Below are 72,089 nucleotides of genomic sequence, written 5' to 3' on the forward strand. Positions count from 1 at the left end.
TATTTTATTATGCCTCACTAAATGAATACTTAGAGTGTGATATTTTCACGCGTAGGCTTAGTATACGAATCGAAGTGAGGAGTTCAGCTGATACTATCTGTCAAGGGTTGCCTCATCAGTAACAGTATGATATCTCTAGATGTTTAGTTTGATATTACTAGTTGGCATGTACTTAGATAAGTTGTGATGCTCTGATAAGATACTTGGTATTTGGTTGTAGTATTATATTATGTTTGAACTTAAACTAATGTTTGATAGATTTTAAATGTTATTATATATATATGTAGTTGAAGAACATTTTATAAACTATATTATTAAACTGTTTATTTAGAAGAAAAAAATTTACTGGTTTTCAAGTACGAAAATGTTTTAAACGTTACGTGACATCTGTGACTCATGTACGGGGATGTATACAAGAAATGGGTGTTACAAAAATAGGCACAAAATAACAATCCTCTAAATGTAAATCAAGTCCACTAGTCAACGATAAAACATATCTCCCTATAGCTAATGCAGTAACTCTTGCTCCATTTCCCACTCATAGATCCACATCTCCTTTAGAAATATTCATTCTCTTTTGTAGTCCCTGTATAAAAGTACAAATGTGAGAACCACAACCGTTATCTAATACCCAATAAGTAGATGTTGACAAATTAACATCAACAACATAAATACCTCAAACAAATGTTTCATTTGCTTTTTCCTTTTTGAACTCTTCAAGGTAGACAAGATAGTTCCTCTTCCAGTGTCTGGTATTGTTGTAGTGAAAACATTTTCCTTATTTGGTTAGTTATCATTTCGAATTCAATGAATTAATATTTTTGGGCTTGGCCTTGTAATTACCCTTAGGCTTTTTCGTTTTCTTAATCTTTCCCTTTCCTTTGCCCTTACAGACTATAAGAATGGGCTTAGGTCCAACATTTTTCATGTCACTCTCTGTATTTCGTAAAATACCAAGTAACTGAGGAAAAGTCTTACTAATTTCATTCATATTAAAATTAAGGAAAACTTGATTGAAGTTATATGATAACAATAGTAGGATGACATCAGTAGACAATTCATCATTGAGAGGAAATCCTAGCTTTTCCAACCTTTGGATATAGCCCATCATATTGATGATGTTAGCACCTACAAGAGATCCCTAGCTCATCTTGTATTGAAATAGAGCTTTAAGGTCTCGTACCTCTCATGGCATGCTTGTCCCTCGTATAATTCTTTTAGATTCTGAATCATTTCATATGCAACCATGTCCTTATGTTGCTTCTGAATCTCAGGAGTCATGATGGCAAGCATATGACATCCTATATCCATCATGCAATCCGTGTATTTCTTATATTTATCTTTATCAGCCTTGGAGGCATTATCTAGCAGATCACTAGGAACAAGTTCTTCAATGACATACTTATTTCGTTCTTGTCTGAGAACAGTTCTCAAATTAATAAACCAGTCAAGGAAGTTCAATTCATTCAGCTTATCATTCTCAAGGATTGATTGCAATGAAAATGTGTTGTTGTTTGCTATTAAATCTACAACGATGAAAATTTTGACATGAGTAACTTTATCGAGTCTAAAAATTTATAAATAGGTATTTATTAATAAATTACTCCCACTATTTTATTTTAAATTAAAACCCTTGTGTTTTAATTTTGGAAGAACTTTTTGAAAGTTTTTCAAGTGAGTAAGGATCCATATTTCACCGTTCCCAAGTCAACTCTAGCTTTTCTCTTAGGAGAATGATTATTTAGGTAAGCAACACTTTACTAATTATATCTCATGCAATTCCTTCATTTGGTGAACAACTTTTGTTCAAATCATCTCATTATTTATCCAAATAATTAACCTCTAGGTTTCCAGTCCTATTAGAATAACCTAGCTAAGTTATACCAATATTTCAACTGCCAAATATCACTTGCTTATTCTTCATGTTTAACCAAGATAGATTTTAAGTGCTGCTGGTTTAGCAAAACCTGCATGAATCTATCGAGGCCTTAACATAGGTAAATATTAGACAGTTAAATTAACATAGGTTATGTAGAGTGCTATTCATAATTATCTCATCAATGTTCATTTTAATATTAGGCCCTTACTGATCTCATAAATTTATTAGCATGCTAACATATCATTCATCACATCACATACATGATAGATATAAAATAGTAAATAAGATACAATTGTTATAGCACAAATAAAAAAACTAAGGTGGCTCATCCCAAGCCAATTGGAGAACCATAAATCCTAAAGATAAAGACTGGTCCTCAAGCATCTTCTCGCTTTAGTCTATCTATTCTTCTGTTCCACTGAATCTTCACATGATTACAAATTTATAAACTCATTTTATATAAAGGGAGTAAGATGAGAGGAAAAATGACACAAAAGTATAGAAAGGCATGACATGCAGACTGTATTTAAAATTTATAATCATTACAAATAAAGGGTTATAGCAATGCATGTCAAACATCGCGCATATCAAACATATCATACATATGTAATTATGAGTTTATTAATGATTATCGATATGGGCCTACAACCTTTGTTGCCACAAAGATTTTGGGATTTTTCAAACTCAAATATTTTTCACACTAGAACAACCATTGTTCTTCTAACGAAAGCGATTTGCTATCATATACCCACTGTTCATCATGTTAACAATTAACTTATAAACATCAAAATCGTACAACACCAAACATATTATTAACGTTTAATCAACAATTATAATAACTTGTTTAACTGGATTATCATATTAATCATGACAACAATTGATTCAAATGCATACATATTACATACACATAAAAAATAGTAAAGTCAAACATGCAAATAATACATATCACATCAACGAATTATTTAACCTGAATCCGAATCATACAAGTGGCTCTGATACCACTGTTGGGACCAGTGGTTCACCCCATGGCGCTGTGAAAAGATTATTCATGTGTCACTAGTGATCCAAGTACGAAAATCGGAACCAAGTGGAAGAGATACAAAAATTCACCTTAGTTTCCTGGAATAATACCAAATCAACAGTCATTTCACGTACAGATTGAATATTAAGCCTCAATGAAAAAAACGTCTTAGCCTCTACGTAGTTCACTCGGTTGAGAGAAAATCTTTTCTTTTCCCAAAACTATTTTGAGAAAACGTGTAAATAGTAAAAACGACTTATAGGCCATTCTTTTCTTTCTATATTGTTGTTGTCCTAACATTTAGGGTTTAATTTTGAATTATATTAAAATAAATATAATTACTTTAATTATATCCTTTTAATATTTTATTTAACATGTTAAGTATAATTAATATTACATATACATATCAAATATATATATATATATATATATATATATATATATATATATATATATATATTAATGTCAAAAATACATTTTTATTAATGTACAATAAAATTGTACATGTATTTGTTTATCTTAACCCTAGGGTGTGACCCTGTAGGTTCTTGTAACGTTAGTTGTAATATTAGAACCATTCTAATATTAAAACAATGAGTAATATCTAGCAATATAACATTTTCATCTAAGTTATATGAAGTCATAAACCTCTTCATGACTAACTCCTTTATGTATTATATCATGTTATCCTTTATATCTAGAATAGACACAAGTCCTGGAATAGTCATGCTTGTATAACCCATCTAATGTTTCTTGATATCTAGAGTATAGTAAAATTAAATGAACAACTTGTGATATCTCATATCAACTTGTTGGAGCATGGCCATGCATTTATACTCATTCAATGAAGTGGCATGTGATATATTTCCTATTATTTATTAAGGAAAATCATATCTTGATCATTAACATCTCACTACATATATCGGGATATGTTCAATATTAGTCTTTATAGTGCAACAAATTAAGAAGCATGTTTAACTGTATCAAAACATATAATGATATATGTCGAGATAGTAATGATCTCAAGTGTGAGGATCATACATATAGTCATTACCATAAGCAATGTTGTGACCATTACATAATAATCCAAGACACTTGCTCATAGCGGGTCAATCCAATATATTTTTCTTTAACAACATACTCATGTATCGTTTTGACATCTTTATGTCAATGACAACTCATTGTCATCAATAATTATTCTTAAATGTATTATTATTGTCCATGCCCATAATAATACTTAACTAAAGATCTTTAATAATATTTATATTATTATATGGATTTTATCATCTTTCAGTTTATGGTAGAAACATAAATACAACTGAAAATAATTGTCGAAAAATTTGCTATAGAAGGGGGAAATTCGTAGACAGTTAAAGGAGGTCCCAAGGTGACGGACTTGAGAGCTTTCCTGGGGTTAGCTAACTATTACCAAAGATTTTTAAAGGGTTACTCTAAGAGCACTACACCATTGATGAACTACTCAAGAAGGACAAGGTGTGGAATTGTAGTCTAGAATGCTAGGAAGTCTTTGAAAAGATCAAGCATGCCATGGTGAGTGAGCCGATGTTGATGTTGCTAGATCAGTCCAAACCATTTGATATCTATATCGATGTAGCCAATATAGTTATTAGTAGTGTCTATATTAAAGAGGGACATCTATTTATGCATTGGAGTCGGAATCTCAATGAGACCAAGATGAGGTGCTCAATTTATAAGAAGGAGATGACAGTGGCAGTGCACTACTTACGCATGTGGCGACATTATGTATTTTGGTTTAGGTTATGGTATTTATGGATAACATCACTAATATTTATTTTTTAACCTATAAGAAATTATCTCCCAAGTAGGCTCATTGACAATAACTTCTTGCTGAGTTTGAAATTTCTATGGAATACAAGTCGGGGAAGGTGAATTCTTACGCAGATACCTTAAGTTGAAGGTATGTCGTTGATTTATCTAAGTAAAAGAACCTTTATTAAAGTACATCAAATAGTGGTTATACCATGACTTTAAACAATCAATTATGTAAAAAAAGAAGGAGAATTAGGAAATTCTGGCTTGAGATGAATTTAATTTATGCTCGATTTGTGCCTCAACGTAGAGAGTTGTATCACCTTAAACCCGATTGGGCCTAAAGTGCCACATTTGTTTACCTAGGCAACCCTTGATTTTTAGAACCTATTATTTTATTTTCAATCATGAGGAATGGTATCATAAATAAAATATAAATACAATTATAAAATCATTTTACAACATCGGTGCTCGGTGACATATAATTTAAAATCAAATTAATACAACTCCCAGTTTAATAAGCTGAATATATAAGTAAGGTCCTATGAATACATATGGCTACTAAGGTATGGTACAATACTCTGAAGGAGATGCTATAAGTCATGTTGTGATGGTGCTCCATGAACTACTCATGTTACTAACTTGCCAACGAAAATCATCCGAGGCTAACCTCACAAAGCCAAACAGTGTAATCGCTAATCTAGAGCAGCATAAGAATTTTATAAACACAAGCATGTTGAAGACATGGTACTAAGCATAAGGTACATGAATTATCTATATCAAGTACTACCTACATAAGGCTTAGTTGTCCTATCATTGAAGTAGGGGTCCCATGCTTCCTTAAATCCTCTACTAAGGGTTTAGCCATGAGTACACCGCTAATGGATCTTTAAGACTAATGTATGTATTTGAGGTGAATTATCTAAATGTTATATAGGTGTTCATTTCCATTATCTGAATGTAATACTAACTCTATTGTGCATTATTAGAATGCCATGTTGACTCAAATCTGACTCATACACTAGTTGAGGTAGACATCATGGTGCGGTTGAGGGTTATGCATTTAAGAGCTCACATACCCATCTAGCATGTCGAGTACTAATACATGATACACAATAATAAACATAAAGATGTGGCTAGCGTCATGGTGTGACTGAGGATTCTACATCTTGGAGTTCACACACCCGTCTAGCTTGCCAGTATACCCTTGGGTACACTGGGGTAAGATTTAAAATTGCATAAAAAATGTACACCTGACCAACTTACTCTGTCGAGTCTTGGGGCATCTACGCCTAGCTGGCAAGAGAAGTGCCTTGGCATTGATTGGTATATACCTAGACATACTAACAAATAAGGCAATCGCCCTACTTCTAAAGTAACTCGGGTGTCCTAGTTATTTCCCAAGTGTCATATAAAGGCTTGGTTTATAATATCCTAGTTGTTATAGTTATTGTTTCTATTTCTAGCAGTTATCTCACTCATTCTCTTATCTAGAATGTTATTCGAGGTTTAATTAATATATTTCTATTGGTAATATGTATTGATCTGCTTATACGTTATTTAATGGGTAGTTTAGTTATTCTCTAGCTTTGGGGAAATATATATGTGTTTCAAGACTTCACGATGATTATTGTGTTTACTGTATATTGGCTAGGGTTCTAGTTGCCCCGATATCTGATTCGAGTTCATTTCTGGGAAGTGATACTCTATTCGCTATTACTGCAATTTCCCTTGTTTCTCCCTTGAATTAAAGGAATAATTGTACGTCCATCACTCTTGGTCGTTCTTATAGTAATCGACACTACTGTCTCATAATCTATTTATTTGGTCATACCTCTCACCGGTATGCCCTGTGCACTGATCCTATATCCATAGTTTTCTGTTACGTTCTCATTAAAGATACTTGGGGGCATTACGCTTGCTATGTTTACACTGGTTGTAAACCACACCTACGAGTGTCACTAGGCTCCTTTGACCATTTATGTCCTTCACAGACTAAGTCTTGTCCTTACGGACCATCCCTAGCTCTTATGAACCTTAACTAAGTCTAATATGATCACACAAAGTGGGTAGTATCAATACTCTAGCTGTAGCATCGATACCCTAGGGTCAAGTATTGATACCCCTATGAGTATCAGTACCAATAATGTATTCTGAAGCGAAAATGAGGCCTCACCTGAAATCCTTAATTTCTATGCAAAATTTATCTTGTATCAACACTATTTATCCCAATATTGATACTCAAACCCTAGATGTATATTTTAGGCTTAGGAAACACATAAAAATCATCCTAAATGACTTGGGTTGGTTTCTAATCTTGTTTTGAAGTTTTTGTAAGTTGTTTAGGGTATTAAGGTGTCTTAGAAACATATTATTAACACCTAAAATGTGATTTGATTATGAAATCAAAGGTAAAACATAAACATTCTCAAATATCCAAATCATAAGAATTTATTCAAATTTATGGAAACTTAATACTCCAAAAGATTAGAAATACACTACCTTGATAATTGAATCTCGAAGTAGTGGTCCTTTAGCTAGAAAAATCCCCCACCATGACTTGGATGATAAACCCCTCTTTTCTTGCAAAAATAAAACCCAAGCTTGAATCTTAACAACAATGTTGTATGGAGTTTAATTAGGACGAATTTGAAATATAAAAGAGGCTAAAAAACCTTATATTTAGTATGGCTTGGAGAGGAAGGAGAGGGAAAAGAGAAAGAGGGGAAAAAATGAAGAGAATGAGAAGATTAAGGAATAAAATCATTTATCTTTTTGTAATGAAATAATTTCACCCTTGGTCCTTCCTTATTTTTCAATAATTCGAGGATCTCCTTTTATGGCTAGTTGGTCCCATTTCCAACCTAATTAATCCTAACGACTTAATTTATAAATTCTGCAAGGTTCACGTAACTTTTGGGTAAACCTGAACTACTAGCCTGATATTTGGGGTGTTACAACTATCCCTTCCTTAAAATAATTTTGTCCTCATATTTTACTTAGTTTGAACAACCTATCCTTAGGGAAAACACTTAGAAATCTCGAAGTGCTTAAACCTTATCAAAATGGGTTCTCAAGGAAGAAGCCCTCATAATTTGACATGATGTTTGAAACCGCAAAATCGGTCTACTATTTTTCTATGGCCGCTACCAACACTAAAATTTAAGTGAAAACCTTCGAGAAGCTCAAAGGTAAGGAAATTACATTCTGGCTATCTGATACTGCACGCTTGGAGCATTCCACAAGGATGACGTTACTCCATGACTCACTCCTATCACTACACCCTTCTTTGGCTAACCCTTCTAAATCAAGTTAATTTTGGATACCTAGATACCTCTTTTTACATACTAAATATAGGTGACCCATCCTTCATACCTTAAAATCTTATGGCACTTGCCAACATTGTCTCGATACCGACTTCTAAATACATGTTGATAATTCTCAACTAACATCGATCTCTATCCTTTTGCTGTGCAATTTTGATTTAATATTCTTCCACAGTACCTGACTATTTTTCATTATCTTGCAACTTACATATGCTATACTCACTCGATTGAGCATATATGACGCTCATAATTAGAAATCAACCACTTACTGAGCAAGACTAATGAAATATGGCTTTCCTAAGTAGCACACACACAAAGTATAGGTCTCCTACAACCGCACTCTAACTAAAGAGTGAAATTATGCGTCTGACACCCACTATCTCTTACCACTATTGAGCTACTCGCTGATAGGTAACGCTATTCAAACATAGCTTAATGTACTTGATCACCTTTAGTATGAAGCACATAAATCCTCGGTACCACATAACGCTAACTGCTGCTATGTGTTGTATATAGCTCGCACCCTTAAACTAACATGAAGACACCAATGACGAGGCTTGATTCACTTATCTGATTCACTAATTGTTTATGCAAGAAGACATTCTAGTGACATCTGGGGATTCATACACCTCGAGACTCACAACTCACTATAACACCTATAGTACCTTTAGATTATGGGGTGAAATTTCAAAACTGTTGCATCGAAATATACACATGGCTAACTTACTCCTAGTGAGCACTTACGACATCTACAACCAATTAGTAACTAAAGTGCCTTGGCACTTGTTGAGACATATTATGATTTTTTTTGACAATAGGGTGATCTCTACACTAGTAGAAGTAACCTAAGTACTCTTAACACTCTCATGGTGATCTCTACCTCTAAGACTAAACCTGGGATTACTAATTCTCTTCGGGTTAATCACATGAAACCTCTACTGGCTATGTGAAAATGTTCTATATAATCTCGTATCTGATAGGACCATAAGCATGGATACTCCCCTAGGGAACACACAAGGGTGTTATTCTATGGCTAAACATTTGTTAGAGTTGATCTTCAAATCAACAAGGAACAACCACCTATCCTCCTTACTCTGAATCCCAAAATCTTGAGGTCAAGTAACACTCATGCTAACAACTCCCTTTTGGTAGACTATCGGGTCTGATCTAAGCACTCAATAACTTTCTAGGGTAACCTTACTTAATATAATAAGGTTTACCCACTAGCCACTCGGATCGAGTTGAATCATTGAGACCGCTTTCCTCGATCGAGTTAAAATATCACCCCTTGAACTGGGGCAACCGTTTATCGTTTATGTAAAGGATCCTCACCCATAACACTTTCTTGAAAGTTTAAAGAACATTCCAAACTGATTTTTGTACCACAACGCTTGCACTAGATAATCCAAAACTCTACTAGAGCTTCTAGAGCTCTCCATTGATTGTGAAGCTGATGGTCTCCTATGAGACCCTACAACTAACCTCTGACTCGACTGGAATAACTGAGTTGTCATCTTTCTCCTCCACTCACATGGACCTCAAGTTCACTTTACCACTGACTGAGATAGACCTACTGATATACATGTGCTTATACGGTGGGGTGTTTGACTCACCCAACAATCTTAAGATCATACTCTACACTGAAACACTCTAAGAGGATCTACGCTAACTGCACACTGATATCTAAATAAAATCTCCAAAGGAACCTCTTGTACCTCAAGACTCGGTCACAATCAGCTCTAGAGCATAATGACTTACTCAAAGAAGGTATATTTCTCCTATTTGAACACTGGGTGATCTCCCCGAAGTAGGTGAGAGTATTGAAATATCAAATCATCCATATAAGCCTCATTAATATACTTGCTCTGAACTCGCCCGAAAACTAATTCCATGAGGTCACCTCTAGCTATAGGTCTATTCATTCAGTCTTTCACCAATCGATAATATCACTATGAGAAAAGTGGTGATGCACTCTAACTTACACTTTGAGGTAAGGTGAAACTGCCTATGAGTCTAATGGTCTCTCACAAACACTGATCGATTATAATTGGATCATTATCGCCTGAATCAAATAGGTAGACTATTATATACCTCATTAGCCTTTCTACTAGGGATTCTGTTAGCACTAACGCACCCTGGGTGGTTGACTGAACTATCTACGCTCTAGGAATAACGTCCACTTCCTCTCTAAGAGTGAAAGTTAAACGTCTGAAAAAGGTCACCTTTGCAACACCCACACCTGACGGAACTCCAATAACCTTTTTCCTTGGCAATACTTCTTTACTGACTTTATCAGGGTGAGAGGCTTGCCTCTCTATCTGATTATCTGAATTGAATTCAAAACTATCTGTCATCTCAAATTCTATAACATAGGCTAAGAAATGAAAGACCAACATTATTCCAGACTTATACAAGTACTTTCATACCATGGGACATGTATTCACTAATACCATACTAAAATTGACCACTAGGTCCTGGGACCGACTAAACCTAATACTTTGATACCACTAAATGTAACACCCTAAACCCAATTGGGCCTAAAGTGCCATATTGGGTTACCAAGGCAACCCTTGATTTTCAAAACTGTTCATTTTCTTTTCAATCTTGATTAATATTATCATAAATAAAACATAAATACTGTTATAAAATCATTTTACAAAATTAGAGTTCCATGACACATAGTTTAAAACCAAATTAAAGCAACTTTGAGTTTAATAAACTGAATACATAAGTAAGGTACTATAAGTACATATGCCCATTAAGCTACGGTGTCATACTCTGAATAATGTGTTGGAAATCCTATTGTGATGGTTCTCCATGAACTATTCATGCTACTAACCTGCTAACGAAAAACATCCAAAGGCTAAGCTTACAAAGCCTAGTAGTATAATCGTTAATCTAGAGCAACATAAGAATTTCATAAACACAAGAATGTTGAAGGCATAGTACTAAGCAGTAGGTACATGCATGATCTAGATCAAGTGCTACCTACTTCAGGCTTAGTTGTCCTATCACTAAAGTAGGGGTCTTATTTTTCCCTAAATCCTCTACTAAGGGTTTACCCACAAGTACATCGCTAAAGGATCTTTAACCCTAACGTCTGTATTTGAGGTGCATTATTTAAATGTGATATTGATGCTCCTATGCATTATCTAAATACAATATTAACTCTATTGTACATTATCGGAATGCCATAATGACTCTGTGCTGACTCATACACTGCTGAGATAGGCATCATGGTGTGGCAGAGGGTTCTATACCTCAGAGCACACACACCCCTCTAGCCTTTCGAATAATAATATATGATAAACAATAAGAAACATAAAGTTGTGGCAGGTATCAGGGTGCAACTAAGGGTTCTGCATCTCGGAGCTCATATACCCCTGTAGCCTGCCAATATGCTCGGGTACAATAGGGTGAGATCCAAAACTGCATCGAAAACATACAGTCGACCAACTTACTTTGTTGAGTCTTTGAGCATCTAGGCCCAGCTGGCAAGAGAAGTGCCTTGGAACTGTCTGGTATATACGTGGGCATATCGACAAACAAGACAATCGCCCTACTGCTAAAGTAACTCGAGTATCCTGGTTGTTTTCCGAGTATCACACAAAGGCTAGTTTCATGATATCCTAGTTGTTACTATTTTTAGTTATTATTATTACTATTTTGTTTCTAGCAGTTATCTCACTCGTTCTCTTATATATAACGTTATGCAAGGATTAATTAATTTGTTAATACTGATAATCTATATTGATATGGTTATATGCTATTTAAGGGTATTTTAGTCATTCTCTGACTTTGGGGAAATATCAACGCGTTTCGAGACTTCATGAAGATTAAGGTGTTTATTGTATACTGGATGGGTTCTAGTTGACCTGATATTTGACTTAGGCTCATTTCTGGTAGCGATACTCTATTCACTATTACTACGCTTTCTCTTAATTCGCCCTTGAATTAAAGGAATATTTGTACGTCTAACATGCACTTTCATTCTTACGATAATCAACACTGCTATCTCATAATATGTTTACTTGGTCATAGCTCTCATCGGTACACCCTATGCACTAATCCTCCATCCATAATTATCTGTTACGTGCATACTGAAAATACTTGGATGCATTTTGCCTACTATGTTACACTAGTTGTAATCCACTTCTACGAGTGTCACTCAGCTATTTACGTCCCTAACAGACTAAGTATTATCCTTACGGACCATCTGTAGCTCTGACGGACCTTAACCAAGTCAAAGCTGATAAAAAAATGGGTAGTATCGATACTCTAGTTGTGTATTGATACCATAGGGTTAAGTATCAACACCTTTATGAGTATCAATACCAAAAATGTATTCTATTACGAAAATGGGGCCACAATATCGATATTGCTACCTTGACTATCGATACTGCAAGGGTAGTATCGATATTCATTGTCTAAAATCCCTAATTTTTGTCCCAATTCATCCGGTATCGATACTATTCATCCCAATATTGATACTGTTCATCCCAATATCGATACTCGAACACTATAATGGATATTTTAGGCTTGAGAAACACCTAAAAATCATTATAAATGACTTGGGTTGGTTTGTAATATTGTTATTAAGTTTTAGTAAGTTGTTTAGGATCTTAAGGTGTATGAGCATAGAACTAACACCTCCCTGAGAAGGTTCTCAATCATGCTGAACCACTGAGACCACTTTCCTCGATCGAGTTAAAACATCACACCTTAAACTAGGGCAACCCTATACCATTTACATCAAAGATCCTCATCCATAACACTTTCTTAAAAATTAAAGCACCTTCTTGGCTGATTTTTCTACCACAATCCAAAACTCTATTGAAGCTTCTAGAGCTCACCACTGATGGTGGAGCTGATAATCTCCTATAAGACCTTACAACTGACCTCTAACTCGACTAGAATGATTGAGCTGACGTCTCTCTTCTTTGCTTACGCATACCTCACCTTCAGTTTGCCATTAACTAAGATAGACCTGCTTATACATAATTCCTTAACTCTAGGTGCTTGACTCACCCAAGAATCTCATTTTCATGCTCTACACTGAAACACTTTAAGAGGATTTACTGATATCTACACCCTGATATCTATATGAAATCTCACAAGGAACACCTTGTACCTCAAGACTCGGTCATAATCAGCTCCGGAGCATAATAACTCACTCAAATAATGTCTATTTCTCCTATTCGAATGTTAAACGATCTCCCTGAACTAGCTGAGAGTACTAAAATCTCAAATCATCCATATGTACCTCACTAATATACTTGCTTTGAACTCACCCGGTAACTGATTCCATGAGGGCACCTCTAGCTGTAGGTTCATTCCTACATTCTTTCCCCAATCGATAGTATCACTATGAGAAAAGTGGTGATGCACTCTAACTTACCCTCTAAGGTAAGGTGAAACTACCTAAGAGTCTAATGGTCTCTCATAATCTCTGATTGGCTGTAACTGGATCATTATCGCCTGAACCAAATAAGTCAATTACTTGATACCTCCTTAGCCTTTCTAATGGGGATTTTGTTGGCAGTAATGCACCCTGACTGGTTGACTAAATTGTCTATGCTTTAGGAATAAAATCCACTTCTTCTATAAGAGTGAAAGTCAAACCTCTGAAAAAGTAGCCTTTGCAACTCTCGCGCCTGACAGAACTCTAATAACCTCTTTCATTGGCATTATTCCCTTACTGACTTTATTAGGGTGAGAGGCTTACCTCTTTATTTGATTCTCTGAATTTTGTTCGAAACTATATGTCACCGTAATTTCTATAACATATTTTATGGAAGGAAATACCAATAAAATTCCAGACTTATACAAGTACTTTCAATACTTAAGGGCATGTATTCATTGACACCTTACTAAAACTGACCATTGGGTCCTAGGACCGACTCAACCTGATGCTTTGATACCACTAAATGTAACACCCTAAACCCAATTGGGCCTAAAGTGTCACATTGGGTTACCGCCCTGAGTTTTAAAACTTGTTCATTTTTTTCAATCATGCTTAATGGTATCATAAATAAAACATAAATATTTTTATAAAATCATTTTAAGATATCAGATATCCATGACACATAATTTAAAAGCAAATTAATACAACTCTGAGTTTAGTAACCTAAATACATAAGTAAGGTACAATAAGTACATATACCCACTAAGCTACGGTACAATACCCTAAATGAGATGATGGAAATCTTGTTGTGACAGTGCTCCATGAACCACTAATAATACTAACCTACCAACAAAAACATCTGAAGGCTACGCTTACAAATCCCATTAATATAATCACAAATCTAGACCAGTATAAGAATTTCATAAACATAAGAATGCATAATTCATGGTACTAAGTAGTAGCTACATGCATGATCTAGATCAAGTGCTACCTATGTATGGCTTAGTTGTCTTATCACTAAAGTAGGGGTCTCATGTTTCCCTAAATCATTTACTAAGGGTTTAGCCACGAGTACATCGCTAAAGGGTCTTTAACTCTAATGTTTGTATTTGAGGCGTATCATCTAAATGTGATTCTGATGCTCTTTTGCATTATTTGAATGTGATGCTAAATTTGTTGTGCATTATATGAATTTCATAATGACTCTATTTTGATTTATACACTGGTTGAGATAGGAAGCAATGTGTGATAGAGGGTTTTACATCTCAGAGCACATAAACCCTCTAGCATGTCATTATACCCTCGGGTAAACTTGGGAGAGATCCAAACTGCATCGAAAACATACACCCGACCAACTTACTCTGTCGAATCTCGGGGCATCTGCATCCAACTGGCGAGAGAAGTGCCATTACACTAACTGGTATATACCTGGACATATTGACAAATAAGAAAATCACCCTACTACTAAAGTAACTCAAGTGCCCTAGCTTTTTACCGAGTGTCATACAAAGGCTAGTTTTAAGATATCCTAACTGTTACTATTTCTAGCTATTACTGTTACTGTTTTTGTTTCTAGCAGTTATCTCACTCGTTCTCTTATCTAGAATGTTATGCGAGATTTAATTATCTATTATATTGATAATCTATACTGATATGGTTATATGTTTTTAAGGTTATTTTAGTTATTCTCTGACTTTGGGGAAATCTCTATGCGTTTTGAGACTTCACGACGATTAAGATGTTTACTATATATTGGATGGGGTTCTAGTTGACCCGATATCTATCTCGGGTTCTTTTTTAGGTAGTGATACTCTATTCATTATTACTACAGTTTCCCTCAATTTTCCCTCAAATTAAAGGAATAGTTGCATGTCCAACACTATCCGTCATTCTTGAAGTAATCAACACTGTTGTCTTATAATCTATTTACTTGGTCATACCTCTCATCGGTACACCCTATGCACTGATCTTCCATCCATAATTATCTATTATGTTCTCACTGAAGATACTTGGACGCATTATGTCTGCTATGGTTAAACTGGTTGTAATTCACTACGTCCCTTAAGGACTAAGTCTTATCCTTATGGACCATCATTAGCTCTTAAGGATCTTATTCAGGTCAAAGTTGATCACAAAAAATAGGTATTATCGATACTCTAGTTGTAGTATCGATATCCTAGGGTCAAGTATCGACACCCCTATGAGTATCGGTGCCAAAAATGCTTTTTATTATGAAATTGGGGCCTCATTATCGATACTACAAGGGCATTATCGATACTCCCTGCCTGAAATCTCTAATTTTGTGCAAATTCATCCAGTACTAATCTGTTCATCCCAATATTGATACTTGAACCATGGAATGGGTATTTTAGGCTCGAGAAATACCTAAAAGTCATCATATGTGACTTGGGTTGGTTTCTAATAATGTTATAAAGTTTTAGTAAGTTGTTTAGGGTCTTTTTGTGTCTTAATAACACTTTATTAAAACTTAAAATGTGATTTAATTATCAAAATCAAAGGTAAACCCTAAACATGCTCAAATATCCAAATCCTTGCAAATTATGGAAACTTTATATTAAAAAATATTAGAAATACGATACCATGATGATTAGAAATCATCTTCCACTATGACCTAGATGATAAAACCCCTATTTTTCTTGCAAAAATAAAACCTAAGCTTGAATCTTTACAACAATGTTATGGATGGTTTAATTAGGATGAAATATAAAATAGGCTCAAAACCTTACCTTTGCTATGGCTTGAGAGGAAGAAGAGGGAAAAGAGAATGAGGGGGAAATGAGGAGAATGAGAAGATGAAAAAATAAAAGCATTCACCTTTTCAAAAATGAAATAATTGCACCCTTGGTCTTTCCTTAATTTTCTATAATTTGAAGATCTCATTTTACAAATAATGGGGCCCGATTCTAACCTAATTAAGTCTGATGACCTAATTTATAAATTCTACGGGGTTCACTTACCTTTCAAGTAAACCCGAAACAACTAGCTTAGATTTTGGGGAGTTAAAAGAATTGAATATAGGTCTCATGAGGAAATCTCATGATTTAAAGTGGGTGACACATCTGGGAGTGGACCAAACATTTGTACAAATATTTAGCAGTATTATTGGCTGAACATGGATGAAGATTTGAAAGCCTATACGAGGACTTCTATTTTGTACTAATAGAAGAAGTCAAGATAAAGAGACCAACAATATCATTCTAGCTATTGCCCATTCCTCATTAATCATGGAAGAGTGTCTCCATCGATTTTATAGTCAGTCTACCCCATATTGATGGACTTTTGGGTTTCATGGTTATGGTTGACAGTTTTTCAAAGTATGGAATGTTCATTCAAATGTCCAATCTGTGTTTAATCGATGAGGCAACTCATCTTTTCATCAAGCACATGGTGAAGTTTAGGAAGTACAGAAAAATATCATTAGTAACTAGGACATATGATTCACAGGGAAATTTTGGGCCTAGTTTTCAAGCTATGGGATCCAATTTTAATTTCTCAATCAATGTTCATCCACAAATCGATGGGAAAACTGAGCGAGTGAATGCTTTAATAAAGATCTATTTGAGGCACTATATGGGTGCCCCACAATGCAATTGGTCAAATTTGTTGGATCTGGCCCATTTTTCTTACAACACAAACCATATTTCATTCGAGATCGTTATCGGGAAACAACCATTGACAACTAAAATAATTGTTACCAAATATGAGGGGATAAATCTAGCAACACACAAGTTTGCTAAGGAGTGGCAAGAGCATCTTGACTTAACCCAAGCTTGTTTACATAAGGCGGGGAAGCAAACCAAGAAGTGGGTAAATAAAAATGTAGCATGAAATTTTAGGTTGATGATCTAGTCGTTGCCATATTAACTTGGATCTTGCACAGCCCAACGATGAACAAAGGGCTTGTTAAAGATATGAGGGTTCGTTTCGAGATATGAAGTGGTAGGCACCATGGCCTATATATTGGAGTTATCATCGACCATCTGAGCTCATATAGTGTTTCATGTTAGTTTACTTAAGACATACCCCAAGATGAAGATGATTCATGTCGAGGCAAGTCACACCGAGAGCTAGTCAAAGCGAAAAACTATTTTGATAATAAGGTTTAATAGATCCAAGTAAAAATAGTTATTCGATGACTTGGAGACCTCCCGAGGCATGAGTCATTTGTTTTATAGAAAGGACTTCCTGACAGTGAAGGGAGTTGGAAACATGTTGAGGGACTTTGGTAATTCATATTTGAGAAAGACCAATACCATTCTAGCCAAGTGACGATGGTGTTACTATATTTAGTGGGGGGAAATATCACAGACCGTGAGCCCATGACCGAGACCAACGTGAGCCAATTAGTCTAGAACTACTTCACTAGTGTTCTAGGACTACCTAAATATTAGAGTATACCCAAAGAACAATTATATGATGATTGTAATGATACATTTTATTTATCGATTTTATTGAATAAAGGCATTGCCACTATTATTTTTTCAGTTATATATATATGTGTGTGTGTGTGTGTGTGTGTAACATAAACTGAAAGATAATAAACTCCATATAATAACATAATTGTTATTATTAAAAGATCACTAGTCAAGTATTATTATGGGCATGGACAATAATAATACGCTTAAGACTAACATGTTATTTATTAATGACAACGAGTTGTCATTGACATAGAGATGTCAGAATTGATACATGATTATATTGTTAGAGAATAATGTATTGGATTGACCCACCATAAGCATATGTCTTGGATTATTATGTGACAGTCATAACATTGCTCATGGTGATGACTATATGTATGATCCTCAGACTTGAGATCAATACTATCCCAACATATATTGTTGTATGTTTTGATGCAGTTAAACAAGCTCCGTAATTGGTTGCTCTATAAATTCTGTTATTGAATATGTCTTGATATATGTAGTGGTTGTGTATGATTAAGATAAGATTTGTCCTTCCTATATAATAGGAAATATATCACAGGACACTTGATTGAGTGAGACTAGAAATGCATGGACATGCTCGAATAAGTTGATATGAGATATCACAAATTATTCGTTAATTAAAGTATACTCTAGATATCAAGAAACAATAGATGGGATATACAAGTGTGATTATTCCAAGACTTGTGCCTATTTTATATATAAAGGAAAAATGATGTAATACATAAAAGAGTTAATCACGAAGATGATATGCCAAATCATATTCTTATAACTTAGGTGGCAATGATATATTACTAGATGTTCCTCATTGTATGTAATATTAGAAATGTTCTAATAATTACTGTTAATGTTACAAGAACCTACAAGGTCACGCCCTAGGATTGAAATGAGCAAAGATGTACAATTTGTTGTTCGTTACTAAAATATATCTAGAGTTAATGTATGTATGATATACATATGTTTTAATAATCCTGAATATTTTAATTAAACAAAGATTTAATTAATTTGAAATAATAAAATCCCTAATATGTTAGGGTGACTTGGATATAAAAGGAGGTGTAAGGTCTAGTAGTCATTTTTTATACATTATCCTCAGTCGTTTTTCTCAAAACAATTTTGGGAAAAGCAAATATTGCTCTCAATCGGGTGAACTGAGTAGAGGCCGAGACGTGGTTTCTTGTAGGCTTACGATTTGAACTGAAGGACACCACCATTAGTCAGTGTTATCCTTGTTGTTTTTCAAGAAACCCGCTGTAAGTATTCGTATCTTTTCCTACCGATTTTGGTTTGTCGTACTTGGATCGCTGGTGAGACCATCGAATTTTTGTTTGCACTATGCCATGGGGTAAGACGACAGTCCCAACACTAAAACCATTCAGACTAGCCCATTCCATAGACATAAAGTTCCTTGCACATTTATGGCAAGTAGATCACTTGGTTAATGCTTGATTCCTTTAATCCTAGGGGATTATGTAGATAATATCTAATCTAAACTGTCGTTGTACTTTAATCCTAGTCATTCAATGTATAGGGATTCAAGTATAAATAGAAGCTTACTCCACTTCATTTCATCACCTCTATTTTGAGGAATACACAAAGCATTCTCTTAATTCTCTTCTCTTGTTCTTTTTTATAGACAATTTCCTTTCAAAGTTCTTTTTGACTTCGCACGAATCTAAGCACTTTCACTTAGATTATTTTTAGACTTACTTATATTAGAACCAAATCAATATAAACATGAAATTTAGCCAGGATCTAATCATGTCAAATCATCAAGAATAAATACTATAAGCAGAAGCATACTTGATTTAATTGATAGGTTAAAATTGTAGACTCCCATTTTTATCCAGGTTTAATTGTTCATTATTATTATTATTATTATTATTATTATTATTATTATTATTATTATTATAGTAATAATAATTTAATTTACATTTTTGTATACACAAAATTAAGGCCCAAATTACAAAACCTAATAAACAACAAATACAACCCCAATACCATCTAGTTGCCAGCCCAACCGAGATTCAGGCCCAACAAGGAGCCCACTAATATGGCCCAAACTCGATTAGGGTTTCATCAGCTCCTGCCACCTCCAACACTAGCCCTTGGATTTGAAGGCATTCATCGGCCCAGATTCATTCTAAGTATGGTTTTACTCTGGTATATCTCAATAGTCGCAGTCTCTACCAGCAAAGAATCAGTCACCTGGTCAGTGCGTGTGATGCACGCGTTTCACCCCTCGGCACCCCAGTCGCGTGAGCTGCTACCGATGGTTTATCGAGCAGTCGTCGTCAGTAAGTCTAACTAAATAGTAACCAAACAACATGATCAAATAATATTCAGTCAAACCCAACAACCCATTTAAAAAAACGCTTAAATCCAAAAAAAAATCAGGGATTTTTTGACTGCTCAAATATAGGGGAATCATTACCCTACTGAAAACCCAATGTTATCAACCAAAATCACAATAAATCAATATGAAGCCATATTTTCAAGATGGGGAGCTTTTAGAACCAAAATAAGAGGGAGGAACCAATTCAAGAAAAAAAAAGATCAATAGAAAAGACACCAAAAAGAAAAAGGTGGAACCATTTTTCAGCCACAAAAAGGAAAAGAAAACTGAGAGTGAGAGGTGAAGACTCACCTACCTCAAGGGCCATTGAAATCAAGGAAACCTAAGAGATCTCCTTAGATCTACCGCGTTCAAGGCACTTTTGTGCAAATCAAAGCCTGAATCTTTATTTAGGGTGTGAGAAGGCTTCATTTGGTGGTCTTCATTCTTTTTCATCGTGAAGAATAGTGATTAGCGTTGATAAGAGATGGTTGTACGGTGGCCATTGATGACTCTCTTCCTTTCCTCTAAGTTAGAAGAGGGAGAGAGAAAATGAGCCTTTTTTGTTTTTTAGGCTGTAGGGAAGCAAAGGGGATGATGTTAGGTTTTTGAACCCTAAAATAATGCTTTATAGCCTAAATGAAACATCTCTGTTTTGGCCTCTCTCAACCCACATGTTTGGTTTTTTTGGGTTAATTGCATGTTTTGTCCATGTAGTTTGTAGGCTTTCTATTTTTACCATTAAATGAAACTTTTATTTTCTTTTATTATGAGCTCCTTATTTGTTTTATGCTTCATTTTTATCCTTTTTTGCTTATAAATATTTTTACGTTTATATTTATGGTGGCCATTGTATTTTATTTCACTTATGCTTAAGCAATACATATTTTTGTTAGTTCATTTTAGTCCTTATCTTATTTATTATTACATTTGTAGTGATATATGACTTTGGCTATGGTATTTACAATGGTTATATTTTAGTCACTAGCTACTGTGTATAGGAAATGCATGCTCTATTTATGTTTTAAACCCTTGACTTTGGTTTTGAATATACTCTGGCTACTGTTCCAACTTAATTTTCATTTGAGATAATATGAATTAATCGCATGTTAATCCATGCAATTCCTCCATTGATTTGGTTTAATCCTTATTTTAAGTTTTGTAATTTGCATATTTAGTCTATGATTTTTATTGTGGTTAATTTATTCTTATTTTATTTTAAATTTTTTAGATTTTTGTATGTGGTATTTCCTTTAAATTGATAATCTACATAGCTGTAAATATTAAATTCTAAGTGTATATAACATAGTACTATATGTACATGTATTTTATTAAAGTTGCAAAACACCCTTTTTATTAAATATTAAAATTCACTAATATTTTTACTCGTTTTGTATTGAGAAAATCTATCGTAGAATGGGAGTGAAAAGTACAACATTACAGAAGTAGTGCAATTCAAGATGATATTCGAGCGAAAAGTGAACTTGAAACAAATCGAGTTTATTTTTTTTAAATAATAATTGATCTATTTTTATACTTTTTATTTTCAATTTAAATAATGTCAAAGCATGTTTTAAATATTATGTTATGTTATTCCTTTTTAAATATTCAATTCATATTCAATTGGAGATTTTAGTGATAACATCGAGGAGGGACATTTCTCGTATAGAGGATAAGTAGGTGGGATAACCTTCACATTGGAGGATGTGCGAATCCTATAATTTCATCTCAAATTAAGGAATGTTCCATAATAAATAATTTTAGATAAATTAACTAATATTCAATAAAAGGATCATACTTTAATTATTAATACAGATTCACGATATCCACCATTTACGACAATGTATAAGCGATTAAAGATCAATTTTTTGGGTGATGTGGAGATGCTTATCATTCCCCACACGTAATCGATTCCCGGAACCTAAAATAAATTTTTGATAAAGCAGACCAATTTTTTGTCTTAAAAATGATGTTTAAATTGTTTTAAATGACATATTTGGGTATTCGACCTACCTAACCCAAAGGTAGATAGTGACCCTAATTAAAAATAATTCAAAATCCAATTTTTTCAAATAAAGTCATAATTTTTTAAGAATATAAAAATTTCTAAAAAATGGTTTCGACAGCTTGGCGACTCCACTTGATACTTTTTAGAGAGTCAAGTTGTAAGTTTATGATCCATCTATTGAAGTTTAAGTCTATAGTTAGCTTATGATCCATCTATTGAAGTTTATTTCTTTGTTTTGTTATTGACATACTAATGTTTTAATTTTTTTCATATGTTTCAAAGTTTCTATTGAGAGTTTTTCTTTTCCATTTTCTTATTCAAATGTTTGTATGTTTCTCCTCACACACATCACGTGTATTTACATGACATAAGCTCTATACTTGAGCTTTGTCCCAAGTAAGTAGGGTGAACGCTTTACTCTCATTAGAATTTATTCTTCGTATGAGTTTTAGCAGATAACCTCTGCGTTACACATACCTTATATCTTTGTATGGATTTATTCCTCGTATTGGTATAAGGAAGTGAACCCCCTCGAATTGAACTCGATCTATTTATAACTGTAATTGGTTAGGGTTGAGGGTTTGGTAACCCAAGGGTCACCAGCAACAAGGAAAATTCGAGTACCTTTTCTTGTTAGAGCCAAAACCATGAATGAAGTGAACCGTAGGACGGCCGCCTTAGGTAGGGCCATACAAAACCTCTGTCTGTTAGTAGGTACCAAAATAAGCGTATACGAAGGAGGAACGACTCTAATAAAAATAAAAGCATGTAGGGTAGAAAGCATTTGTGGTTAGGATTCTATTTGATAAAAGCATGTTGTGTAGATACCATGATGGGGTAGGTGTTATATTCATCTCTAAATAATACTTTTATCTGTATTGATTATCTTAATTGTACTAACTTATTTTTCTAATTTTTGTGTCTTTTTTTCCTTTTTACATTGCATCGACATGACAAAATGCGAAAGTGTTGATCCGCAAGGGGATATTTAAGTAAAATTTTCACAATGAGAGATAAAAGTTTTTAATCAAGCAGTCGCGTACACAGACATACACCGAAGGCTAAAAGAAGTTCAGGGAGCATAAAAAAGGAAACTTGCTTGAAGATCATGCAACATTCGAGAGTGGAAAGATGATCAATTGATCCAAGAATTAATCCAGTAGTAGAGTCTTTCTAATGCCCCAAATATTGAATTAGGGACTTTATTGAAAGGATTTAAAAGTTAAGAATTTATTTGATTAATTGATAAAAGATGAGAATGATTTGAGAATAGTAGTTTAGACTAAATTGTACTAATGGATGATTAAAAGGGCATTTTGGTCATTTAAAATAAAATAAATTTAAAATTCATTGTTTATAGTATATTAAAGTAAAGAAATAAAGGAAAAAGGGATTTTGCTAGGTCAACTCTTTTCTTCTTCTTCTTTCACGTAGAAATCTCTCCTCCATAGCTAAAGGTGAGAATTTAATTTGATGGTTTATTCCATCGTTTTTGGTTGGTTCTTAAAGCATTAAGTATGATAGAAACTTAAGGAATGATTAAATGGGATCAAAACTAAGAGTTGGATGAAATATTGGAGATCTAAGGAAATGGGTTTTTGAACGATATGTTAGAATATAAGTTTTTACTGAGGTTTATTAGTATATTTGTCTTGTCAAAAATTTAAATAAGAGATTAGAAGCATTGGATGGGATTAAGAACATGTTAGAAAAAGGGGTGAGATTCTTAAATTTACAAATTCTTGGATGAGGTTAGATGTTATAAGTAGTTAAATGAGGGAAAATTAGTTGGGTTAAGTAAAGAAGAGTTTGATAGTATTATGGGAGGTAATCATAACGAAATTTGACCCCATTTGGGAAATAATCGGGTTAAAAACTGGAAAATCTAGGCACGAGTATCGGTACTGATAGAACAATGCTGATACTATAGGCTAAAATGGGATGAATCAGTTGAGTAATATCGATATTGATTGCATCAGTATCGATACCGAAGGGGAAGTATAGATACTAAAGGGAAGTTATCAATACCATTCAAAAACAGAATTCAAAAAAGGTATCGATACCATAATAGAGTATCAGTACCATAATATAGTAGTATCAATACCATGATAGGGGTATCGATACCGAGGAGATAGAAATTGTAAGTTATGTTGATATTATTGTAGAAAAGTTAATAATAGGTACTCTTGAGTAATGTTTAAGTGTAATTGTTAGGAAATATACTAACAATTGATATGTACATGTATTTAATGGATATTGAATAGATCGAAATCAAGCTCCTGAATCAAGCAAAAAAAAAGACAAAGGCCAAGTTCGGAGTAATCAATATTGCCTTTTGGATATCAAAGCAAGGCAAGCCAGGTGAGTACATTTATTGTATGTAATTAAGATAAAGACGATTCGCAATGAATCAAGTTAGAATGTTTTAATTTAATGTATGTTTTATAGTAGTTAATATGTTTTCATTTCATGTATGGAAAAGATATTGTGAATGAGTTTTAGAGAACGAACTACTCTAAATCAAATGAAAAAAATAATGCATATGGGTGCATTATCGACATGAAAGGATGCCATAATTGAAATGCATATGGGTGCATTATCAGCATGAAAGGAATCCATAATTGAAATGCATATGGGTGTAGTATTAGCATGAAAGAATTTCATAATTGAAATGCATATGAATGCATTATCAGCATGAAAGGATGCCATAATTGAAATGCATATATGGGTGTATTATCGGCATGAAAGGATGCCATAATTAAAATATGTATGGGTGCATTATCGACATGAAAGGATGTCATAATTGAAATGTGTAATGGTTCATTATAAGCATGAATAGATGCTATTAATGAAAATAAAGAATAATGATCAAAGAGTTCAAAAAAATATATAAAGAAAGATAGGTATGCCAGGCATACTAAAAATAATAATTATGATTGAGAATGGAATAAAGTTTAGCAGATGAGGATTATAGAATCCTTAAAAAATATACAATTTGGTGTGAACTAAATAATATGACATATCTATGTAGAATTAAAGATTACTATATAATATTATGTCTCACTAAGAAAATACTTAACATTTGTTGCTTTCACGCGTAGGTAAAAGCAAAGACTAATCAAGTAAGGAGTGCAGCCGCATCAACAGATATCATCAATCAAGATTGACTTATCAGTAGCATTAGGACAATAGTGATCAATTTGGAAACTTATCTGGCATGTAATTAAACTTAACAAAAATATTTTGTAATGTGTTTTCAATGAATATTTACTTATGGAGTTAACTTAGGTGGATTTAATATTCAAAATAGAATTTTAGAGAGTTCAAATGTATAAACATTTTTAAAGTGATGTGACATCTGTATTTCATATACATAAAGATATAAGGGATATGAGTGTTACATTTATTGGTATCAGAGCCAGGTTTAGCCGATTCTCGACCGAAACCATTCCTATTTTAAAAAATTAGATTACATGCCATTAAGATTGTCAATGTTACTGATATGGTATCATTAGAGGGTAATTGATGACACTCCTTACTAATTGTATTATTATTATTATGTATGTTTTAATATATGTCAAAATCCTCGAACTCACGAAGAGTAGGGGAACAAGAAATGCAAGAAGGAACGGGTAGTGAAATTTATGAGGATAATAGTGCACAACCTCTCCCTCTGAAAATGCAAGTGCAACCTGTAACTCAAGGGATTCCGGTGCCTGAGTTTAGAACTTTCATACAGGCCCTTGACACCATACTGACTCGATTTTAACCTCCCCTGCTCCTCCAACACCGAGAATGTTGATCCCAAAAGAGATGAAGAGCTTGGGAGCTCCAGAGTTCCGGGGAGAAGAGGGTGAGGGTCCTATAGAGGCTGATATGTGGTTAAATGATGTTCTGATAATGCTCAAAAGTCTATAATTTTTAGATCCGAAAAGGTTTGGTCGAGCTCTATCGTTGTTAAGAGGATAAGCTCGGGTATGGTGGTAAACTACTATGATGTATGCACTACCGGAGCAAGTGATTTGGCAATTCTTTCTGGAAGAATTCAAGAACAATTATGTGGGTGAACAGTTCAGACGGGCAATGTTGTTAAAGTTCCTTAATCTGAAGCAAGGTGATCGAGCTGTACATGAGTTTGAGGCTAAGTACAACAAGTTGAGTCGTTTTTCTACTGAAGTAGTTCCAAATGATAAAGTAATATGTGATTGGTTTATAGAGGGTTTGAGGACAAAGTTGAAAGAGATGATGTTAGTTTTGAACTTGTCGAGTTTACAAGAAGTCATAAACTGAGCCAAAGCTATTGAAAGAGCTTAGAGGAGACATTAGCTACTGAGTAGAGTTTATAGACAGGGAAAAGAATGGGAATGGTTTCAAATCCTCGTCATGTTAAAAGAGGTAAGGGCTCGAGTTCCATATATGCTGATAGAGATAGTTCTACACCAGTTTCACAGAAAAGACAATCCTAGTCCTTTGTTGCTAACTCCGGTAGAGCATATGGGGAAAGGACTCTATGTCAAACCTGTGGCAAATTGCACCATGGAATATGTAGATTTATCATTAGAGCTTGTTTCTAATATGGAGATATTGGTCACTTTGCCCGAAAATGCCCTAAGAAATCTGGGGATAATTTGGAGCAGTCTGAAAGATCAGTGGCAGCCTCAAATAGAAGCAGAGGAAGGGGTAGATCCAGGGAACAATCAGATTCAATGTAGAGACAAGAGACTCAGGAAGTCGTTGGAATTTACAACATTAAGACCAATGAGGATCGAGATGACCATGAAATCATAATAGGTATTTTCCATCTTTTTGAGGAGTCTGTATTTGTTTTAGTTGACCCTGGTTCTACATACTCATACTTTAGTACAAAGTTGGTTAGAGCTAGAGGAATTCCTTTAGAACCAATTGTGAGTGAGATAATAGCGGTAAACCCTATGGGTCATAGTGCGAGAGTAACTATAATATATAGAAAATGCCCGATAAAGATCCAAGAGAGGGTATTTCTAGAAAACTTGATGGAGTTTCCCTTCGATGAATTTGAAATCACTTTAGGCATGGATTGGTTGTCTTCATATTATGGATGGGTCGATTGTCGTAAGAAACGCTTGTTTCTGAATGATGCCGAAGGTTCAGAAATAGTAGTGATCAACAAAAGAGCGAAATCACCATCAAATATGATAGATACTCGAATTTTAGAGGTTAGCGTAAATGATATTCCCACGGTTAGAGAATTTCCGGACGTTTTTCCCTAGGTGTTATCGGGATTGCCTCTAGATCATGAGGTAGAATTTAGGATTGAGGTTTACTCGGGTACCGAACCTGTTTCTATGACTTCATATCGTATGGCTCTGACTGAATTGAGAGAATGAAAAGTCCAACTGCAAGAATTACTTGATAAGGGATTTATAAGACCCAGTGTTTCTTCTTGGGGAGTACCTGTGTTGTTTGTGAAAAAGAATGATAGGCTATGTGATTATGTATTGATTACCGCTAATTGAATAAGGTAACGATAAAGAACAAGTATCCTCTTTCGAGGATTGATGATCTGTTTTACCAATTGAAAGGAGCAGTGGTGTTTTCTAAGATAGATCTATGGTCGGGGTACCATCAATTAAAGATAAAAGAGGATGATATCTCAAAGACAACTTTTCATTCTCGGTTTGGGCATTATGAATTTGTAGTGATGCCATATGGTTTGACTAATGCATCTGCAACATTCATGGACCTGATGAACAGAATATTTCAACCATATTTGGATCAATTCATGGTGGTATTTGTAGATGATATTTTGGTATATTCCAAGTTAAGAGAGGAGTATGATGATCATCTTCGAGTGGTTCTTCAGTCACTTCGTGAAAAGAAAATGTATGCCAAATTATCCAAGTGCAAATTTTGGTTAGCGGAGATTTCTTTCCTTAGTCATATAGTCTCTACAGAAGGCATAAGAGTAGATTCTGGGAAGATCCAAGCTATAGTGGATTGGCAACCCCCAAAGAATGTTTATAAAGTTCAGAGTTTCTTGGGGCTTGCTAGTTATTATAGACGATTCGTGAAAAACTTTTCAATTTTAGCTTTGTCGCTAACCAAGTTGTTACGAAAGGATGTACCTTTTGTTTGGACAGAGAAATGCCAATAAAGTTTTGAAAGGCTCAAGAGAATATTAACAGAGGCCCTTGTGTTTGTACAACCTGAGTTGGAAAAAGGTTGTTGTTTTTAGTGATGCATCCTATAATGGATTGGGGTGTGTACTAATGCAAGATGGAAAAGTTGTGGCTTATGTTTCAAGACAGTTGAAGAATCATGATAAAAATTATTTGACTCACGATTTAGAATTAGCAGCAGTAGTGTTTGCATTAAAGATATAGCGTCATTATCTGTATGGTGAGCTGTGCCATATTTATACGGATCATAAGAGTCTAAAGTATTTGTTGACTCAGAAATAATTTAACTTGAGACAAAGAAGATGGATTTAGCTTCTAAAGGATTACGATCTAATTATTGATTACCATCCTGGAATGGCAAATGTGGTAGCGGATGCACTAAGCAGAAAGATTTTTGCCTCTCTACGGGCTTTGGATATGCATATGTCCTTAAAGGAATATGGTTCCTTGATTACTGAGCTTAAGTTGAAGCCGATGTTTTTGGATCGGATCAAAGAGCTATAGGGTCAAGATGAGAAATACTTGGCGAGAATGGCACAAGTCGAAAAGAATGAGACTAAAGAATTCAAATTAAGAGTGGATGGATGTTTATATTATCGGGGAAGATTTTACATTCCCGATAGCGATGACTTGAAGAAAGATTTTTTTTATGAAGCACATTATAGCCCTTTATGATGCATCCAGGCGGGAACAAGTTGTATCAAGATTTAAAAAGTTGTTACTGGTAGACTGGTATGAAAAATGTTGTATCGGAGTTTGTGACAAAATGTTTGACATGTCAGCAAGTGAAAGATGAACATTAAGTACCCTCCGGATTGCTTCAACCGATATCTATTCCTAAGTGGAAATGGGGGTGAGTTACCATGGATTTTGTTTTGGGGCTACCTTTATTACTCGATATGGGTAATTGTAGATTAATTGACCAAAATAGTTCATTTTGTTTCAGTTCAAGTAGATTACTCGATGGATAAGTTTATGGAGTTGAATATAAAAAAGATAGTCAGACTGCATGGAGTGCCTATTTCAATTGTGTCCGATCGAGATCCAAGGTTTACTTCAAGATTTTAGAAGTCATTGCATGAGGCATTGGGTACTCGATTGAACTTCAGCACAGCTTTTCATCCACAGATAGATGGATAGTCAGAGTGAGTCATCCAAATACTTGAGGATATGCTAAGGGCATGTGTGATTGAGTTGAAAGGATCATGGGAAATGTATTTGCCTTTAGCGAAATTTGCGTATAATAACAGTTACCAGTCAAGTATTAATATGGCCCCGTATGAAGTTTTGTATGGGAGGAAATGTAGAACACCATTAAATTGGTTTGAACTAAAAGATCGAGATCTGGTTGGCCCGAATTTTATGCAATAAATGGAGGATTAAGTGAAAATTATCTAGAGCAATCTAAAGAAAGCCTCAGATCTTCAGAAGTCCTATGCAGATTTGAAAAGAAAGGAGATAGAATATCAAGAGGGAGACAAAGTATCATTGAAAATATCACCGTGGAAGAAGGTATTACATTTTGGGTAAAAAGGAAAGTTGAGTCCGAGATTCAGTTGACCGTATGAGATATTAAAAAGGGTTAGACCCGTAGCTTATCAATTAGCTTTGCCTCTGGATATGGACAAGATCCATAATGTTTTCCATGTATTGATGCTTAGAAGGTACAGATCGAATCCATCTCATGTTATCACGCCTAAAGAAATAGAGATCCAACCAAATTTAACTTATTAGGAGGAACCAGTGGGGATCTTGGCTAAGTAAACCAAGGAACTGCATAACAAAAGGATTTCATTGGTTAAAGTGCTTTGGCAGAATCATAAGGTATAAGAGGCTACTGGAGAAAGAGAGGAGGATATGAAAAGCAGTTTCCATATCTCTTCGTTTCAGGTACTTCTTTAAATTCGAGGACGAATTTTCTTAAGGGGGAGAATTGTAATTCCCAAATGATTGAATTAGGGACATTATTGAAAGTATTTAAAACTTGTGAATCTATTTGATTAATTGATAAAGATGAGAATAATTTGAGAATAGTAGTTTAGACTAAATTATAGTAATGGAGGATTAAAAGGGCATTTTGATCATTTGGAATAAAATGAATTTAAAATTCTTTCTTTATAATATATTAAAGTAAAGAAATAAAGGGAAAATGGATTTAGATAGGTCAACTCTTTTCTTCTTCTCCTTTCATGTGGGAAACTCTCCTTCATAGCTAAAGGTGAGATTTTAATTTGATGGTATTTCTTCGTTTTTGTTTGATTTTTAAAGCATTAAGTATGATAGAAACTTAAGGAAGGATTAAATGGGATCAAAACTAAGAGTTGGATGAAATATTAGAGATCTAAGGAAATGGGTTTTTGAATGATATATTAGAATATGAGTTTTTACTGATGTTTATTATTATATTTAACTTGTCAAAGATGTAAATAAGAGAATAGAAGCATTGGATGGGATTAAGAACATGTTTGAAAAAGGGTCTGATTCTTAAATTTACATGTTCTTGGACGAGGTTAGATGTTATAATTAGTTAAATTAAGGAAAATTAGTTGGGATAAGTAAAGAAGAGTTTGATAGTATTATGGGAGGTAATCATAACGAAATTTGACCCCATTTGGGAAAAATAGGGTTGAAAAATAGAAAATCTAGGCACGGGTATCGGTACTGATAGAATATTATCGATATTATAGGCTAAAATAGGATGAATCAGCTTAGTAATATCGATACTGATTGTATCAGTATCGATACCGAAGGGGAAGTATAGATACCAAAGGGAATGTATCAATACCATTCAAAACAGAATGCAAAAATGGTATCGATACTATAATAAAGTATGTGTACCACAGTATAGTAGTATCAATACCATGGTAGGCATATCGATACTGAGGAGCTAGAAATTGCAAGATAGGTTGATATTGTTGTAGAAAAGTTAATAATAGGTACACTTGAGTAATGTTTAAGTGTAATTGTTAGGAAATATACTAACAATTGATATTGTATATGTATTTAATGGATATTGAATAGATCGAAATCAATCTCCTGAATCAAGCAAAAGAAAAGGCAAAGGCCAAGTTCTGGAGTAATCAATATTGCGTTTTCGATATCAAAGCAAGGCAAGCCAGGTAAGTACATTTATTGTATATAATTTAGATGAAGACGATTCGTAATAAGTCAAGTTAGAATGTTTTAATTTAATGTATGTTTTACAGTAGTTAATATGTTTTTATTTCATGTATGGAAAGGATATTATGTATGAGTTTTAGAGTATGAACTGCTCTAAAATGAAAGAAAAAAATAATGCATATGGGTGCATTATCGGCATGAAAAGATTTCATAATTAAAATGCATATGGGTGCATTATCGACAAGAAAGGATGCCATAATTGAAAAGAATATGGGTGCATTATTGGCATGAAAAGATTTCATAATTGAAATGCATATGGATGCATTATCATCATGAAATGATGTCATAATTGAAATGCATATGGGTGCATTATCGGCATGAAATGATGCCTAATTTAAATGCATATGGGTGCATTATCGGCATGAAAGGATGCCATTATTGAAATGCATAATTGTGCATTATAAGCATGAATAGATGCTATTAACGAAAATAAAGAATAATGACCAAAAAGTTCAAAAAACTATAAAGAAAGATAGGTATGCTAGGTATACTAAAAATAATAGTGATGATTGAGAATGGAAATACAATTTAACAGAGGAGGATTATAGAATCCTTAATGAATATACAATTTGGTGTGATCTAAATAATATGGCATACCTATGTATACTTAAAAGTTACTATACAATATTATGTCTCACTAATAAAATACTTAATGGGTATTGCTTTCACGATTAGGTAAAAGCGAAGACTAATCAAGTAAGGAGTGCAGCCGTAGCAGCAGTTATCATCAATCAAGGTTGACTCATCAATAATATTAGGACAATAGTGATCAATTTGGAAACTTGTCTGGCATGTAATTAAACTTAATAAAATATTTTGTAATGTGATTTCAAAGAATATTTTTTGTGTGGTGTTAACTTAGGTGGATTTAAGATTCAAAACAGAATTTTAAAGAATTTTCAAATGCGTAAACGTTTTTAAAGTGATGTGACATATGTATTTCGTATATGGAAAGGTATACGAGACATGGGTGTGACAATGTTATCTATGTTCGTTCCATCGCTAATCACCAAGGAGTGACGCCTGACTTCAACACCATATAGGCATTAACTGGGTTTAGTTACAGAGCGTTTGAGTGGCATAATTTTCACGGACGGAGCTCCAAGATGAAGCATCGACCCCTTTTAAACTCAACGTCTAAGAGAAATCATGTTTGTAAAATGGACTATCTTGTAACTTGAAGACTTTTATCTCTGATGAAAATTATTATATGATATTCATCGTTGGAATCAACCCTTTTTACATCTGTATTTGCATCTTTGCATTTTACACTTGCATTCCATTTATTTAAGCATTTCACATGCATCATTCATGAAAACATGGAATTAATTTGTGGAGGATTCAATAATAGTGGTCCTAATCACGTGACACCACATTAAGAATAGAAGCAAGATTCGAATAATTAAAGGAAAAAATTGAAATCAGCATGGTGGGAGACTATTTAGTTGGTCGTAGGGTTGAGCCTTATAGGATCGATGATCCGAGAAAAGAGTCAATTTGATCCAATTCCAATCACCTATGAGGAATTACTTCCAACACTGGTTGAGAATAATCTTTTGACTCCATTTCAGTCCAAGCCAAAAGAGTCTTCATATCCTGAGGGCTTTGATGTTGGTGCCTTATGTAACCATTACATATGAAGTTCAAGACATTCCACTAAGAACTGTAAGGCACTAAAGTGCAAGGTCCAAAATTTGATTGATTCAGGGCATTGATATTCAAAATAATGATGGGGCATTATGATGCTAATCAATAAGAGATATTTGCATCTACCATGAAGCTTTCCTGCACTTGCATTAAGAACATTGTTTTGTTTGAACTCGTTTTTGTTTTGCCTTTAATATTTTCTTAAATATTTTTTAAATCTTTTGATAATTGAACTTATGTTACCTTCTATAGTTGTGTACAAATGAACGAGTTTTAATCTTGTAGTTCTTTGAATATGAAATGAATTACAGATTCTTTTAGTTCTTCAAGAATTATAGATTTTTAACATATGACAAGATTAGACATTTCTTATACCATAAAAAAACAAAAATAAAACCTCTCAATTTTTTACTCGAAATAATTTATGGTCACTATCAAAAGACTAAATTTTGACATTATCTCTCTTTGAGATTTTTAAATAATGCCTTTATCTTTTTCGAGACAAAAAAAGTCATTCCCTTACCTTTCGTTGAGTCAATAAAGTCACATCCTCATCTTTTGAGACACAAAATTGACATTTTTCTACCGATAAACTTGAAGGCATTGAGTACAAGATGTTCAATTAAACGTGAACCTTCCAACAAGAAGAAACAATGTGGGACATCTCAAATCAGATTCCTGAAAAATGAGCCTAAACAATTAAGACATGCTAGAAGCAGGAAGCAAAAAAAATAAAGGAAATTAATTCAAAATAATTCTATCAGACATTAATTACATTGTTTTCATGTGAATAAAATCAATCCAAAAAATATACCCCCTAAGGATACCTCTTCTGCAAGGACTTCCGTGTATGAAATGACGAACAACATTATTTCAATATCCCTTCGTAAAATGAGAGAATATATCACTTCTTGTCCCCATTTGAGCCTGAATTTTGTTTTCTTTTAATTCAACCCTAACCAATGACCACATTTAACACTGAAGGCAAGGTGAAGAAAATATACTCACATGAGTGAAGACCATCAATTTAGATAAGACCAAATACGAGGTGTTCGAAGATCAAATCAAGGTGAGGACCAACAAAAAGAAGAAGAAAAAATAAAAATAAAAAGTAAAAAAAAGGAGAAAAAGAATAAAAGGAAAAAAAAGGAAAAAAATAAGAAGAAAGAGAACATATTAAGTATTTCAAGACAAGTGACTCATTGAACCTCAAGCCACAAGATTGGTCAAGTATAATTGGTTCAAAGAACCAGAATCAATTCACCAGAAGATCATGGAACATCAAGATAAAAATAAAAGACACATACGAGCATATTTAAATCAAAGCAAGACAAGATTAAAGATAACAGAACGAATTGATCCTTGGTTCGATAACCCTTAAACATTTGTTTAGGCCTATTATCCATTTCTTTTATAACTGTGAACCATAGCCTACATTAAGGGCCTTAAAAGTCCCTTATAATAATATATGGATTTCTAAACAGAAAAGAATATCTTCAAATTTCATCCCGCCCATCGGGAATATTAATCTTTTATTTCCAAAAGGTTTTCTAAAATCTTTAATGCATGGTAGAGAAAAATGAAAAAGGGGGTTCAAGACGTAAAATTTTGAATAATGTCTTGAAACCAAAGGAAAATTCGAGTTGAAAACCTGAAAATGTGACTTGAATATGAAGATTGTGAACCTGTTGTATAGGAGGCGATCTCACAAATCCCTTGGTAACACACCGCTCAACCCAAATACGCTCATGAGAGATGAGAACCAGAGAACACATACAGTAGAAGAGAATATAAGTTACTCCATCAGATCAGTGAACATCAAAGAAATAAGAATGACAAACTTTGACCAAAGATAACAACCCGAGACACCTTATCCTTTTCTTAATTTACCCTTCCTCAAAATTAGCATTAATATTGATAATTGTAAAAGATATATATTTTTCAAAAGATTAAAAGTGTAATTAATTCTTTGACATCCAATGAACTATTGCTTTATGATTTGTCTCAATTGTGAAACCAAGAAAAGGGCAATATTTTTTCCAAATTTTTTATTAAACATTTTTCAAATTTCTTTTAATTGATCTTTTTCAAAATTTTAAAATAAAAGAAGAAGAAAAACATTTTCAAACAAGACAATCTCTGCGGAGTAGATCTAAGTAGTTGAAACGTGTCTGTCAAACACAAAGCTCATGCTTAGATTTAGTGATTGAACAAGAAATGATAATGTTAAGGCATTTTTGAAGGTTCACATCATTCAGGAGTACAAGATCATTGAATTGAGCATATATTTATTTTCAATAAGGAAGAAATGCATGAATGTTGAAAATAGTGAAGCAGATATAATGGGGCTTACTATATAAGATTGTTTTGCCAACCATCGTAAAGTAAAATTATGGTACTTTGATGATTTGTCATACATTAATGTTGGCCGAAGCCACGTGACATGATCGATGTTTCATGTATCAGTAATTATGATACTGAATCAATGACTCGATCTTGTGGGGCTTTTAAATTCTGGTTTCACTCGAGTGGAAGGTTGTATTATACCTATTCCAATGTTAAAAGCGGTTAAGTTTTCTTACCATGTATTGGGCAACAAAATTTTAACAATAAGAAACTAGTGGAGCCAATTCCACATTGAGTTATTGTTAACTTCTCAACACGATGTGATACAAATTGCCTTATTCGGGATTCAATTCAGATAGACCATCTATCCAAGGTGAGTCAAAAGCCCAATCAGAGTAATCACTACTATCTTATTGAAAGAATTTGAATAAATGATCAAGAAAATAAAACCTGAACTTCTTGGAGCTTTATAGTTCCTTATTTTCCTTTTACCTGATAAAATTATGATTTTTGGGTCAATGAGAGAGTTAAGAACCCTGTAAAGTTTGGTATGGTCACATAAAGCTGAATTCGATGTTAGCAAATGAGCAAACACCTTTAATTTTTATTTTGATTGCCTCTATGGCTCCAACTACCATCTTTGGCATGATTGTATCATAGAACTTGTTAGACAATGCAATGTTCTGTAGTTTTTTACGGTGCTATGAAAACTCTATTGGATTTCTACACAATATCAGGGAAAAAAAAGTCAAATTTATCAGTGGAAAATTTTGATGGGGCAAGAAGAAATTGACACGAGTCAAGAACTGTAAGGATGCTTGATGGCGCAAACAAAGAATCAAGATTGCTCATGCAATCATTCCCATCATAGATCAATAAAACATGCAACAACATAAACATATACATCACGTGAATTTGCACCTTTTGTAAACACTAGTTTTTTCATCCATTTGTTTTTTATTTATATTTATATTTATTATTATTATTAAATATTATTATTATTATTTTATTTTATTATTTTATTATTATTATTATTATTAATATTATTATTATTTTATTATTATTAAATAATAAATAATTACAAATAATATTCCAGGCCCAAACCCATAATCCCAAATACAAAGCAAATTTGATCCAGGCCTAGACCCAATTACAACCCGGTCCAACACCCCGACCCGGTCCAGAAAACCCTCTTAGGGTTACAACATCTTCTCCAGCAGTCATCAACCAGCAGCTGTTGGATCTGGCAGATCCAACGGTCCAAGGGTCTCTAACATGAAACCCTAAGGTTATGATACCCTAGGGACTATGCTGGTTATCGTCGCTCAATGTCGCTCCAGCCGCTGTAAACGAAGGCTCTAGAAGTTCCAACGCCAACCGTCCAAGTTATGGCCCTAAGGTAAGTCACCACTGTGGATTCGGTGACTCAACGAAGGGTGCTCTTTTACCCGGTCTGAGGCAAGGTTCGTGGTGGTTATAAAAGCCACCGAACCTGCGAAATGAAAAACAGACATACATCAACCAACAACGATGAACACGGAGCAAGAACGAGGAACGAAAACAACAACCAACAATAAGCAATCCACAGCCGCAAAACTGAAAGAAAAAATAAGAGTGAAGAGACTTATCATCGAGGAGCTGAACGTCACTTGAAACCTTGTGAAAACTGAGGTAAAACCGTCGATATTTTTAGATCTATTAATTTTGAGGGTTTTTTAGGAGAAATAAAAATCAGATTCAGTTTTGGGTTGAATATATCTACGATTTGGTGTTTATTTGTAAATAATCGGTGTCGAAATAAGGTGGTCGGCCAGAGGCTTTAGAGAGAAGAAAGAGAGAAATAAAATTTCTCTCTGTTGGTGAGAGAAAGAAAAGAATAAAATGAGTAGCTTTGGCTCTTAAGGGTCGGTTTTAGGGCTTTTATGCCCTCATCAAAACGACGTCGTTTCAATGAGGGGAATATTCGTAATTTCGTGCGTGGGTAAACTATATCCGCAGTCACTATAATTTGTACTCTTTTCAATTTAGCCATTGAAAGTAATTTCTAATTATTTTAATTCGGTCTTCTAATTTTATTTTATTTTTAATTTAGTCATTGCTTATATATATGTTTATATTTAGGGTAAACATCTTATTTAGTCCCTTATAATTTTAATTAATTTTATTTTAATCTGGTATTAATATTTAGGGTTAAATTACACTCTTAATGTATATATTACATAATATTTATAATTATGTCCATTAATTGTTTATATTTTATAATTTATTAACTAACTTTTATATAATTTTCATTTTGACCATAAGTTTTATATATATTGCAATTGAATTCTATAGTTTTAATTTCTTTTATTTTGGTCATTTTTTAATTGCCATTTTATTTTATTATTGCCCTTTATTTTTCAATACTTTAAATATAATATTTTATTTATTTATTTTTTATTTAATTTTTTATTTATTTATGTTTTATTCACTAATATTTACATGAAATACAATATAATAAATTAAATAATAATATTTATTTATTTTTAAATACTCAGAAAGGGTGGTCTTAAAATAACTATATGTCATATTCTGGTATTTTAAAAATAAACAAATATCTGGTTTATAAAAATATGTATTTACTTCATTTTTATTTAAATTATTTTATCATATTCTTATTAATGTTTATTTATTTTTTAATATCAAAGAAATGAGGTGTCTTAAAATAACTATATGTCCTTTTCTGATATTTCTAAATAAATAAATACCCTTTTTATAAGACCCTAAAAAATATAAATATTTACTTTAGTTTTATAAAAATTATTTTAATATATTTTTAGCATTATTCAATTGAACTGAAATAACAGGATCATAAATTAAATTTATATTTGAATTCTTATATTTCAGCTAATAGAGACAATTTATAATCAATGGGTACCAATTTTGGGCGTTGTGGGGGTGTTAATCCTTCCCCAAACGTAACCAACCACGAATCTTTTTTTATTACTAAAAAGAATGAATTTTTGGTTATACGCAGACCAATTTATCTTTTAAATAGTTTTTTCTTAAAAACTCTTTTAAAATATGATTTTTAGGTATTTGACCTACCTTATCCAAAAAAGTCGATGGCGACTCCAAACATTTCTTCAATAAAAACCATTTATTTATTCAAATACTTTCCCGCCAAGTAAAATTCATGCCCGAGCAAAAACCGGTTACGACAGCTTGGCGACTCCGCTGGGGACCCTGATCAGCTTAAGTCGATTATATATTGTCTCTATAATTAGAAATTGAGTTTAATGTATGATTCTTTTTATTTCTTTCAATTTATTTTATACCCTTGTATATTTATTTGTATTTAATTGCATTTTAGATATAAAGTTTTGTGTGAAATTTTCTCCTCACACACACTTGCATTGCATAACATAAGCTTTATAATCCCTTTTAAGTGGGAGTGAAAGTGAGGTCTTCGTGAGAATTTATTCTCTGTGTCAGACCTAGCAAGTAACTTTCGGGGTTTATATGTTATATGTCTTCGTGAGAATTTATTCTCCGTGTCAGGCATAAGGAAATGTGTCCCCTCAAATTGAACTTGATCCACTTAAGTTTGTAATTGACTAGGATTGAGGGTTTGATAGCCCAATGGGGCACCAACAAGGACACTTTCGAGTACCTTTACTCCTAGAACTGAAACCCTGCATATAATAAACCCTAGAAATTCTCCTGATCTAAGATAATACTAAAACCCTGTCCATAGGTGTACACAAAGAAAAAATAAGCTCTAGCTTTTAATTTCTTTTATTTATTTTTTCTATACATGCGGACTAGTAATCATGCAGTTAAGTTCATTTTTCCAAAAAAAGCATGGAACTAGAAAACATCAGGTGTGTATATATTAGATAATATGATAGAATCTTTTCTTTCCATTAATTGGTACTAACTATTTTTTTTCTCTTATTTTTATCTATTTTGTATATACATTTTATTTTTCTCTAATTTGTTTATATTGCTCTAATTTGTTTATATTGATTTCTTTTGCTTGCATTACATGATCATGGCATAACCAGAAGGTGTTGATTCGAGAGAGTTCATCAAATTGAAAAGTTTTATGATCAAGCAAACTATGACGCGGCCAAGGAATGGCATCCTAAGGGAACTTTGAGGATAGAGGAGAGCTATGCACACAAAGATCCTATTAGATTGATACCAAAAGCATTTTATGGTAAGAGTATCAATAGAAGCATTCAGAATGAAGGAAGTTTTTATGAAGCTCAAACACGTTTTTGGAAGGATGAAAACAAGAAATTAAGTAGAAAGATGAACACCATGTGTGAGGATTTTCAAAAGATCAGTCAAGCATTTCAAAATGCTGGCATAGGAAACACCCCATAAGAGTGGATAACAGGGGTCACCAAACTGAAAAAGAACTGTAACATACATGAAGGTCGAGCCAAGAAGTTTTCTCATCGTTTACAAATTGCAGAAGAAATGCACAGTATAACCATCATTAATTTGGAAAAATATCAAGTTGAAAATCAAATGTTAAGAAGATTCATAGCCAATAAAGAAGCCTCATATCAGATCCATTATCATGAGATTAATACTGAATTAAAAGTCACTGAAGCCAACAACAATACATTGATGAAGATTGTAACCATAAAGATTCCCTCACAAGGGAGAATGAGCATTATTTCCTACAACTCTGAGAGTTGACACAAAAAATAAAGGAAAAAGATAATATCATGGAAGAAGCTCCTGTTCGGACAAGCAATATGGCTCATAAGTTATCGACTTAGCTGACTTTACAAGGAATTGAAGCAGATTGATAACTGAACTTTTGAGCATGAATGGAAACTAACTTGGCTGTAGAGAAATTAGGAGTGAAAGTTATCCCCTATATGTAAAGTTTTGTTTAAGTTAGGAGTGAAAGTTATCCCCTATATGTAAAGTTTTGTTGAAGTTAGAAGTGAAAGCTACCCTTATATATAAAGTTTTGTTTGATGTACCGAAACTTTTTGTGTTCAATGAAGGATGTTTTAAGATGATCACTCTTGAGTAACACCTTTTTCATACATGCATTTGCATCTTTGTATAGTTACATTCATAGTTTCAATATTACATCATGCACTTGCAATTTTGTTAGTTTCAAATTATATTGCATGCATTAAATCATGAAAATATGGGAATAATTTGTGAAGAATTCCATGACAGAATTTTTGAAATCAAATTGGAGCTAACTTGGTCTTCCTATAGAAAGATAAGAACCATGAATGAGATTTTAGCAAGGGTTGGTAGAATCGAAAAACTCCAAGAACATCTCATAAAGAATCAACAAGAGATGATTGATCAAGTAAAAAAGTTCCATAGTGATTCAAATGAACAAATGAACCAAGCAAATAAATTCCAAGATGAGTTAAGAGAACAGATGTCTAAATTGATGCATATAATGACTGATATGATCTATGGACAGAAATCCTTAGAAGATCCTATTGTAACATATTTGGATGATATGATGAATGTTATTTATGTAGCAGATGCGATAAAAACAAATAACCAGGATCTTATGAGGGAATGCGGAAATCCAATAAATCTCCAAAAATCATATATGATCTTAGAAAATGTGACAAAGATCAATTTAAAGAGAAACATGGGAGAAGTTCAAGTGCCATTAAGGAAAGCTAAACAAAACAAAAATCTAGACGATCATTCACAAGGTTTTCAAGAAAATGGAAAAATGAAATCATTTCAAAAGAATTTCTACCCAATTTACCTTCAGTTTCGTGTAGCAAGTTATATTACAAGTTGCTTCAATCTCATATTATTGCTCCATGTCGAGCTAAGCATTTGTTGCTTCTATACCCGAGTTGGTATAATGAGAAACTCTCTTGTGACTATCATGTTGGAGCCTGAGGGCACTCCATTAAGAATTATGGTAATTTCAAATGGAAAGTTCAAGACCTTATGGTTCAGGGAATCATAGAAGTGGATATTAATGATCAGTCTATTTTGATCAAACAATTGGGAATCAAACCCCAAAATAGAGTTGATAGTATCAAAACAAGTGAAGTACATGTCGTAGAGGACAAGGAAAACAAAGTACTTGAGCTAAAGATAAAAGATTCAACTCTCAATACCTCTCTGATTATAAATGATAAAGAAGTGTAAGGAGAGGTAATTCGAGATTGGCCCATAGGTTTAAAAAGGAATGGGGCAAATGTAATCCAGAAGACACCTTAGACACCTATATCAGATTTCATAAAGACAAGTAAAAAATTAATTGGAAAAGCAATAGACAAAAGACCAATCAATCAATAAGCGACAGTTGATGATATGAATGAATGTCGCATCTAGAACCCCTTCAATCACAAAAGAGCAATTAATTGTTCAAAACGATCACAGAAAGTGATAATCTCTCGATCGAGAAAAACTCTGAAGGTGTTTCAAGAATCTATTTTAGATTTATACCCTCATTTGGTTAAAGGTAAATATATTACACCAAGATTGGTGAAAGTGTCACCAAAATCTTATGTCCATTGCTATGATCAAAATAGCTTCTGTAATTTTCACTTGGGGGTATCGGGGCATTCAACAGGGAATTGTCGGTCACTATTAAAAGAAATAGAGACGTTCGTTGACAATGGAGTCTTGACACAAGAAATGATCAAGAAATGGGGGGAAAATAAAGATGAAAATCCTGGGCCAAGTACACACAACATTCAAGGAATGATAGAGAAAGTTAAACAAAACAAGTGGAAGTTGTTATATACCATTGTAGTACCTTTCTATTTTAAGCATCTTGTTTGAACATGTTTTTTGTTCCTTTCTCCGCCTTTTGTAATAAATAAATGTGTGTTGCTTTTAAGGTTATGAGCATTGAATCAATTTTGCAATATTGCAGTTCTTTGAATATCAACTGGATTAAAAACTCTTCATTATTAGAGTTATAATCTTTGACAAAATATCAGGATTGAAAACTAAAAAACAAGGATCCCTAACCTTACCTTAGATGAAATATACCTAAACACTATCCTATTACAAATATGAGATAGCCTTCTCCTATTGAAAGGAATTACAAAAAGGCTTGTATTTATATATATGAGCGTACAACATGGGGCATCATTGGTGCATTACATTGCAAAACCGACTAGAGTATTTTTCTATTGATGAAGTTTAATGATGAACATAATCTTCACAAATAGGTAAATCTAGTTTAAGTCAGTTACTTGGGAATTGAACTCTAACGAAGAGATTTTTCTGATTTCCACCAAAACACCTAGACTATAACAGGTTCTCTTTAACAAGCTGGTGCCTTCTACTCATATTATATATGCAATAAAGCTTGAGTTATCCCCCTAAAGCAATTGGTTAATCACCCTGACTTTATGGATAATATTCAACACATCTTTTATGCTATTATATGCAATAAAACTGTCCCTCTAGAGCAATTGGTTAATCGCCCCGGCTTTATGGATAAGTTTCAACTAGCATGATAAAGGTGATTATATTGTTATATACAATAAAGCTGAATTTAGCTAGCCAAAATGGCAAAACGTTACTACATAAGGATGGACAAAGGGGGTTAAGGAACACCTGTAATAGTTATCCTCACACGATCACTCAGAAATTTCATTTTTAGACTGATATTTTCGCACTACGTTTGCTATAGTTTACAAAGCTTACACAAATGGAAGATTTCAGAGAATTGAAATAGAAGTATTCTAGTAATTGGTTATACAAGTTGAATCATTTTGTACGCATTCGGTTAAAATATTAAGTTCTTAAAGTGAGGCATGTGACAAAGTTCACAAAAAGCGAGAGTGGAGTGACATCTTAAATAGATGTAACCATAGAAAATAGGAAAGCCATCCTAAAACCAAGCCAAATTTTGATACTTGTCAAAGAGCTATAATTCTCAAACATTAAATAATTTTTGATCCTTTTGATATTCTTTGAACTCATGCTTATGATTTGATTCTATTATGAACCTGTAAGAAACAATACTTTACAAAATTCTTTCATTCTTTGATAAAGAAAGGAGAAAAAACATTTTTAAACATGACAGTCTCAAATGAGGAAGGTCCTTGAAGCAAATTGTTGCCTATTCTACCTCTATTGTAGAAAAGAGAATAAGCAAGGCCATAATGATGAAGCATTCTTGAAAGCAAGTGGTCCAAGAAGCCAAAAAGTCTAGAGAATTGAACTTGTAAAGATCTCCTGTGACATTATTAGCAATTCATCAAGAAATATTATCCTATTTAAAAGGGACACTTATCTCATACTGATGGCGCTAAGCATCACCAGACAAATTACTTTCCTCACCCATCAATCCATGTCTCCTAGAAGATCTTCAAATCACATAGCTATAAGTCCCATTAGGTGTGTTATAGGAATGAACAAGTCCACCACCTGCACTCTGGTTATACCGTGATACTGGCTCAAGTCTTGATACATCATTGCTACCTCTTCCATGCCAATCATTTTCTTTGTCAGGATTATATCAATTATGTCCTTCAGAAGATTGTTGAACTTGAATTTGAGAACTTATAAGAACATAATAATATATTGGAACAGATTTTACACTTATAGACCTTTCATATTGGATAACATTGGTTACAGGATTCCAAAAATAGAGATAATTAGTTTTATCATCAACTAAACATTTCCATGTTTTGGGAAGAGTAGGATATGACAATGCGTATCTTGGAGAAATAGAAAAGGCAGTCGTTGTAGCAACCATTGCAGGGAAAGGCACCAACAAAAATCTTCTAGTTCATACCGATGATGTTTATTTCTTCCAGTAAGGTTGTTACATGGGATGCCACCGACAACAAGGTTGAATCTGCCAAATCTACTCATCAATTGCTCTAACCGATCATCATTCAATTCTTGCACATCTACTTTCAAAAGTATGCCGAGCCGGTAGATGGCAACCTCTGCACCACCGATCCTAGAAAAAAGAGACAGAACATTAATACCCTTGGGGAACATGTCTCTTAAAACTGAAAGATGATAAGCCATTCTGTCAGCCTGGAATGGATTACCAAGCAATTTATACCACTCTGCCCGACTAGATCCCTCCAGATCTAAAAAATGGGCACCTCATTTAGAAGAGGCACATATCTTTGACATTTCCGTCAGAATGATTGATTACTTCTTATGTTTATGAAAACATGAAGAGAATCCTTCAAGTTACTTAACAACATTGATGTTTGTTGGTAGCCAAATGAGAACATTCAAGAATAAGAGATTTGGGCACAAATAGAACCACAAGTACCCATAACAATGCATTGGAAAAATTATACATCGTGGGGATCATGAGATTCAAATCAAACAAACATTGAAAGTAAGCCTTATAGTTTAAAGTGTTGGGGTATTTTGAAGGCCCAATTGAGACAGATCAATATGGGACATCTCGATGGCCCATTTCAATCAGAAATTGAATGTTGGGGCATTTTGAAGGCTCATAGGAATATGAATATTTTAGCATTCTTGGAGGCTCATATCAGCAAGAAATAATGTTGATCGCATTTTTAACATCTGTATCAACAAAGGTTGGGGAATTTTAAAGGTCACTTCAGACAGATTCATGTGGGGAATTTTGAAGGCCCACGTCAGTATGAATATTTGAGCATTTGTGAAAGCTCATATTAGCGAGAAGTAAATATTAGGGTATTTTGAAGGCCAATTTCATACATAAATGATTCATGTGAGGCATTTTGAAAGCTTATTTTGAGGACTCGCATCATCAAGAAATAATTTTGAATGCATTTTGAAAGTTCATATCAGTAAATACAGGGGTATGCTGAAGGCCCATATCATTATATGTCAAGATAATTGATTTGAGCAAATATTTCCAATAAGATAGAAATATATGAAGAATGAAAATGGTGAAACCGTAACAGTGGAGCTGACTATACATATTTGCTTTGTTCATCATACAGTTGCATCAGTTAATTATTCTAGTGATTTGATGCTGGCAAGCAAAAGCATCCCACTTGTATTCTCACTGAGTTTTGTTCTTAAGTGTCCTTGTGACGTCATACAAAAGCTCTGAACACTATGCAAAGAGTTCAATGGTTGAGAAATCTGGGTAGAAGCCATAGGAAATGATGAATGTATTGTCAAATATTTTATGAACATCCGTGTAGAAACCACAGGAAAGAATGAATATGTTGTCAAATGTATTACGAACAAGTTATTATGGTGCTGAACCAATGTTGCGATCATATTGTGTTTCCATTTGTAAACCCAAGTTAAAGTTGTTTTTCTTTTCCAACCCCAAGGTTAGACATAACAAATGATGAAGATTTCTTGTCGTGAAAAGGGAAGCTGAAATTTTAACAACAAGAAACTAATGGAGCCAACTAAGGTTGAACGATAGGTTGTTGTTAAACATCTCAACATGATAGGGTCTAAATGGCTTTGTTCGAGATCCAATTAGATGTGGAGACATGAAAGGAATTAGGATAAATCCTCCTTATGATGTGTTTCAAGAGTCAAATCAGAACAGACGTTGTTATCCTAATTAATCTCTGCTAAGTTTAACATATCTAAATCTACACTCTCCAAAGATGATAGATTCTCTTTTCAAAGATGAAATCTTTATTGGATTTCTACACAAGTCCAAGCAAAGAAAGTTGGTGTTATCCACGATAAAAAGGGACAACAAGGTTATAATTCTGACTGCAACAAGAGTTCCATAAATGAAACATTTCTTCTAAGACTTTAATGAAAATGAAGCAAATAAGATATAAAGTTTGCTCTTTCAAAAAAGAGAATGCCAGCTTGAAATAACATTTAGACTAAGTGAAGGAAGACTGAGTTTGCCACTTTGAAGTCAAATAAAGATGAATTTATATCATGTATCATATTTAGGCATTTGCAAAAATAGGGGCATTTTCATTCATTTTATCCATGTTGAATATTTGACAGGAATTTCAAAGATTTGAGCAAAGATTCGAATCCATAACTCGATGTATCAACATTTCCAGAAAGAGTTATAATGAGAAGAACTCATCTGAAGATGAAGAAGAAGTTCATAATGAGAAGAACTTGTTCAACCTTTTGCTTGATTCTATCATAGAAGGAGATAGATCAGCATCAACATTTCCAGGTAAAGTTCATAATGAGAAGAACTCATCTGAAGAGGAAGAAGAAGTTCATAATGAGAAGAACTTGTTCAACCTTTTGCCCGATTCTATCACAGAAGTAGATATATCAACATCAATATTTCCAGGTAGAGTTCATAATGAGAAGAACTCATCTGAAGAAGAAGAAGAAGTTCATAATGAGAAGAACTTATTCAACCTTTTGCTCGACTCTATCACAGAAAGAGATAGATCAATATCAACATTGCCAGGTAGAGTTCATAATGAGGAGAACTCGTCTGACGAGGAAGAAGAAGTTCATAATGAGAAGAACTTTTTTGAACTTAGCTTGATTCATCATCTATGGAGTTGAATAAAAGAAGAACCTCACTTGAGAATCAATATTTTCAAAGGAAGTTCATAATGAGAAGAACTCATCTGAAAAGGAAGAAGAAGTTCATAATGAGAAGAACTTGTTCAACCTTGCCTTATTTCATCACATATGAAGTTGAATCAATGACACCACTTTTGAGGATCATCATTCCCAGAAGGAGTTCATAATGAGAAGAACTCATCTGAAGATGAAGAAGAATTTCATAATGAAAATAACTTGTTCAACATTTTGCTAGATTTTATCAAAGAAAGAGAGGGATTGTCATTCCCAGTGGAAGAGTTCATAATGAGAAGAACTAATCCCAAAGAAAAACATGTTCAACATTTTCATCCTTATAAAGTGAAGTCAAATGGACAAAAAAAACTTATTGTCTTTTCGTCTTTGCTTTATTCTTGTTAACACAAGAATGAGCAACGAGGGGTAGTTGAAGACACTAGTTTTTTCATCCATTTGTTTTTTATTTATATTATTATTATATTTTTATTATTATTATTATTATTATTTAAAATTATTTTATTATTATTATTAAAAAAATAATTACAAATAATATTCCAAGCCAAAACCCAGAAGCCCAAATACAAAGCAAATTTGATCCAGGCCCAGACCCAATTACAACCCGGTCCAAACACCCGACCCAGTCCAGAAAACCCTCATAGGGTTACAACATCTTCTCCAGCCATCATCAACCAGTAGTCGTTGGATCTGGTAAGATCCAACGGTCCAAGGGTCTCCATCATGAAACCCTAGGGTTATGATACCCTAGGGACTACGCCGGTTGCCGCCTCTCCACGTCGCTCCAACCGCTGCAAACGAAGGCTCCAGAAGTTCCAACGCTAACCTTCCATGTTATGGCCCTAGGGTGAGTCACCACTGTGGATTCGGTGACTCACCGAAGGGTGTTCTTTTACCCAGTCCGAGGTATGGTTCGTGGTGGCTATAAAAGCCACCGAACCTGCGAAATGAAAAACAAATAGACAGTAACCAACAATGACGAACATGCAGCAAGAACGAGGAACGAAAACATCAACCAATCCACAACCATAAAACCGGAAAAAAAAAGAAGAGTGAAGAGACTTACCATCGAGGAGCCGAACGTCGCCTGAAACCTTGTGAAAATCAAGGTAAAACCGTTGGTTTTTTAGATCTATTAATTTTGAGGGGTTTTTAGGAGAAATAAAAAACAGATTCGGTTTTGGGTTAAATAGATCTACGATTTAGTGTATATTTGTAATTTTCGGCCACCGTTCATGGTGGACGGCGGCAACAATTGGCGCCGGAATAAGGTGGCCGACTGGAGGCTTTAGAGAGAAGACAGAGAGAAATAAAATTTCTCTCTGTTGGTGAGAGAAAGAAAAAAAGAAAATGAGAAGCTTTGGCCTTTAAGGACCGATTATAGGGCTTTTATACCCTCATCAAAACGACGCCGTTTTGATGAGGGTTGTATTCATAATTTCGCGCGTGGGTAAACTATACCCGCAATCACTACAGTTTGTACTCTTTGTAATTTAGTCACTGAAAGCAATTTCTGAATATTTTATTTCGGTCTTCTAATTTTATTTTATTTTTAATTTAGTCATTGCTTATATATGTTTATATATTTAGGGTAAATATCTTATTTAGTCCATTATATTTTAATTAATTTTATTTTAATCTCGTATTAATATTTAGGGTTAAATTGCACTCTTAATTTCTATATTACGTGATATTTATAATTATGTCCATTAATTGTTTATATTTTATAATTTAATAATTGGCTTTTATATAATTTTCATTTTGACCATAAGTTTTATATATTTTGCAATTTAATTCTATAGTTTTAATTTCTTTTATTTTGGTCATTTTTTAATTGCCATTTTATTTTATTATTGTCCTTTATTTTTCAATACTTTAAATATAGTAATTTATTTATTTATTTATTTATTAATATTTTATTTATTTATGTTGTATTCACTAATATTTACATGAAATAAAATATAATAAATTAAATAATAATATTTATTTATTTTTAAATACTCAGAAATGGCGGTCTTAAAATAATTATATGTCATATTCTGGTATTTTAAAAATAAAAAATATCTTATTTATAAAATATATATTTACTTCATTTTTATTTAAATTATTTTATCATATTCGTATTAATGTTTATTTATTTTTTAATATCAAAGAAATGAGTTGTCTTAAAATAACTAGATGTCATTTTCTGATATTTTTAAATAAATAAATACCCTTTTTATAAGACCCTAAAAATATAAATATTTACTTTAGTTTTATAAAAAATATTTTAATATATTTTTAGCATTACTCAATTGAATCTGAAATTACAGGATCATAAATTAAATTTATATTCGAATTCTTATATTTTTGCTAATAAAGACAATTTATAATCAATTGATTCCAATTTTGGGCGTTGTGGGGGTGTTAATCCTTCCCCAAACGTAACCGACCACAAATCCCTTTTTATTACTAAAAAGAATGAATTTTTGGTTATACGAAGACCAATTTATCTTTTAAATAGATTTTTATTAAAAACACTTTTAAAAGATGATTTTTAGGTATTTGACCTACCTTATCCAAAAAGGTCGATGGTGACTCCAAACATTTCTTCAATAAAAAACATTTATTTATTCACATACTTTCCCGCCAAGTAAAATTCATGCCCGGGCAAAAACCTGTTACGACACCTTTGTATCATACATTTATCATAGCATGCAATAAGAAAACTTTGTTTCCCCCCTCGTGAGGATGCCTTTATAATCTTTTTTTGAGAAAATAATTTCATCTTTCTCAAGATTGTTCATCTAAAAACATAAATCTAGTTTTTCTTAAGGCTGTTTTTCCAAGAAATCTTTATTTTATTTTTTTTAAAAATGCCATTTTTCTCCTCTCATGAGGGCATTTTTTAATTCTTCTTCCTCAAGATCATTTTCTCCTCTCATGAGGACAAATTCAAAAGGTCATTTTTATCCAAAATAAAAGATCAAACCAAATATATGAAATAAACTTCATGTTGACATCCTTAAAAACATCCAAGATAGTCATTCATAAATGCATCATTTTCCAAAGATCTTTCAGGAAAGAAAAGTTTGGTGATGACTAGACATCCTAACCACGAAGAAATATTGTCGTTCATAGGTTTAACATCTTAAAGTGAATGATCACATCTTATAAAGGTGACTAAATCTCCTCAACAAGAATGAACAATGTCATCAATGGATTTTACACCTAGCAGCGATTAGTTGTCTTCAATACGAAGGAACAATGTCGTTTTCAAAGAAAAAATATCTCCATATAACTAGACTTCCTCAGCAAAAAGGAACAATATTGCCTTCAGACTCAAAATAACTAGTTGTCCTCATCGAGAAGGAATCATGTAAAATTGAGTCGTCAAAATACGACCAGATGTCCTTAATGTGCAGGAACAATGTCATTTTTAGATTTTCTGAGAGAATGAAGTATTAAGGCAACTAGATCTCCTCAACATGCAAGAGCAGATTATTTGTCACCTTTGAGATTATTTCTCGCAAAACAAAGTTTCCTCTCATTTGAGAGTTTCAATTGAAACAAAATTGATCTCACTTGAGATTGTTTTCCTAAAAACAAATTTTGTCATGCTTGAGACAGTTTTCGTTTGAAACTCAAATTTTGGAATTCTTTCACTTGAACAAAATTGATCTCGCTTGAGATTGTTTTCCTAAAAACAAATTTAGTTTCGCTTGAGATAATTTTTCCTTGAAACACAAATTTTGAAATTCTTTCACTTGAAACTAATTTGATATAATTTGATATTGTTTTCCTAAAAACAAATTTCATCTCACTTGAGATAATTTTACCTTCAAACACATATTTTGAAATTGTTTCACTCGGAAAATTTTTTTTATCTCGCCTGGATAGCTTCTTTGGAAAAAATTTCTTTCCGCTCATTTGATTTCACTCTAATGTTGAATGTTTGAAAATAATTCAAAGAGTTAGTAGAGAATTTCATTCTACAAACCCATGTTGAAGAAGAAGATTTCATTTTCAAGTCAATCATTGGCAACCATGACTAGATCTCCTCAACGAGAAGGAGCAATGTCATCATTAGATTTAACACCGAGAAACGATTAGCCCTCCTCAACATGAAAGAGCAATGCCTTTTTCAAAATCAAAATTTCTTTAGACAATTAGACTTACTCATCAAGAAGAAACAATATTGTCTTCAGATTCGCAATCCTTCAAGAACGACTAGTTTTCCTCACCAAGAAGGAACAATGTCAAATCAAACTATCAAAGTATGCCTAGACGTCCTTAACACAAAGTAAAAATGTCATCCATCGATCAGATCTCCTCAATGCAAAAGAGCAGTTTCATACTCAGACAAACATACTTCCTGAATGTGAAGAAACAATGTTATCTTTAAAATTATCTAGATTGACCCGACTTCCTCAATGAGAAGGAACAATGTCATATGGAAGAGGCCAGAACTCTTCAATATGGATGAACATTGTCATCTTCAACACCAAATTATCTCCAGCTTAAGTCAACTTCCTCAACAAGAAGGAACAAAATCATCTGAAAGCGTCTAGAACTCTTCAACATGGATGGCCAGTGTCATCTTCAACACTAAATTATCTCTATCTTGACTCGACTTCCTCAATAAGAAGGAACAATGTCATCTAAAAATGACCACAACTCTTCAACATGGATGGGAAGCACCGTCTTCAACACTATATTATATCTGGATTGACTCAACTTCCCCAACGATAAGGAATAGTATCATCTTCAAAAGTGATCAGATCTCTTAAATGTGGATGAGCAGTGTCATCTTTAACATCAAGTTTCAAAAAAAAAAAGAGCGAACATGATAAAAACTCGTTGTCTTGTCATCTTTGCCCTATTCTTGTTAACACAAGAATGGGAAAAGAGGGCATCTGTAGATATTAGTTTTTGTTTGGGTTTTTATTATTCATTATTATTATTATTATTATTATTATTATTATTAATAATACTTTAATTTACATTTTTAGGCCCAAATTACAAAACCCAACAAACAACAAATACAACCCCAATCCCATCTAGCTACTAGCCCAAAAGAGATTCAGACCTAGCAAAGAGCTCACTCGTGTGGCCCAAACTCGATTAGGGTTTCATCTCAGCTCCAGCCATTTCCAACAATAGCACTTGGATCTAAAGGAATCTAACAACCCATATTCATTCAAAGTAGGGTTTTACCCTGATATATCTCAACAGTCACTGCTACTACCAACAAAGAATCAACTGTCCGGCCAGCACGTGTGATACATGCTCTTCATCCCTTGGGTCCCTAGCCACGTGAGCCATCATCGTCAACAAGTCTGGTCGAATAGTAACCAAATAACCCTGTCAATCTAAGATTTAATCAAACCCAACAACTCATTTAAAAAATCTCTTAAGTCCCAAAAATTGGGGATTTATTTTTTGCTCAAATGTACGGGAATAATTACTCTACCGAAAACCCACTTTTATTAACCAAAAGCCACAATAAATCAACATGAATCCATATTTTCAAGATGGGGGAGCTTTTGGACTCGAGAAAAGAGGGAGGAACCAGTTCAAGAAAAAAAAATCAACAGAAAAGAAATTGAAAAGGAAAAAGGGGAACCATTTTTCGATCACAAAAAGAAAAATAAAATCGAAAGGCAGAAGAGAAGACTCACCTACTTCGACGCTTGTCGGTCATCTCGAGGGCTGCCGAAATCAAGGAAAACGAAGATATATCCTTAGATCTACGGCGTTTGAGACATTTTTGGGCTAATCGGAGCCCGAATAGATATTCAGGGTGGGAGAAGGCCTCATTTGGTTTCTTCATTCTCCCTCTTGTCGTCGATGAATGATGGTCGACGTCAATAAACAATGGTTTCGTGGAGGCTGTTGATGACTCTCTCCCTTTTCTCTCTAAGTTAGAAGAGGAAGAGAGAAAATGAGCCTTTTTTTAGGAAACAAACAAGTAAATGAGATGATGTTAGGGGTTAGAACCCTAAAAGAAGGCTTTATAACCCAAACAAAACAGCATCATTTTGGCCTCTCTCAACCAGCGTGTTTTGGTCTTTTAGGGTTATTAGCACGTTTAGTCCCTACAGTTTGTAAGCTTTTCATTTTTACCATTAGATGAAACTTTTATTTTATTTTATTTTGAGTTCCTTATTTTTTTTTATGCTTTATTTTCATCCTTTTTTGCTTATAAATATTTTTCGTTTAGATTTATGGTGGCCATTGTATTTTATTTCACTTATGCTTAAGCAATACATATTTTTGTTAGTTCAATTTAGTCCTTATCTTGTTTACTATTGCATTTCTAGTGATATTTGACTTTGGCTATGGTAATTACAATGGTTATATTTTAGTCACTAGTTACTGTGTACAGGAAATCCATGCTCTATTTATGTTTTAACCCATTGACTTTGGTTATGAATATACTCTGGTCATTATTCTAGCTTAATTTTCACTTGAGATAATATGAATTAATAGCATGTTAATCCTTGTAGTTCCTCCATTGATTTGCTTTAATCCTTATTTTAAGTTTTTTAATTTCCACATTTAGTCTCTGTTTTTTGTTGTGGTTATTTTATTTTTATTTAATTCTTTTTTTTATATATTTGGATGTGGTATTTCCATTAAAGTGATATTGTAACATAGTTGTAAATATTAAATACTAAGTGTATATAACATAGTACTATATGTACATATATTTTATTAAAGTTGTAAAACACCCTTTTTATTAGAAATTAAAATTCACTAAGATTTTTACTCGTGTTTTTTTAGAACATCTATCGTAGAATGGGCGTGAAAAGCACAACATTACATAAGTAGTGTGTTTCAAGACGTCATTCGAATGAAAAGTGAACTTGAAATAAATCGAGTTTATTTTATAAAAAAAAAATAATTGATCCATTTTTATACTTTTTATTTTCAATTTAAATAATGGCATTGCATGTTTTAAATAGTATGTTATGTTTTTCCTTTTTAAATATGCAATTCATATTCAATTGGTGATTTTCGTGATAACGTCAAGGAGAGACATTTCTCGTATAGAGGAGAAGAAGGTAGGATAGCCTTCTTATCGGAGGATGTGTGAATCCTATAATTTTTTCTCAAATTAAGGAATGTTCCTCAATAAATAATTTGAGATAAATTAACTAATATTAAATAAAAGGATCATACTTTAAATAATAATACGAATTCACGATGTCCACCATTTACGACATTGTATAAGCGATTAAGTGTCAACCTTTTGGGCGTTGTGGGGATGTTTATCCTTTCCCACGCGTAATTGATTCCCAGACCCTAAAATAAAATTTTCATAATACAGACCAATTTTTTCTTAAAAATGATTTTTAAATTGTTTTAAAGGATGTATTTGAGTATTCGACCTACCTAACCCAAAGGTCGATGGAAACTCCAATTCATAATAATTCAAACTAATTCAAAATCCCATTTTTCCAAATAAAGTCATATTCTTCTTAAAATATAAAATTTCTAAAAAATGGTTATGACATAAATCTTTGAATATTTCTTTAGTTACGATCTTCCAAGAAGATAGAATTCTCTTCAGTATAAACTCTCTGACGAAGAAAAAAAATATGAGATGATATACTTTTTGGGGACCATACCCTCTTTATATAGCTAATTTAAGAATCAATTATTGAATGTACTCATAACTCTGCCCCTCGTCAATTTATAAATACTACTTTAATATTATTTACAGTTTTTTTTCGTGATACTTCTAATACCTTATGACCTTATAACATAATTGGTCACTTAATTTATGTTCATATTTTATGATAACAATATACATTATAAATAAGTTCCCATAATTATAGATTTTAATCTAAAAATCTCTTACTTGGGCAACATATGTTTCCTAATAAATGTATAACCTTATGAGCGCAAAATTTGTTATCATGCAATAGGTATTCTATAACAATCCCATCCATCAACTATGTCTATGTAATATCAAAGCGGTATTTTCCATATGAATCATGACTAGACCCGTGAATGGTCACGTATACAAACATAATCGAATGACATAGATCAATGATAGAGCGTAGCACAAAAATTATTTGCAATGTGAAACGCACATTTCTATTTCCAATTGCTCCTCTTTAAATATTACTGAGATCAAATTTTAACAAAACTATTGTGTGGATAAACTAAATCAAGCTTTATTTCTGCACAAAATAACCTTAAAATAAATATCCTTAAACTGAAGTGGCTAAAATTGTGTTTAAAACAAATGAGCATTTTAAAATTACAAACTCCCATTAAAACTGAATATCCTTAAGTGATATTATACCCACATCATTAATATGCTGATGAAAGACATTGGGTGATAGATCCTTAAGTGATTTTTCTAATCAATCCATGATATGCGATAATCTTTATCTTGATGAAGAGCTAATAATAAGTATTTATAAAACTCTAAAATCCTCGTGAAAATAAATTGACAACCATGTTAATTTACAAGGGGAAAAGCAGCTTTACAATTTATACAATTTCCTTTAGCTTTCCACTATAGTCACTTAAACCAAACAAATTATAGTTGTCTTAATGTTAGCAGTATAGCAAAGCTGATAGTATGAGTGTCTAGCTAACTGTAACTATGCCATACACGTGGCATTGGTTGTGTGGATTAGTTGTTAATTAGTTAGTAGAGTTGTTAGAGCTAACTGTTAATACAATGTATATAAAGTTGTGTGTAATTCAATAATATATATACAAGTTTTCACTGAATATTTCTACGTTACATTACACTTCTAACATGGTATCTTTTGCCACTGATCTTGGGGTTTTCTTGTTCGCTTTCATTGCTTGAAGCTATTGATGGAGTTGTCTGTCAATGTTAAGTCATTTACTCACATGAAGGTAAATGTCGTGCTTGATGAGATGAATTTCCTCCTTTGGAAGCAGTAGACTTTGCTCACCATTCGGAGCCATCGTTTGGAATGATTTCTCATCGGTGTTGTGGTGACTCTGTCAGAGACTATTGTTGATGATGACGGTATCGTTCATGTTAATGTAGCTTATGAAAACTTTGTGGCCCAAGATAGTGCTCTTGCTTCATAGTTGTTGTCCACTATTAGTGCTCATCTTCTTCCCCAATTTGTTGGTGATGAAACGGCTGCGGCTATCTGGAATACTGTTCTTTAATTTTTTGCTAATCGCTCAACGACTCTGGTAATAAGTCTTCACTATAAACTTCAGTCATTAAAGAAAGGAGGTGATAGTATGCATACTTATCTTACTCATGTGAATAAGGTTTGTGATGTTTTAGCATCTTGTGGTAGTGTAGTGCCTCAAGTTGAAATCATTGCAAGTATTCTGAAGGGTCTTCCATGAGAATATCAACCCTTCATGGCAGTTATAACTTCCATTAGGGAAACGTTATCTTTGGACAACATTTACACTATGCTTCTTGATGTAGAAATACAACTAGCTAGTTTTAAGGATCAGTTGGAAACCTTACCGATGAGTGCTAACGTTGCTCAGGGGGACATCCGAAACTCGGTGATGATGAGTTTAGACTATGATCAACGATCTGGAACTCGAACTGCTGGTAGTGGTCGTGGTCAATCAAGGGTGTAATGTCAGCTTTATGGGAAGATTGGATACCTTGTCGGTCGCTATTGGCATAGATATGATGAAGATTTCTCGTGTGTTACTACTGTTAGTCGTGAATCACATCAATCAGATCGTAAGGCAGCTTCTTGTACATATAACTCGATAGTTTCATCCTTTGATACTAGTTGTGAGTGTTGTGCCAAACGAAAATTTGGTTCGACTGTGATTGATCAACCACAAGCTCATGCTTCTTTGATTTCATATGAGCATTGGGTAGTTGACTCAGGTGCCACACATCATGTGACTTCAGATTCCAATAATATCTTGAATTCATCTGAGTTTCTCGGTACAGGTAAACTTTTAGTAGGCAATGGTATGCCTCTTGATGTAGCCTTGGTTGGTCATTCTCATGTTCATGCTTATTCATGTATGCTTTTGCTGAATGATTTGTTGCATGTTCCTCAAATAACCAAGAACTTGCTTTCTGTCTCCAAGCTTGCTAGGGACAACAACGTTTTTTCAGAATTCCATGCAAATAGATGTTGTGTTTGTGATGAGGCAACTAGGAGTGTTCTACTTCAGTGAAAGGAGCATGGAGGTTTATACTCATTTGCTATGGATAACATCTTATAGAAGCTAATACCATCTTAGTTTCTTCTTCTTTGAATGAACTCTGGCACATGCATCTTGGTCACCCAACTGTTGAAACCTTATTAAAATTAGCTAGTGAACTAGGCATCAAAGTTCATTCCAATGTAAATAAAAAATGTGTAACTTGTCATATGGGAAAAAGTCACAAACTACCCTTTATAAAAGCCAATAAATCAATTGTTTCTTCTTTTAATCTTGTGTATTCCGATTTGTGGGGACCACCTCATATGGCATCAAATGGATTTTATTTTTATGTTTCATTTGTGGATGCATTTACACGACATAGTTGGATTTATCTGTTAAAACGGAAGGATGAGGTTGACTGGCATTTCGAATGTTTGAAAAGTTTGTAGCTAATCAATTTGGTAGTTATATTAAAGATTTACAAACTGACTGGGGTGGTGAGTTTTGCAGTCTATCACATGTACTGGCTAGTGAAGGAATCTCACATCGACTAACATGTCCACACAACTATGAGCAGAACGGTGTCGTAGAATGGAATCACCGTCATGTCATTGAACTAGCTCTTGTTTTATTAGATCAGACATCTCTTCCAGTCAAATAATGGTCATATGTTGGTTTTTCAGCAGTTTACTTGATCAACAGTCTTCCTACTAAAGTTCTACAAGGCTTGTCTCCCTTTGAGAAGCTATATGAAAAAAAAAGATTACTCCATGATGAAGGTTTTTGGTTGTCAATGCTTTCCTCACTAAGGTTGTTTCAAAAGCATAAACTATCATTTAGGTCTTAAGCTTGCACCTACATGGGCATTAGTCCTCGACACAAAGGATTTCAGTGTTTGGCATTTGATGGAAGAGTTTACATTTCTCGACATGTTGTATTTATTGATTCTATGTTTCCATATGCAGGACTAGGGACTTGTGATTCGATGAACCTGTAATTTTAGCTTCTCAGCCTTTACGAGTTGTTCCTGACTTAAGAAATACAGGTCTTCAGTATTCACGTGATGCTCCAAATACTGTTATACAACCCACTATGAATAGTAGGTTTACTTGTGCTCCAAATACTGCTGCATCAGGAAGTATTGTACCTACAGAATTTAGTGATGCTAATGCTTGTGATAATCATGATGAAGTTGAAAATGTTGGTGTTGCCACAAATGATACTACTTAGTATGAAAGTATTGCACCAGCATTAGATACTGGTACTAGTCATGGTGAGCCTGATATTGTTAGTATTAACCCTACTGTTACTACTGAATCTAATGTTGTTGGATCTTCATCTCGCATTCATCCTATGATGACACGTAGTAGGTGTAGTAGTTTTAAACCTAAAGTTTTTTTACTGCTGTGGATGATAATGTTCCTACTACAATAAATGCAGTATTACAGTCTCCTCACTGGACTGCTGTTGTACATGAGGAATACAATGCTCCACAAAAGAATGGTACTTGGTCTCTGGTGAAACTCCTTGAAGAGAGAACTGCAGTTGGGTGCAAACGGATTTTTCAAATTAAACAAAATCCAGATGGGACTATTCTTTCATATAAAGCTTGTTTGGTTGTCAAAGGGTTCTCTCAGACTCCAAGGTATCATTTTAGAGATATGTTTAGTCTGGTAGTTCGATTTTACACTTTCAATACAGTTCTGTCTATTATTGCCTCTAAGGGATGGGAGCTTCGACATGTGCATATCAATAATGCATTTCTTAATGGAGATCTAAATAAAGATGTCTACATGTAACAACCTCCTGGGTTTGAGCAGGTTGATGAGAATGGTAAGCCTCTTGTATGTAAACTTCAAAAGCCTTCATATGGTATTCGACAGGCGCCTCGTAATTGGCATGTGAAACTCAAAGACAATCTATAGCAAATAGGATTCTCAGTATCTCAAGCAGATCATTCATTGTTTGTTAAGCATGCTAGCAATGGATATATTTATATCCTTGTGTATATGAAAGATATAGTTATTGCAGGGCAGTCATTTAACCTAATTCAAGAGCTTGTATCAATGTTGCAGGATTGGTTTTCACTCAAGGATCTTGGTGGCTCAATATTTTTAAGCCATAAAAAAATATGTACTTGAGTTGCTTGAGAATACAAGAATGTTGAATGTTGCAGGATGTGCCACACCAATGGTAGTATCATCCAAACTTTCTCATGAATCAGGTGATCTTCTAAGTAATGCAAGCAATTACTAAAGTGTTGTGTGTTCACTTTTGTATGTTTATCATACAAGACCAGATATTTCGTTTAATGTGGCTCAAGTTACATAATATATGCATGCTCCACGTGAAGCTCACTTGGTTACTGTAAAAAGGATACTTCGATACTTATGTGCTACTTTAGACTTTAGTCTTCTGTTTTCACCTATTGATAGTAGGTTGAATATTGTTGCTTTTGTTGATGTGGATTGGGGTCCTAGCATTGATGATCAATGTTCTATTAGTGGGTATGGTGTGTTTTTGGGTAAATGCCTGGTTACATGGTGCTAAAAAAACAACGTACAGTTTCTCGGTCTACAATGGAGGTTGAATACAAAAGTGTAGCAGACACAGCTGCATATATAGCTTGGATAAATATTATTATGGCTGATCTTTCCATCCAGTAGGGTCGTGAACCGGTTGTATGGTGTGATAACACTAGGCAGTGGCCATGAGTTCCAATCATGTCTATCATGCTCAGTCCAAGCATGTGGATCTTGATGTTCATTTTGTTCGTGAAAAGGTGGCAGTTGGTCAATTATGTGTGAGTTATGTTCCTGCAATGCACCAAATTGCTGATGGGTTTACCAAACCTCTCTCTCGAGTTGCATTTGAGGAGTTTCGGTCCAAAGTGTGTGTTCATTCCTTTAGCCAAGGAAACGAGAAGAAGTAGGGAGAATGTTAGCAGTATAGCAAAGCTCATAGTATGAGTGTGTAGTTGATTGTAACTGTTTTGTAACTGTGCCATACACGTGGCACTGGCTGTGTGGATTAGTTGTTAATCAGTTAGTAGAGTTCTTAGATCTAACTGTTAATACAATGTATATAAAGTTGTGTGTACTTCAGTAATATACATACAAGATTTCAGTGAATCTTTCTACGTTATATTACACTTCTAACACTTATAAACTGAACAAGAACAAAAAAAATAAAGTAAAAATCTATAAAAAAAATCATAAAAATTATTAAAAACATGACAGATTATAAAACATGTCAAATTAATATGAACGGCACCAAAGTCTTAAACATGAATTTGGAGTTCGATTCCCTAATTTACTTTAATATCCATCGCAAACATTAATATCAAGATATTAAATCCATGAAATATTAAGAATCAATTAATAAAATAAACAAATTAATAAATTCTCAATGATTCAACAGGACGAGGCTCTAATGTCACTTGTTAAAATCATATCATTATAAGCATGAAATTTAACCAATATTTAATCATGTCAAATCATCAAGGATGAATATTAGATGCGGAAGCATACCTAATTTAATTGATAGGTTTAAATCTTTGAATCATTCTTTGGTCGTGATCTTTTAAGAAGATAGAATTCTCTTGAGTATAAAATCTATGTCGTGATACAAGAAAATACGAGATGATTTATTTGTTGGGGACCATAACCCCTTAATATAGTTGATTTAAGAATCAGTTATTGTATATACTTATAACTATGTTCCTTGTCAAATTATAAATACAACTTTAATAGTATATACACTTTTATCTCCAAAACACTTTCTAATACCTTATGACTTTATAACTGTCAAATCCCAAAATAGGGCCTAAAAGTCTCTTAAAAATTTATCGATTACTAAATTGAATTTTGATTAATTTGGGGACCAAAGTGAAATTTTGATTAAATTCATATCCAAATTTAAAAAGCAACTCAAGATGGAGGACCTATGGTATGATTTTGCCATCTTTCTTTTTAAGGGTTTATATAACCCCAAATATGGGGGAAATTAATTAAATTTTCTCTCTCTTTAATATTTCTGTCTTTTAGAAATAAATATTTTATCATCATTTCGTCTTCGATCGTTGCTACGTTTTCGACACCTCTAGCACCATCGTAATCCTTGCGTCGTCCCGAGACCACTGGTGTCCTTATATCTTTTATCGCTGGCGTGTGAAGGGGTGAGGAATATCAAGTTTCTGACGTTTCAAAATTGAGCTCTCCGGCATTCACCGTTGTGAACCGAGTTTGGTAACTGTCTCAAAACCCCTTAAAACGCACTTACGAATTTTTTTAGAATTTTTTTGACCCCCTGTACGTGAGAAAAGTCCACCGCCTAGTGGACTGCATAGAAACGGGTATATCCGACCTGACCCGTGTTTGACTCGACTCAAAGGTTAACATTTAACGAACATTGAACGTTGACTTTGACCAAAAGTTAAAATTTTCAAAAAGTCATATTTTATGTTTTTCGACGTTCCGAGTCCAATTTTGAATTCCGTTTTGCCAAATTCTGACCTAAAATCCCCAAATGGAGCTCGTTAATCCAAAAATGCTTAGTATTTTTAGCTTTTTTACTTATTTATTTGAGATTTGGTTATGGAATTGATTCAATAAGTTATTTTTATGAAGGTACTCATGTTTCACCTAACCGAGGATCATTTAGGTTTGGTGTTTCCCATACGTCAGATCCGCTCGATCCGTATTCTACGAGAGTTACCTGTTCTAGCACTGACGGTGTTCGGTAGACAGAATCAGTAATAGGCTTCCCCATTAGGCTACTCAGATCGATACATGTGTGTTTCCTGATGGTGTTACATTACTATTTTAAACAACCCATTTGAACTGTTTCAGATTTGTGATAATTCTGAATATTTTTACGACATGATACATGATTTCTGAATACTACTTATTCGACATTTGATTTACTGTATATTACTGATTTGATTTCTTATTACAGTATTTCTTTATATGATTTCCAAGATTGAAACATTTTCATGTTTTAATGGATTAATTATCGTTTTACTCGAATACCTTCATGTTTATTACTGTCATTGGGGTATTGTTGGAGGAAGTATTTCAAGCCTAGTCTATGACTTGTAAGACCTTACTGTTTCTGCAGGCTCCTCTGCTTAGTGCAAGGGTAAGACCTTACCGTTTCTATAGCCTCTTCTGCTAAGTACAAGGGTACGACCTTACCATTTCTGCAAGCTCCTCTACTATCTGAAAGGGTAAGACCTTACCGTTTCTGCAGACTTCTCTGCTATGTGCAAGGGTAAGACCTAATTATCATTTCTACAAGCTCCTCTGCTAAGTGCAAGGGTAAGACCTTACCATTTATGTAGGCTCCTCTGCTTTGTGCACAGGGTAAGCCCCTACTAGGTGTACAGGTGGGTGTATGGTTCTGGGGAACCTACACATTCTGGTGATCAGACGTGGGTAGTGCTCATGTATTTAAAACATGTTTGATAAATTGATTTTACTGAAATATTTTATTTGTATATTTTTATACACCATAAGAAGCACAGTTAGCTTTTGTACTTTTGTACTATTATATATTTAAAACATGTATTTAAAACTCGTACTTTTGTACTACTGTATATCTCTACATGTCTTTCGGTTATATTTTGGTGACATGTGTTTTTCTACCTTATTGATATATATATATTACCGATATTTTGTTCCGTAAATGTTTTATACAGGTTTCTACGGTATTTTGATATGTATATATTTTATACAATTTTTTTACATATGTATACATATATTTTTATCATATGAATCTTTTATATGTATTTTAACATTATTTTAATTATGAAAAGATTCTCTGAATACGATAAGTGGCCGCCTAGGTTTGGGCCTAACATCTAGGTTGTGTCTTGGGGGTTACACTTGGTGGTGTCAGAGCTTTTGCTTTTAAACACTCGGACTGTGGATGAGTCCAAAAATTTGCATTTGCAAGATATTTTTCAAAAATTGTGTCACCTTATTTATGAGTTTTAAATATATTCGAAATATGTGATGCTATTCTAATTTAGGTTCAAAATCTTTCCGTAGAGCCTTATAGATTTATCTGATGAGTGCTGCTAGAGGTCATAGGCCAAGTTGTGGCCGTTGTCGAGGGCGAGTGACTCAACCTTCTGTTACTATAGGCGATCCCATGTCACCTCGAGATCTTTCTGTCCCGTATATAGATTCGTCTATTTCTAGAGATGACTCGGTTACTTCTACTAGAGACCCTCTCGTCACTACCGATGACGAGACTGATATGGATGAGGAAGCCATTAATAGAGTTGCCTTTCTCATATTTAGGAGAGTTGCTAGAGTCTCTGGTAATATGTCTTCTGTTGAAATTTTGAAGTCTTTCGTAGAAGCTGGAGTAGTTCATTTCGAAGGCGTTACTGGTGAACCTCTGACTGACGCTGAGTATTGGTTGGAGGATACAGAGAGTATTATGGATGAGATGGATTTGAGGCCTGACCAAAAGTTAAAGGGGGTCGTAGCTATGCTAAAAAATGAGAGTTTTTGGTGGTGTCAATCAATTTCTGGTAGTATTTTAGGAAATTAGTTGACTTGGGATCTATTCAAGGCATGTTTTTGGAGTCGCTACATTAGAGAGAGATATCTGCAGGAGCAACGCCAAGAGTTTCAGAATTTGGAGCAAGGTGATATGTCTGTTATGGACTATGAGATTGAGTTCATCAGACTGAGTCGCTGTGCTACTGGACTTGTTAACACTGAATCGGGTTGGTGCTTGATGTACAAGAATAGACTCAGGTATGAGATCAGGAGTCGAGTTGCTACCCATTGGGAAAGGAACTTTGATCCTTGGTTGAAATAGCCAAGACCGCCAAATAGATCGAGCGAGTGGGTATGGAGTACAAGAGTGATCGAGATCGAGAACCATTTAAGTGGCTTTCTTGTTCCATTGATTCTTCTCTATACACCAGCAAAAGAGGCAGGGTGAGCTTTTTCAGAGAGGCGGTATGAGTGCTAAGTCTGTGGCATCAGGTTCTTCAGTTGTTCTGCCTTCTAGACATGGTAGTTCTTCTGGGTCGCAGCCTTTACAGTAACGTGAGCATCTTGGGAAATGTCATGCTAGGAAATGCAGAAGGAAATTGGGTACCTATTTTAGATGTGGTTCTGGTGACAATCTGTTAAGGGATTATCCAGAGCCAAGTCCTACAATTTGACATCATCTCGTACTCCCGCTCGTACTCAGAGTACAGTTCAGACTCTTGTAGGGGGTCGTACTCAGTAAAGAGCATCGGGATCGGCTAGTAGAGGTTGAGCATCTCAGAGTAGGGGTCCAACCAAATCTGAGGCCAAACAGTCTGCGTTGGTTTATGCTACTAGACGTCGACAGGATCGCGATGAGCCTGATATGATTGCAGGTACTGTTACTATTCATTCAGTTCCCTACTTTACATTGTTTGATAATGGTTCTACCCATTCCTATGTGTCACATTCCATTTTTAATGGTTTTAATATTCCTTTTGAGAATACTGAGAATTCAATCACATTTCAAAGTCTCGTAGGTCAGTCTATAGAGTTATATCGTACTTTTAAAGGGTGTCCTATAGAGATCCATGGGGAGATCTTTCTGACTGACCTGATGGAGTTACCTTAGGAAAAGTTTGATTTGATTCTTAACATGGATTGGTTAAACAAGAATCAAGCTAATCTCAATTATGAGACCAAGAGAGTTATTCTAAAGACCCCATATAACCGAAAGATTATGATGATCGGGAAACGTCGTGGATTCCTGACGAATGTTATGTCTGCTTTGGTAGCTGAGAGGATGATTAGGAAGGGTTCCAAGGCATTTCTTACTTATATTCTAGACACTAGGAGTTCTCGATCTGATATTGAAGGCATCCGGATTGTTAAGGAATTTCCCGATGTTTTTCTAAAGAGTTACCTGGATTGCCGTCGGATAGAGAAATTGAGTTTGAGATTGAAGTCTATTCTGGTTCCACCCCTGTTTTGATGGCTCCTTACTGTATGGCCCCAAATAAGCTTAAGGAACTAAAAGTCCAACTCCAGAAGTTGTTGGATTGAAGATTTATTAGACCTAGTGTATCGCCGTAGGGAATCCCAGTTCTCTTTGTTAAGAAGAAATATGGGACATTGAGACTCTGTATTGATTATAGGAAATTGAACAAGCTCAAGGTTAAAAACAAATATCCTCTGCCCAGGATCTATGATATGTTTGACCAATTTCGAGGGGTTTCCATCTTTTCGAAGATAGACTTGAGGTCTGGTTATTACCAACTCAAGGTGAAAGATTATGATGTCCCAAAGAATGTTTTTTGTACTTGGTATGGGCATAACAAGTTTTTAGTGATGTCATTCAGGTCAACTAATGCCCATGTTGCTTTTTATGGATATGATGAATTGGGTGTTTCGACATTATCTAGACCAGTTTGTAGTTGTGTTCATCGATGACCTACTGGTGTATTCTCGAACTGAAGCAGAACATGATGAGCATTTAAAGATTATTCTGCATAATATAAGGGAAAATAAGTTATACGCCAAGTTTAGTAAGTATGAGTTATGGCTCAGGGAAGTGACTTTTCTTGGACATATCGTTTCTGTTGAGGGTATCCGGGTGGATTCAAGTAAAGTGGAGGCTATTCTGAACTGCAAGCAACCCAAGAATGTCTCAGAGATCCGTAGTTTCTTAGGCTTAGCTGGTTATTACTGTCTTTTCGTTGAGGGGTTCTCCATTATTGCAGCTCCTCTAACGAAACTATTGAGGGAAAATGTTTCATTTGCCTGGTATGTGAACCAACAAGCTATCTTTGAGAAACTGAAGACTGTTATGACTCAAGCCCCAGTGTTGATTCAGCCTGATTCTGGTAAAGAGTTTTATGTCTATAATGATGTTTCTCACTCTGGATTAGGATATGTTTTGATGCAAGATGGGAACGTCGTCGCTTATGCATCACGTCAGTTAAAACTGCATGAGCGCAATAATCCCACTCACGATCTGGAGTTAGCTGTCGTGATTTTTTCTTTGAAGATCTAGAGACACTATCTCTATGGAGAAAAGTGTTATATCTATACCTATCATAAGAGTCTGAAGTATAAGCTTACTTAGAAAGAGTTGAATTTGAGACAGTGTCGCTAGTTGGAGCTTTTAAAGGACTATGATTGTGAGATAGAGTATCATCCAGGGAAGGCTAATGTGGTGGCCGATGCCTTGAGTCGTAAGGCGATATCTGATCTGAGAGCCTTGTTCGCTTGCTTGAGTTTATTTGATGACGACAACCTGTTAGCAGAGTTGCAAGTTAAACCCACCTTGGCTGAGGAGATAAAGGCCAAACAACTCCTTGATAGCTCCTTGCTTCCCATTATTGAACAAGTTGAGTAGGTATCGAGTTCAGAGTATAATTTGGATCAGAATGGTATTTTATGCTTTCACGATCGTTACTGTGTCCCTAAAGATAATGAGTTAAGACTGGCTATTCTTCATGAGGCTCATAGTAATCCTTATGCTATGAATCCTGATGGGGACAAAATGTACAATAATCTCAAGGAGCGCTACTTTTGGATTGGTATGAAGAAGAATATTTCAAGTTTTGTTGTGAGGTGTCTGACTTGTCAGCTAATTAAGGTAGAGCACCAACATTCGTCTGGATTTTTATAACCAATTAAGATTCCTGAGTGGAAATAGGAGCACATTAGAATAGACTTTGTTACCGGTCTTTCTCTGACTCCTTCCAAAAAGGATTATGTTTGGGTTATTATTGATCTACTCTCCAAGTCATCTCACTTTATCCCTGTTAGGGTTAATTATTCTTTGGACAAACTGGCTAGATTGTACATTTCTGAGATCGTTAGACTTCATGGTGTTCCATTGTCTATTATATCTGACCGAGATCCGAGGTTCACTTCCAGGTTCTGGAAGGCTTTGCACGAGGCTCTGGGTACTCGTTTGAATTTCAGTACAACGTTTCATCCACAAACTGATGGTTAGTCTGAACGAGTGATCCAGGTGCTAGAAGTTATGTTACGGGGTTGTGTGATTGACTTTCGTGGTAGTTGGGAAGATTTCTTGTCCTTAGCCGAGTTTGCTTACAATAATAGTTACTAGGCAAGTATTGTCAGATAAAAAGACTTTGGATCCAGAGTTAGTTCAAGAGACTGAGGATATTTTCTGATTGATCCGTGATCACCTGAGAGAGGCATTTGATAAAAAAAAGCATATGCAGATCAGTGACAGAAGGATATCGAGTTTGAGGTTGGGATCAAGTTTTTCTCAATGTATCTCCGTGGAAGAACGTGTTCAGATTTGGACGTAAGGGTAAATTGAGCCCGAGATTTATTGGGTCATATCATATTATGAAGAAATTCAAACTTGTTGCTTATCATCTTGAGTTACCTCCCTAACTCAGTCGCATTCATGATGTTTTTAATGTATCCATGTTCGTCCAGATCCAGATCACATCATTCAGGTTGATGAGGTAAAGTTGAGACCTAATTTGTCCTATGAGGAGGAACTCGTTCAGATTCTATATCGAGATGAGAGAGTTCTTCGAAATAGGCGTATTTCGATGGTCAAATTTCAATGAAGTAACCGTGGCCACTCAGAAGCTACTTGAGAAACATTGGAGAATGGTGGCTCAATTTTCGCATCTTTTTACATCAAGTAAATTTCGAGGACGAAATTTCTTTTAAGGGGGGAGAGTTGTCACATGCCAAAATAGGGCCTAAAATTCTCTTAAAAATTTAATGAGGACTAAATTTAATTTTGATTAATTTTGTGGACCAAAGTAAAATTTTGATTAAATTCAGATCCAAATTCAGAAAGCAACAAATGATGGATTACCTATGGCATGATTTTACCATTTCCTTTTTAAGGGTTTATATAACCCCTAATCTGGGGGAAATTAATTAAATTTTCGCTCTCTTTAATATTTTCCTCTTTTAGAAACAAATATTTGATCATCGTTTCATCACTGATCATTGCTTCATTTTCGATACCTCTCATACCATCGTATTCCTTGCGTCTTCCCGAGTCCATCGGTGTTCTTCTTATCTCCGTTGTTACCGGCGTGTAAGGTGAGGAATATCAAGTTTCAAAGTCGTTGTGAACCGAGTTTGGTAAGTGTCTCAAAACCCCTTAAAACACACATACGATTTTTTTTAGAATTTTTTCGACCCCCTACAAGCCGCATGCACCCCCACGCGCCGCCCCTCCGCGTGGGGAAAGTCTACCACCTGGTGGACTACTTCGAAATGGGTCAATCTGACCTGACCCATTTTCAACTCGACCCGCTAATCCGACTCGCCTGCCCGAACCGAATCGGTCCAAACGTTGATCGTTGACTTTGACCAAAAAGTCAAAATTTTTGAGAAGTCATATTTTATGTTTTCCGATATCCTAAGTTCGATTCCGAAGTCTGTCTTGCGAAATTCTGACCCGAAAGCTCTGAATCGAGCTTGTTAATCCAAAAATGCTTAGTATTTTTAGAATTGTTTCTTATTTATTTGAGTTTTGGTTATGGAATTGATCCAATAAGATGTTTTTATGAAGGTACTCATGTTTTACCTGACCGAACTTCAGTTAGATCCGGTGTTTCTCATCCGTCAAATTTGCTCGATCTGCGTTCTACGAGAGTTACCCGATCTAGCACTGCTGCTGATCGTGGTAGACAGAATCAGTAGTAGGCTTCCATATCAGACTACTCATATTGATACAGGTGTGTTTCCTGATGGTGTTACATTACTGTTATAAACTACCCATTTGAACAGTTTCAGATTTGTGATAATTCTGAATATTTTTACAACATGATACCTATTTTCTGAATACTGCTTATCCGACATCTGATTTACCGTATATTATTGATTTGATTTCTGATTATCGTGTTTTTGTATATGATTTCCTTGCATTAAACATTTTCATTTTTAATGGATTAATTATCATTTTCACTCGAATACATACATGTTTATTATAGTCATTGGGGGTATTGTTGGAGGAAGTATTTCAGGCCTGTACCGTTTCTGCAGGCTCCTCTGCTAAGTGTAAGGGTAAGACATTACCGTTTCTGCAGGCTCCTCTGCTAAGTGCAAGGGTAAGACCTTACCATTTTTGCAGGCTCCTTTGCTAAGTGCAAGGGTAAGAACTTATCATTTCTGCAGGCTCTTCTCCTATGTGCAAGGGTAAGACCTTACCGTTTATGCAGGCTCCTATGCTAAGTGCAAGGGTAAGACCTTACCATTTCTGTAGGCTCCTCTGCTACGTGCAAGGGTAAGACCTTACCGTTTCTGCAGGCTCCTCTACTATGTACAAGGGTAAGACCTTACTACTTTCCGTAGGCTCCTTGGCTTTGTACTCAGGGTAAGTCCTTACTGTAGGCTCCTCTACTTTGTGCACAGGGTAAGCCGTTACTGGGTGTACAGGTGGGTGTATGGTTCTGGGAAACCTACACATTCTGGTGATGGGGCGGGGGTAGTGTTCATATATTTAAAACATGTTTGATAAACTGATTTATTGAAATATTTTATCTATATGTTTTTATACACCGTAAGGAGCACACTAAGCTTTTTAGCTCATTCCGTAAATTTTAACCTTTTCATATAAATGCAGACTAGACTAGCAGACTTGGCATCAAAAGGATTGACTACTCCTACTTTTGTACTACTGTATATCTATATATGCCTTTCATTTATATTTTGATGACTTGTGTTTTGCTATCATCTTGATATATTTGTATTACCAATATTTTGTTCTGTAAATGTTTTAAAGGGTTTTCTGCGGTTTTTTGATATGCATATGTTTTATACAATTTTCTGACATATGTATACATATATGTTTATCATATGAATCTTTTATATGGATTTTAGCGTTGTTTTAAATATGAAAAGAATATTTGAATGCGATAAGTGACCGCCTAGGTTTGGGCCTAACGTCTAGGTCAGGTCTTGGGGGATACAATAACATATTAAATTACTTTATTTATGTCATGTATTATGATAACAATATATGTTATAAACATGTGCCCATAATTATGGATTTTAATCCAACAACTTAATGGAAACCATCCAAAAATGTCTAAAGTCGTACGTCAACGTTCCAAGGCGTGACAATATCATGTCCCAAGTAATATAATTATCTAAACATGGCATAAAGAATAGTTTACCTTTTTTGAAATAAAAAAGCTCTTCTAATCATACTACCATAAAAAGGTATGAAATATAAGAGATAAAATTACTTTGAGATAGTAAAAGATTTTAATTTTAAAGAGAGAATAAGTATACATTTGTTTGACTCAGAAAGGATCTTTGACAAATGCCAAAATTGATGAGAAAAGACTTTGCATTTTGATATTCTGGCTTTATTGTTCAAAAGTGGTCTAAAACTTTACTTCACTCATTTCCTTGTATACTTGTGTGATGAAAGTACAAGTGGTCAAAGGGACATTGAAAAGTTAATCTTTTGGCCTTAAAAGGGGTAAACCATTTGATTGTTGTTAAACAAGTTTCGGAGGAATTGGTTAAGTATCTCAAAATAAGGGTTAATACTTTGAACAAAAGGTCAGAGGGAATCATTTCTTTTTCTTTAATTTGATTGTTAGTCATCAGAGTAGGCAGTGGCTTTGTTTCTAAGAGCCTAAGTATAAAATTATTCTCTCAACTATACTTTTAGACACATCATCAAACCATAATAATTATTTTTCTTTGAATGAGGTGCCTACCTTTATTTTTTGCTTTTGTTTTCAATTATCTTATTTATTTTGTATTTCTCTCTTTTATTCAATAAATTTAACCGGATTTTATAAAAAAAACTATAAATCTAATTATTTGTATATTTTTATATCATTTATTTTTAATATGATTAATCTTTAAACTTATAAAACTTTAACACTCTAATTTTCTTAAAAAATTATTTATCCAAATAAGATTACAATGAGCCAGCAATCTTTAGAGCAAGTGATTAAAAGCTCTTAGTTGACACATTCTCTAACCATAAATTGTGGGTTTAAAAAATATTACAATCAATTCTACCTGTTAAACCATTTTTTTGAAAAAAACAATTAAATATTATTTTAAAAAATAATTATGATTTTATTTTGGAAAATTGATGATTTTGAATTGATTTGAATTAAATTGAGTAGGGAATCACTATCGACCTTTGAATTAGGTAGGTCGAATACCTAAAAGCGTCTTTTAAAATAATTTTAAGGAAAAAATCATTTATTTAAGAAAAAAGTTGTTCTGCATTTACCAAAAATTTGATTTAACGGGTCCGGGAGTCGGTTACGCGTGGAGAAGGATAAGCACCCCCACAACACCCAAAAAATCGGTACTCGATCGCTTACACGTTGTCGTAATAGTGGAAATTGTGAATTGAGTATATAGTTAGAATTTGATCCATTTATTAAAGTTTAATTAATTTACTTCGAATTATTTATTAGGAAAAATCCTTTAATTTCAAAAGAAATCTCGAGATTAGAAATCCTTCATAGGGAAAGTTATCTCGTCTATTTCTTTGTCTAAAAAGAATATTTCATCCTCGATAAAAGCACGAATTGAATATAAATTGAAATTTGACATTTGAGTAAAATAACATAAATTGCCATTTAAAAAAATGCATTGTATTATTTGAATAAAAATAATAATTAGTAAAATAAACTAGATTTATTTCAAGTTCTCATTTCGTTCGAACGTCGTATCGGATCACATTATTTCGATCAAGTAATGCTTTCTACGCCTATTCTACAAATCGTGGTTCTTGAAAATATTTAAATAGATTACAAAATATCGATATCATTTACAAGATTCACATATCGTTGATAAAAAACAACCCATAAATCCAAATAAAACAAGCAATATAATATAAAATAAATAAAGGTGAACATCTTGCAAACATACTATATTTTCATATATAATATAAGAACAAAAACATAAATAACATAAATATAAATAAATAAACAAAAATATATGG

Source organism: Hibiscus syriacus, unplaced genomic scaffold, assembly GCF_006381635.1.
Source record: "Hibiscus syriacus cultivar Baekdansim isolate YM2019G1 unplaced genomic scaffold, ASM638163v2 tig00111463_pilon, whole genome shotgun sequence".
Classification (NCBI taxonomy): Eukaryota; Viridiplantae; Streptophyta; class Magnoliopsida; order Malvales; family Malvaceae; genus Hibiscus; species Hibiscus syriacus.